Source organism: Hevea brasiliensis, chromosome 11 (genome assembly GCF_030052815.1).
Source record: "Hevea brasiliensis isolate MT/VB/25A 57/8 chromosome 11, ASM3005281v1, whole genome shotgun sequence".
NCBI lineage: Eukaryota > Viridiplantae > Streptophyta > Magnoliopsida > Malpighiales > Euphorbiaceae > Hevea > Hevea brasiliensis.
This window is the reverse complement of record NC_079503.1, coordinates 77835936-77908024: the sequence shown is the minus strand read 5'-3', so window position 1 is coordinate 77908024 and position 72089 is coordinate 77835936. Positions and strand designations below refer to the sequence as shown.

Here is a 72089-nt window from a genome sequence, read left to right as displayed (position 1 = left end):
GAATTCAACACACTTTCTGCCAGTTAGTACTGACTACTCACTGGAGAAGTTAGCAGAAGTGTATATCAGTGAGATAGTTAGACTGCATGAAATTCCACTTTCCATCATATCTGATCGAGACCCAAGGTTTACATCGAGATTTAGGAAGAAGTTGCATGAATCCTTGGGTACACAACTCCACTTCAACACAGCTTTCCATCCTCAGACGGATGGGCAATCAGAAAGAGTAATCCAAGTAAAAAATTGAAACTAATTGAATTAATACAAATATTGAACTGAAATGATAATAATAACGTTAAATATATGTTAGGTCCTTGATGATATGCTGAGGAGTTGTGTCATTGAGTTTGAGGAAAGTTGGGATAGATACCTCCCACTGGCAGAATTTACATACAATAATAGCTACCAAGCTAGTATTAGAATGGCCCCGTATGAAGCACTATATGGGAGGAAATGTAGAACTCCAGTGTGCTAGTGTAACACCCTAGGCAAATCCCACATCAGCAAAACATGGGAGAGATGCTTGGTTTATAAGTTGGCGGTTCGTAACCTCTAGTGACGCGTTTTAAAACTGTGAGGGCTTTGACCCAGAGTGGACAATATCACTAGCGGGCTGGGCTATTACATTTGTGGTATCAGAGCCGCTCTGCGTGCAACCTTGGGCGATGGTGGGGCAAACCTCAGCGAGGATGCTGAGTCCCATAAGGGGGGTGGATTGTAACACCCTAGGCAAATCCCACATCGGTAAAACACGGGAGAGATGCTGGGTTTATAAGTTGGTAGTTCGTAACCCCTAGTGACGCATTTTAAAACCATGAGAGCTTCGGCCCAGAGCGAACAATATCACTAGTGGGCCGGGCCATTACATTTGTGGTATCAGAGCCGCTCCACGTGCAACCTTTTGCAATGGTGGGGCAAACCTCAATGAGGACGTTGAGTCCCATAAGGAGGGTGGATTGTAACACCCTAGGCAAATCCCACATCGGCAAAACACGGGAGAGATGCTGGGTTTATAAGTTAACGGTTCGTAACCCTTAGTAACGCATTTTAAAACCGTGAGGGCTTCAGCCTAGAGCGGACAATATCACTAGTCTGCCCCGACAGTACAAAGGGGTAGAAGACCGATGAGACCAGAGATAGTTGGTACATCACAGAGAGCTTCTAAGACTATAGAACAGCTCGTGGCTGAAGTAGCATCCCTCGTGTACGCTATGGCTCGAGAGGAGCCAAATCCGGTATATGTTATCAGAGGTACATTTCATAATTATAATACCTTTAAGTATGTATTGATAGACCCTAACTATGTTCACCCCTATATATGCATTGTACCTCCTGTTGAAAGAGGATATCGATAGATGGGTCAGAAGATGACATACTTGTCACCAACCCTTTAGGTCACTAAGTGATTGTAGATTATCAACCGAAAAGGATCGTGTTAAAGATAATAGATGGAAATGAGAAGGGGGCTGTATGTGAGATGAAAGAAGATGAGTACAGAACTGGTTGAAAAAAAAAAAAAGAGTTAGTCTATTGGGATATACCGTGGTAACTATGCAATGCTCTTGATGTTTGTGCTGTAAGCTGCAGATTACAGTACCGACTTGGAACTATTGTGTAGAGCTACGTATTTTCAATAGTAAATCGAGATAAGGATAAGATTGTAGAACTAGGATTAATAAGACAGACTAAAGAAAAAGTAAAGTATTATAACACAAAAAGGAAAAAAGACAAAGAGATAGCGGTCCCTCCATTAATTACACTATGTAAATTTCGAGGACGAAATTTAATTTAGAGGGGAATAATTGTAACGCCTTCACCGCAGGTAGTTCATACATTTTACTGTTCCGATGACTAATGTCTGTTCGGACAGTCAGGATGTCTAGAACTACACTTAAACTATAGTGAGGAAGCATAAATTAATGAAATAAATATTAAAGAAAATATAGGAAAAATTTTGAGAAATAAAATAAAATTTAGAGAATTTGTTAATTGGTACAAATAATAAAAATAACCCGATGAGCACCAGGAAGGGCATTTTGGTCATTTCACCGCTAGAGGTGAATTTTGACCTAAATGTCAAATTAAAATTAGGAAATAAAATAATTAATATAAATTAAATTTATGAATTTGAATTTGGAAAATGAGAAGAGAAAGAAGAAAAGAAAAGAAAAGAAAAGGAAAGAAAAGAAAAGAAAAGAAATAGATTTATGGCATTTAAAAAAAATTAAAGTACAATAATTATAGAATATATATAAGACACAAGAGACAAAAATTCACCAACCACAAGTTTTCTTCATCTTCCTCTTCTCTCTTTTTGAGCCGACAACATGGAAGCTTTCTCTTCCTCCATTTTCTTCTTTCTCAAAGCTTGATTTCCCAAGCTTTCTCCCCATAAAACCTTAACCTCCCTTCACAAAAAATACTCCCCACACCCTAAGGAAGCTTTAGATACCCATTTGAAGAAGAGAAATTGAAGTTTGCAAGTTGAGTCATAAGGTAAGTGCAAAAATACCACTCCCTCTCTTCTTTAAATCTTGTAAGAATGATGAGATGAGTGAGTATTCCATGAAAATAAAAACAAATAAAAAGGAATTGAAGAACCCTAATTTTGGCAGCCATGAATCTTGTGAGGTTTGATGTTTTTAAATGATGAAAAATGGTTCCATAAGGATGTTTGAATAGTTGATATGATAAGAAGTGTAAAAGAGTTGAGTTTGTGTAAATTGGGTAATTGGAATTAGGGTTTATGTATATGATGTGGGGACTTTATGTAAATTCTTGAAATTGCCTTGGTTGAGTTGAGATTGATGTTTATAGAAGTGCCATAAATGCTTATTTGGAGTTTGGAAGAAGGAGGAGATTGAATTTTGGGAAGTTCTCCATTCCACCTATGGGACAAAACCGTGAGGGCTTTGGCCCAGAGTCAACAATATCACTAGTGGGCCGGGCCATTACATTTGTGGTATTAGAGCCGCTCTGCGTGCAACCTTGGGCAATGGTGGGGCAAACCTCAGCGAGGACGCTGAGTCCCATAAGGGGGGTGGATTGTAACACCCTAGGCAAATCCCACATCGGCAAAACACGAGAGAGATGTTTGGTTTAAAAGTTGGCGGTTCGTAACCCCTAGTGACGCGTTTTAAAACTGTAAGGGCCCACTAGTGATATTGTCTGCTCTGGGCCAAAGCCCTCACAGTTTTAAAATGCATCACTAGGGGTTATGAACCCCCAACTTATAAACCAAGCATCTCTCCCGTGTTTTGACGATGTGAGATTTGCCTAGGGTGTTACAATCCACCCCCCTTATGGGACTCAGCGTCCTCGCTGAGCTTTGCCCCACCATTGCCTAAGGTTGCACGTGGAGTAGCTCTAATACCACCAATGTAACTGCCTAGCCCACTAGTGATATTGTCCGCTCTGGGCCGAAGCCCTCACGGTTTTAAAACGCGTCACTAAGGGTTACGAACCGCCAACTTATAAACCCAGCATCTCTTGAGTGTTTTGCTGATGTGGGATTTGCCTAGGGTGTTACAATCCACCCCCCTTATGGGACTTAGCATCGTCGCTGAGGTTTGCCCCACCATCGCCCAAGGTTGCACGCGGAGTAGCTCTGATACCATAAATGTAACGGCCCGGCCCACTAGTGATATTGTCCACTCTGGGCCGAAGCCCTCACGGTTTTAAAACGCGTTACTAAGGGTTACGAATCGCCAACTTATAAACCCAGCATCTCTCCCATGTTTTGCCGATGTGGGATTTGCCTAGGGTGTTACAGCTGGACTGAATTGGGCAAAGATAAACTAGTAGGGCCAGACCTGGTGAAACAGACTGAGGAGAATGTAAAACTAATCAAAGCCAATCTGAAGGTTGCCTCAGACAGACAAAATCCCTATGCTGACCTGAAGAGAAAAGAAATAGAATATGCGGTTGGCGATAAAGTGTTCCTCAAGGTGTCATCGTGGAAGAAGGTACTGAGGTTTGGAAGAAAAGGTAAGTTGAGCCCTAAGTTCATTGGCCCATATGAAGTCATTGAACGTGTGGGACCAGTAGCCTATAGGCTAGCTTTACCACCAGAGCTGGACAAGATTCACAATGTGTTCTACGTATCTATGCTAAGAAGATACCACTAAGATCCTTCACATGTCATCTCCATGGAAGAAATTGAAGTACAACCAGATTTGACATATGAAGAAGAACCCATTCGGATCCTAGCTCGGGAAGTGAAAGAATTGAGGAATAAGCAGATTCCACTGGTGAAAGTGCTTTGGAGGCACCACAACACCGAGGAGGCAACTTGGGAAAGTGAAGAGATGATGAGGTAACAGTTCCCTCAACTGTTTGCATCAGGTAAATTTCGAGGATGAAATTTAAATTAGAGGGGAAGAGTTGTAACACGGAGTAGCAACTCCGTACATTCTACTGTTCCGGTGACCAGTGTTGGTCCGGACAGTTAGAACGTTCGGAAAAATATTTAAACTAAAGTGAGGAACCATAATTAACTCAAATATTAATAAGAAAAATTTAAGAAAAATTTTAGAAATAAAATACAACCAAGTTAAATGTAACACCCTAGGCAAATCCCACATCGGCAAAACACGGGAGAGATGCTGGGTTTATAAGTTGGAGGTTCGTAACCCCTAGTAACGCGTTTTAAAACCGTGAGGGCTTCGGCCCAGAGCGGACAATATCACTAGTGGGCCGGGCCATTGCATTTGTGGTATCAGAGCCTGGTTTAGGCGGTCTTAGACCTAGATAGATAGAAAGAAATAGTTGCATCACATGCATGGGCCTTTAGATAGAGTCGAGGTGACACTAATGTAGATTTGTTCTTTATCTGTTTTATAGGATCGATGGCATTATCTGTTTTATAAGATCGATGGCATTTGATCCTTTAGAGCACGGACCTCCAGGACCAATAGAGGAGGAAGTAGAGAGTCACGCACCTGCACCTGTGTTTAGTTAGGGGCATAGTAGCAGTAGAGTAGAACCATCGTTGGGTACTTTAGTAAGGACACAACAAGCCTTCCTAGAACAAATGACTCAATTGCTCTGTCAGGTCACTGGAGCTATGCCACCACCTCCCCAGCTAGTATATAGGACCCTAGTGGAGAGAGTCAGAAATGAAGAGCAGTCCAGAAAGGATAGGCAACGCAAGAGAGGTCCTGGACAGGGCCAGTTTAGTGCACCAACTACTAGTAGTAAGAAGCATAAGGGTTCACAGAGCCAGACACAAGGCCAGAGGGGCCAGTCTGGAGTATCTATAGCTAGTTCCCCGGGTACAGTAACAAGAGAATCAATTTCAGTGCTAGAATGTACCCATTGTGGCAAGATACACAGAGGGGAGTGTCAACTGTTAACTGGTGGATGTTTCAGATGTGGGTCTACGGATCATTTGATACGAAGTTGTCCACAGGGGAGTGCTCCCACTGCACTACCATCGACTGAGAGGTCTGCCCCGACAGTGCAAAGGGGTAGAAGACTTGTGAGGCTTGAGACAAATGGTACATCACAGAGAGCTTCTGAGACTATAGAACAACTCGAGGTTGAAGTAGCACCCCGCGTGTACGCTATGGCTCGAGAGGAGCCAAACCTAGTAGATGTTGTCAGAGGTACATTTTCTAAATATAACACCTTTAAATATGTATTGATAGACCCTAATTATGTTCACCCCTATATATACATTGTACCTCTTGTTAAAAGAGGATACCGAGAGATGGGTTAGAAGATGACATGCTTGTCACCAACTGTTTGAACCATAAGGTGATTGTAGATTATCAACCGAAAAGGATCATGTTAAAGATAATAGATGGAAATGAGAAGGAGGCTGTATATGAGATGAAAGAAGATGAGTACAGAACTGGTTGGAAAAAAAAAAAAAGAGTTAGTCTATTGGGATATACCGTGGTAACTATGCAATGCTCTTGATGTTTGTGCTGTAAGCTGCAGATTACAGTACCGACTTGGGACTATTGTGTAGAGCTACGTATTTTCAATAGTAAATCGAGATAAGGATAAGATTGTAGAACAAGGATAAATAAGACAGACTAAAAAAAAAAAGTAAAGTATTATAACATAAAAAGGTGAAAAGACAAGGAGATAGTGGCCCCTCGATTAATTACACTGTGTAAATTTCGAGGACAAAATTTTATTTAGAGGGGAAGAATTGTAACGCCCTCACCGTAGGTAGTCCGTACATTTTACTGTTCCGACGACTAATGTCTGTTCGGACAGTCAGGATGTCTGGAACTACACTTAAACTATAGTGAGGAGGCATAAATTAATGAAATAAATATTAAAAAAATATAAAATTTTTTTTTTTTGAGAAATAAAATAAAATTTAGAGAATTTATTAATTGGTATAAATAATAAAAATAACCCGATGAGCACCATGAAGGACATTTTGGTCATTTCTCACCTAGAGGTGAATTTTGAACTAAATGTCAAATTAAAATTAGGAAATAAAATAATTAACATAAATTAAATTTATGAATTTGAATTTGGAAAATGAGAAGAGAAAGAAGAAGAAAAGAAAAGAAAAGAAAAGAAAAGGAAAGAAAAGAAAAGAAAGGAAATAAACTTATGGCATTTTTAAAAAAAAAATAAAGTACAATAATTATAGAATATATATATAAGACACAAGAGACAAAAATTCACCAACCACAAGTCTTCTTTATTCCCTCTTCTCTCTCTCCTTACCGTCTCCATTTCTCTCCCCTCCACCATTTTTGCTCAAGTTTTGAGCTTGAGTTTCTCTTCATTTATCCACCAAAACCCATGGTCCCCTTCATTAAAAATTTAGCCCACATCATAAGGAAGCTCTAGGTACCCATAGGGAGAAGAAAAGTTGAAGTTTTGGGAAAATTTTCAAGTTGGGTTACAAGAGGTTAGTGCTTTTCTCCCTTCCTTCTTCTTTTAATAATTGAAAGTGACTTGAGATAAGTGGAAATTTCAAGAAATTAACAAGAAATTCATGAACCCATGATGTCCCCAAATTTTGGCAGCCATGAAATGTGTTGGGCTTTATTGTGTTCAAATAATGTAAATGAGTTTAGAGATGATGATTGATATGATTATATGTATGAGAAGTGAAAAGGGATTGAATTGATTGAGTTTGAAACTTGGAAATTAGGGTTTGTGTACATGACTTGGAGATTTTGTGTAAATGCTTGAAATTTGACCTAATTGGGATGAGATTGTTGCTTATAGAACTGTATTGCATACAAATTGAAGTAAGGAAGTTGGAGGAGATTAAGTTTTGGAAGTGTCAATTTTCTGCAGGTTGTGTTTGTTGAGGGCAGGGTACATTTTAGGCCATAAATGAAATTGTGTGACCCCAATTGGTATGAGGCCAATTGGGGGTGAAACTAGACCCAAAATAGCCCATATTCTATGAAGAAACCATGCCCAAATTCTGTCCAAAACTTGACCTAAATACTGCCTAAATTCGGAATTCCCTGCACCCAACCCAGAAAATGACCAAATGAACAGTACGTGTTCATTTGGTCATAACTCTCTCTATACTGGTCCAAATGACCTAAAATTTTACCCATGGAAATTTTAGACATAGGGCTACACTTTTCATGATGACCACTTAACCGAGTTTTGCCTTTAACAAATTCAAATTGTTAGCACAAGTTGGGTCAGTGAAACTGCCAACCCAGAAAATGACCAAATGAACAGTACGCGTTCATTTGGTCATAACTCTCTCTATACTGGTCCAAATGACCTGAAATTTCATCAATGGAAAGCTTAGACATAGGGCTACACTTTTCATGAAGACTACTTGACCCAGTTTTGCTTTTAACCAAATCAAATTGTTAGCACAATTTGAGTCACTAAAACTGCCAACCCAGAAATTGTCCAAAAATACTGTTCCTTTGGTATGCATAACCAGTTTTGGCAAAAATGCCATAACTTGGTCTCCAAAGCTGAAAATTGAGTGAAACTAGTGCCAAAAGTTTTATAAGGCATAGCACAACAATTTTTATGTTTTGACCAAGCTCTAGAAACCATTGCATCCTAGGGAAAATATTAGCCAAAGTTAGGAATTGAAATCTAGAAAATGTTAAGTTGAACCCAGAATGCCATTTGATACCTGTGTGTTCATTTGGCCATAACTCTCACTAGGAAATTCCATTTGAGATTTGCCAATATGATCTAGAAACTTGATACTTAGGGCTACAACATTGATTCAGACACCTTTGCCAAATTCTAAGTGTAAAGACCCTAAAAAGAGGGTCAAACATACTGCCCTGAAGTTGATTTTTGCCCTTATAGGATTGAGAGTCCAGGTTAATACATTGACCATAACTCACTATACCAAGCTTGAAAAATTATGAAATTGTACCTGGGAGTCCCTAAGACATAGAGTAACATATCTTGTGAAGGAACCTAAGTCTAAAAATGACAATAAAATGATCAAATGACTGGTCAAATTTTATTGACTAGAAATTATAAATTCTAGACAGCTGAGAGGCAAATGGACCAATTATGGTATTTTGACCATAACTTGAGATCAATAACTCCAAATTCAGTGATTCAAAAACTGAAATACAAGTTTAAACATAGAGGAGCAATTGTTATGAAGGAAGTATGACTAAATAGACATCCTCACCTAGTTAAATTCCTAGATAAAGATAACACATCAACATGAACCTAAAGAAAGGTTCATGGGAAAAATGCTATATATGATAATTAAAATACTCATAAGGAAAATTAAATATTAAAAATGATATGAATATGTAAATTAGGACTAATGTCCTATTTATATGAAATTAATGGTACTAATGAACAGTAATAAAAAATAGTAACAGTGAATAGTGCTAAATTAATTGCCCATAGTATACCTAGACTTATTTATTTAGTTGGATAAATTAGTATACCAATTAGGGACTACAGATAGCAGTACTGCCTACCGAGAAAATCATAAAATGACAATATATGCCTGGTATGATTGTTCTACAGGCTATATGCCTACTTACTGGCCATTGTGCCTACTTTATTTCTGGCTTTACAAGCCTGATAGCGGGTCTCGTGCTGACAAAGCCTCGTGCACGATGGATGTATCTGAGGGTAGATATATGGCTGTCTAACCCGTATACTCCCGTGTATCTAGCTTTTATAATTTGTTATAGGTTTCTTGGGCATTGATAATAATTAATTAATACTGAATATACAATAAGTAAACAGGAAAGATCCCAATAATGTTAATTGTTTCCAAAGAGAAATAAAAATGTAAAAGACCCAAAAATTATGATTTGCAGATATTAATTCAATTGTTAAATTTTTGATATTATAAATTATGCACCACTAAGCGTTATGCTTAGCGCATTGGTTTTCCATCGCGTAGGTACTGAAGATCAAGAATGCCACGAGTATTCGAACGAGTTCACCGATCTGCCACCGACTAGAGTCACCTCACCAGTCTTTTGTATTTTGGTAGGGCCCATGTATAGACTAGTATTTTGGTTCATTATGTTTAGTTATGATGTATTTCATTTTGGACCTGTAATTAAACTTTGAGATTGAAATGAAAACTTGTAATTTATTATCTATGAATTTCTATATGAATGCAATAGATGATACTTCATTTTTAGATCTCATAAATAATTGTAAATGATATGATACAAGCGAATATGATATGGAAATGTGTGAAATGAATATGAATATGTTAACACGTGATAGTGGAACCCGCCAGATGCTAATAAAACAGAAGAGGATCTGTCCGGGTCTCCACAGAAATAAGGCATATATAAAAAAAAAAAAAAAATTCTACACATAAATTACCTGATTTAAATGACATTAAAATTTACAATAGACATGACAAGACAAGATAGGGTGGTCCGACACCGAATGTGGCACTTCTTGCTCGACTATACAATAGACGGGTAAGGGGCGTCACATTTAGTGGTATCAGAGCCGCTCCGCGTGCAACCTTGAACGATGGTGGGGCAAACCTCAGCGAGGACGCTGAGTCCCATAAGGAAGGTGGATTGTAACACCCTAGGCAAATCCCACATCGGCAAAACACGGAAGAGATGCTGGGTTTATAAGTTGGAGGTTCGTAACCCCTAGTGACGCGTTTTAAAACCGTGAGGGCTTCGGCCCAGAGCGGACAATATCACTAGTGGGCCGGGCCATTGCATTTGTGACAAATGTAACGACAAATGTAACGGCCCGGCCCACTAGTGATATTGTCCGCTCTGGGCCGAAGCCCTCACGGTTTTAAAACGCGTCACTAGGGGTTACGAACCACCAACTTATAAACCCAGCATCTCTCCCGTGTTTTGCCGATGTGGGATTTGCCTAGGGTGTTACAATCCACCCCCCTTATGGGACTCAGCGTCCTCGCTGAGGTTTGCCCCACCATCGTTCAAGGTTGCACGCGAAGCTGCTCTGATACCACAAATGTAACGGCCCGACCCACTAGTGATATTGTCCACTCTGGGCCGAAGCCCTCACGATTTTAAAACGCGTCAATAGGGGTTACGAACCACCAACTTATAAACCCAGCATCTCTCCCGTGTTTTGTCGATGTGGGATTTGCCTAGGGTGTTACATTAAATGAGTCGGTGCCCTAGCGATGGGTAACCTAGTGGGAAGTTGCGATTTTCCCAACTAGGAGCCCTAGACCCGAGGAAAAATTCATAAAATAAATTTTGGGACTCCAGAGAATGGTCATTGAGATTTCTATGACAATTGAATTCCAAGAAAATGCTTAGAAAAATTTTTCAATTGGTATAGATGATTTTGGCTCAATAAGCCAAACGGATGGCATTTTGGTCATTTCGTCTTTAGAGATGATTTTTTACCAACTTGTCCAATTAAGTAAATAAATTATATGATATAAAATACGAATAAATATTGCTAAAAATTAAATTAGAAATGAGTAGAAAAGAAAAGAAATTTAAAATAAAAATTAGACTTATGACATAAGCCATGATGTCACAAAGTTTAAATTAAAATTTACAATAAATTAAAGTGCCAACCAATGGGAGCTTGACAAACATTTTAAGAGGATAAAAACTTAATAAATAAGGATAGAAAAATAAAAAGAAACCAGATTGTTTCTTCCCAAATTCGGGCAGCCATCTTCTTCCTCCACCATTAAAGAGCTTCTCTCTCTCTCTCATGCCAAACCTTACCTTCTCACCATAAAACCCTAAACTTTCTTCACTAAACCTCTTCCTCACACCTTAAATAACATCTAGCTAGCAAAAAGAAGAAGGAAAAAGGGAGATTTGGGAACTTGGAAGAGAGATTAATTAAGGTTAGTGACCAACTCCTCCCTTTCTTGTTTAATTCATGTTTAATGCCATGAGATAAGTGGAAATTGTAAGAAAAACAAAATAAAATTTATGTATATTCATCCCAACAATTATGGTAACTTAGGGATGGTTAGGGTTTGATGAATTTTCTTGAAGTAAAGGGTTTATGAGCTGCCCTTGACATGAGATGAGTGATTGAACATTTAAGTGCAAGTGTAAGGCAAGTGTAATGCATAAATGAAACTTGAAAACTTGGACATTTGAACGATATTAGGATTTTCTCATATAATGGTTCATTAACCTTGTAATGGTCAATTAGTGACCATTTGAATGTGTATAATGAGGAAATGAAGTGAGTTGAGGCTTGGCATTTGTGTATGGGTGAGCTGCCTTGGCTGACCTGCAGGACTGAGCATGAGTCCAATAGGTTTGGACAGTTATAAATCGAGTTATAGAGGTTTTAGTGGTGCAAGACCAATTGGACATGAAACTAGACACATAATGGCACAACTTTGGTATAGAAACCCTGCCCAGAAAACCAAACAAAGTTGACCTAAAAATTGCCCTAATCCGGGTGACCTGCATTCTGCTTGGGCAGAATGACTAAATGAACAGTATTTATTCATTTAGTTATAACTCAGTGTAGAAGGGTCCAATTGACCTGAAATTTTACCATCAGAAACTTGAGATATAGACCTATAACTTTCATGAAAAAAACCTAACCCAAATTTTGACCATAACATGTTCAAAAAGTGACATTCAATCACTGCACAAAACACTGTAGATTTGGTCAGTCCAGAAAATCTGGAAAGTTTGCAATCCGGCCAGTTATGGTATTTAGGCCATAACTTGAGCTACAAAACTCCAAATAGAGTGATTCAAAAAAAGAAATGTAACTAGACATAATAAGGAACAACTTTCATGAAGACAACTTTTCCAAATTCCTACTGTACAAATGACCAATAGAACAGTAAACATAAGGCTTGAAATCTGAAAATTGTGAATAATTAACACTAAGCTTAGAAATGGTATTGGCAACCAATAGCAACAACTTTAGAATGCAAAATGTGGTATGTTGGGAGTATTAGAACCAATGTACCTATTGTCTATGCAAAGTCAACATTTTAGTTGACTAATGAAATGAATAGTAACACAAACTTAAATTTCAAGAATTGTAAAATGTAAAAGTGTAATATGCCCTAGTACACCTAGCAAGATTGGTTTGGATAGGTTGGCATGCCAATAGGGTTCAGTTAGCAGTACTGCACATGACATTATGCCATTCTGTGATTTTATGGCTTTTAGCTATTTTGATATTGTGTTGATACTTGGCCTTATGCCTAATGTTTTTACAGCTTATTAGCTATTCTGTTGCACACTGGGAGATACATATGCGACCGATGGTGTGACAGTCCGAGGTACTTGATACCCAGTACCAGTTTACCCATTTATTCAGTGCAGTCATCCAATATAGGTTACTTGGGCAACCAAAAATGAAAGTGGATAAATTTAATGAAATTATGAATATAACAAGTACAAAATAAATAAGATTACCAATAATGATCGAAAAAAATTGTCTGCATAAGACATCAGATTATGCATTGCTTATTTATTTTCTGTTATTTCTTTTTATTTTGTTATTGGCACCACTAAGCATTATTGCTTAGCGCGTTGCTTTTTGCTACGCGTAGGTTCTGGAGAGACCGACCGAGAACTTAGTAGACCACAGACTAGGTGAGACCTTCTGTAGCTCTGCATAGTGTCCGTGTCACCTCACCGACATCAGTGCATTGGTAGGACACTAGGTTTCATTTTGGGTATTTTGTAATTAACTTTTATTTTCTCATATGAAATTGAGACTCATGTAATGTATTTTGTTATTAATGTAAATAGTGGAAATTATGTTTATGAATGAAAAAGTGAATATTTATTTATGACTTGTACATGAATATCCTATGAAATGAAATGATGAGAAATGGGAGTATATTTGAGAAATATTGAGATTTTGTTGATGAATGGAGTTTGGGATTGATTAAAAATTTTGGAAGTGTTTTTCATAGGTTCCGAAGAACTGTTTTATTCATTTTTAGCCGGCACTCTGCCAGATTTTCTATAAAATTTGCAAAACCTCAAATAAATGGATGTTTTTCCATAAATGACTTAAATAAATTATACTTCACTAATTGAACTTCATAACTATGATAAAAATAAAATAGGAAGGTTAAAAAAAGGATTAAAATAAAATAGGGTGTTTCGGTACATAGTGTGACATATCTTACTCGGCTATACTGTAGACAGATAAGGGGTGTCACAAATACAATGAAATCAGAGGGCAAATATAGAACAACTGATAAAAAAAAAGGTGTGGAAGCAATCACTTCCCTCAACTTGGAGTTGCTTGATCAGGTGATATAGCAATCACTTCCCTCAACTTGGGAGTGATATCCTTCATTGTTGGTCTTTGCCTTGGATCTGGTTATATGTGTTCTTGAATAATCTCGCATGTGAGGTCAGGCTCATTGTTTTTGAAAGACTTGAGGGTTGGGTCAATCATGTAACTAATACTACGTTTGTTATTCAAATATTTAGCAGCCTACAAGTTTATAGTTAAATTATGTGCTTGTCAACTAGCCATGCATGCAGCTAGAACAAAAATGTTATTTAGCCATAAAGCAATTCCCAGAGATATGAGTATAGGATTTCATAAAAGATTTACCAATTTTTCAAGGGACCTTATTCTTCCAAGTATTGGAGCTTTCCAGAAATGCTTGTCGAGCTTTTCTTAAAGTATTGAAGTATGCCTTTGGGGCAACTTCTTTGAATACCTGAACCAATTGCCACACACTCCTCTCTGAGTATAATGCAATGTAATTAATTGAAATTAAAGTTATATATTATATTATTTTATTTATAAAAATAAAAGTGTAATATAATTATTAATACAATCTCGTATTTATTTATATATATATTTATAAAATATAATTAAATTAATAATAAAATTTTAATATATAGTATTATTTTATTAAATATTATGTTAATTTGAAATTATTAATATTTTTGTTATTAGTGATGGTGACAGCAACAATAATGATCAAATAGTAGTGGTGGTAATAGAGTATAAGTGATGATAGTACTAATAGTGGTAGCTAAGTGGTGATGACAACGATCAAGTAGTAGTAATGGTGTTGATAATGGTGATGGCCATGTGGTGATAATAATAGAGGTGATGACAACGGTGATCCAGTGATGATGATGAAGACGGCCAAGGGCGGACCTTGGATGATAATATTGGGGATCAACTACTTGCTATTTGCACAATAATTATATGATGATGCATTTTAAAAGTTATTAAAGTGCATATTTACTTTAAAATTTCATAAAGGGCGTCTAAATATAAAATCATTTTAAAGAAATAAACACTAATAATACTAGTAGAATGATATACCTCTTCTACAGTGGTCTCGACACTTTTTTTTTTTAAATCTCTTGAATTCATCAATAATGAAATCCGAATTAAAAAGTTCAACAATTTCTCTTTCAATATTGATAACTAAATTATTTTTAGATTTTAATCAGTTTCTAAACTAACTATTTTGGACCTTTTTCAATGGGCCATTGATCTAGGAAAAAATTATTGGATCGGTGGACCACGAGAGACCTTATTTGGATCAAACACGTGGGTCAAGTTCTCAAAATATATATTATGCTTACCTGAGCACATTCTTGGATTTTCCTTTTTAATTTCATCCAATTTATCATGCTTTGAGTAGAAAACCAAGCAAGTGTCATAATTAGTGAGACCAAAATGTATTCATTTTACAAAACTTCAATTGAGCACACACTTTCTAGTTTTGCTGGTGGTGTTGCAATGCCTTGGGGCACATTCTCTCTCTCTATATGCATACTCTTTTTTCTCCTAAAACACTTTTTGCACATAACCCAGAAAATTCCTATATTGAACGTAACATTTTGGATTTTAAAGCTTTTATGTATGCTTGAATTGTCAATTGCAAAAAACAAAAAATTGGCTATTGTTATTTTTGTGAGTTAGAGTTGTTATTCATTGGTCTTCATAACCATAAACATTTTTGGCAATACATAAATTAATAATTACTCAAATGATAAATTCATCGATTGAAGCAACTACAAGCAACAAGAAATGATCAAACTCAAATCAATAAAATCAAAAGCTTAAAGCAAGTTGTTGGCTTGTAGCCATTTAAACATGTCAGCAAAAGAAGCAAGTTGCATGGAGTTGCATATTACCTCAGAGGAGGGTTAAGTTGATAGAGACAGAGAAGGAAGAGGAAGATATCTACGTTCCACGTTGAACTCAATGTAGTTTATTTTACTGACACGTTTTCTAACATAAGAAACATAAAACACCAGGCGGTGGGGTGCATAAGTGACTCATCAACATGATCAAAGCCAAACCTAAATCCATCAGACTCGTGTCCCTCTCCGGGAGAGGCTCTCCCTATTTGCAAAGCGTCACTCGTCCCTTGACACCCACCACTGACTCATTGCTGCAGGTAAGCCAAGCACAACCACACCTTTTCTTATATATAAAAACATATCGCTCTATTCATCTCTCTCTATCTCCCACTAGTCCTAACCAACTAGCTATCCCTCTTCTTTCTCCATCTCTTTGCTCAAACGAAGGGGGAAAGATATGAAAACTAAAGTTGAAGAGAGGTTCTTTGAGTTTTTTTAGAAGTGGATGTGTCAACTCGATGAGTATCTGCAACACCTGCGAAGGGCGTTTGAGGATTATCGAGCTAAAACTGGGTGTGAGCGTGAGCAAGAGCTACAAGCTTCAGTGTCCAAAGTCACACAACATTACAAAGACTACTACACTATAAAATGGGCCTTAGCCCATGAAGATGTGCTTGCTTTCTTTTGTCCAATTTGGATTTCCCCTTTAGAGAATGTGTATTCTTGGGTTACTAGGTGGAAACCTTCAGCAATGTTTAAACTGGGTAACTCAATAAGGACAAATGGTGTTCCCAGTTTGAGTCTGGTTGAATTGACACAAGAACAAATGAGAAAGATTGAGACTTTGAGGGTGAAAATAAGGTTAGAAGAGGAGAAGGTGGAGAGGGAAATGGAGAGGCAACAAGTGGTTGTAGTAGATAGGAAGATGGCAGAGTTGGTAAGGTTGGTGGTTAGAGTGAAGAATGGGGAGGAAGTGAGGCAGGTGAAGAGACTGGTGCAAGTGGCACTGAAAGGAGTAATGGCAGGACTAGAGAAGGTGATGAAAGCGGTAGACTGTGTAAGGCTTAGGACTTTGAAAGGAGTTTTGGATGTTTTGAGCCCACTACAATGCATGGAGTTCTTGGCTGGGATTGGCATACTTCAAATTCTGTTAAGACAATGGGGAAAGAAAAAGGTTTGCACCATTAATTAGAAACTTCCGGTTGTAGGGTTTTAGGGGTTTTGATTTTCACTTTTAGACTTGTTTTCTTTTGTCTTGATTTGGTTTTATCTTAATTAATATGCATGTACTATTCAGTGGTTTTAATTTAACTTTTTTTTTATCCTTATTATAAAAACTCATAATTTAATTTTTTTTATATAATGTTTTATTAATTTTATATTATATAATATTATCATTATATTACAAATATTATATTTAATTGTTTAAATTAAAATATTAATTTTAATGTCATTTTAATTAATTATATAAATAAAAATATTTATTAATTTAAAATTATTTTTTATTTGATCGTATTTTAAAAAAATTTTGTGTTATAATATTAATATAATAAAAAAATAATAATAATAAGTTTTTAAAATATAAATAGGTGAAAATATTTAAAAATTAAAATAAATTAATAATAAATATAAATTAGTCCATGAATTTAATTCATTTAAATTCTATTATTTTGTTTTTTTAAGAAAAGTTTGATTTGCATATATTTTACTTTAATATTTTGTAATTTAAAATGATATTAACTTGCATAATAAAATTGTATGCCTAAATTAATGTGAAAGGGAATTAATTATAAAATTAGAAAATAAAATAATTTTTAAAATAAATTTTTATTAGTTTAGTGCATTATTATTATAAAATTATCATTTTTAGTATATTGATATTTTGAAATTTTATATCGTCATATTATTTAATACAAAAAATTTTATATCTATTTAATATATTAATTATTTAATATATTTATTGATTATATTATATATGTTATAAATACATTATTGATTAATATATAAATTTAATAATGTATATTCTAATTAAAATTGAATATTATATATATATATATATATATATATATATATATATAGAGAGAGAGAGAGAGAGAGAGAGAGAGAGAGAGAGAGAGAGAGAGAGAGAGAGGTCTACTTCTAAATTAAAAATTATAACAAAATTTCTATAAAATAAATTTTAAAAAATAAAATTTAAAGAAAAAAAAATAAATTTATATGATGAATATTATAATAATAATTTTATCAGTTTAAAAAGTTTGTCTTTCATTCGTATCTATATATATATATTCTAGTGCATAGTCTATTGTTATAAATACACTGTATTTATTACTTATTTAAGTTTTAATTATTTTAAAATTATATTTTATTTCTAAAAACATCATAAAAAATATTTTTATAAAATTAATTTTAGCTTTAATTATTTCTTTATTTGGTATTTAGTATAATTAGGTATAATATTATTCTTGATTTAATTATTAATAGAAAATTAGAATTATATTAACACAATAAAATAAATTTAGTCAAATATGGCTTGGTTTATCCAATATTTTTTTTTATTTCAATTCTTATCAATTCTTCGTTTTATTCAAAAGAATAAGGATTAAGAACACTACTATTTTTAACACTAAAAAGAATAAAAATAGAAAAATATTAATATCGTAATAATATAAATATAAATCTAATTAATTAGTTAATTTATTATCAATATTATCTTTTATTTATTATTAGTGCAAAAGATAATATTTTATATAGGTGGTATAATGCTAGCTCTATAATAATAATTTTTAAGAAATCATACTTGTAATAATATAAATATGCATATGAATAAATTAATTAGGTTTAAATTTAATTATCTTTAATTTTTTTGTTAGTATCGATCTTCAATTAAAATTAAATAATTCCTTTTAAGTTCTTCATTTAACAAATGTTAAAATTATTAATAATCTTCTAATGATTTATATTATTTTTGTTTTCACTCTTGGATAATCTTGCATATGAGGTCAAGTTCATTGTTTTTTAAAGACTTGAGGGTTGGGTCAATCATATAATTGATACTACGTTTGTCATTCAAATATTTAGCAGCTTGCAAGTTTCTAGTTAAATTATATGCTTGTCAGCCAGCCGTGCATGGAGCTAGAATACAAATATTATTTAGCCATAAAGCAATTCTCAGAGATATGAGAGTATAGGATTTCATAAAAGATTTACCAATTTTTCGAGGGACCCTTGTTCTTCCGAGTATTGGAGTTTTCCAGAAATGATTTCTAGTAATAGAATCCCAAAATAATAGACATTTGTCTCTACATCAGCCAAAGGTGGCAATGTAGAATGCACTAACTCATTGTTACCTGGGCTCTTCGATTTGGAGGAATCTTGTGGCAAGAAAGAGATGTCAGCAATCTAAGATGGACCATAGATACGGTGAGAAGGCACAATAAAGAAACAAAATAGAATGAAGCCAACCCATGAAGGAGATTATCGTAGCTGCATAGTCATCAGTTAGAAAGATATTATGTGAATTCAAGTTAGAATGTGCCACTGGTGGATTTAACTCATGGTGCATGTATTGTAAGCAATAAGTAATGTCCATGATAATCCTCATTCTTGCACTCCAGTCAAGATCTTCCATTTCTTTAACTGAAGATACAGAATAAATGTTTCAGCCTCTAAATTACCACAGGAGAAATCTATCAAAATTTTCATCGTTAAATTAATATACAGAGAGTATTACCATATAGATGCTCAAAGAGGGTTCCATTACGAGTGTATTCAAATACCATCATCCTATTGAAGGGTTCATCCTCCTCATAGTAGCCAATGAGATTGACAAAGTTCTTATGGTTAACCCTAGATAACATGTATTTTTTTTTAAATTATTTAATTGGTGGACATATATAAATCTATTCAGACAAAGAGCATTTTTTATTATTTTTATTATTTTTAAAATTTATAAATTTTATTTTTTAAAAAATAATTTTAACATTTCAACAACATTATTAAACGGTTACTAAATTGTTAGAGTCAATAGTCAATTTATTTGTTAATAGAATTAAATTTTAAAATTAAAATATTATTAAAAATATATATAAAAAAATTAATATATAAATTTTACTATATCTCAAAGATTTAATTATACATTATCCTAAAATAAATAAAAATTATGTAATGAATAGATTTGAAGAGAAACAGGTGACAAAGAATGGGCTAATTAGCAGGTGATATATACACACACACATACACATGTAGGTATCTATCTTAACTCCTCCTTCCACCCAGGAGCTGGTGAACAAGTATAGTTTATAGTTAAATTATATGCTTATCAGCCAGCCATGGATACAGCTAGAACACAAATGTTATTTAGCCATAAAGCAATTCCGAGAGATGTGAGAGTATAGGATTTCATAAAAGATTTCATAAAATTATTTTTAGATGTTAATCAATTTCTAAACTACCTATTTTGGACCATTTTCAATGGGCTGTTGATCTAGGAAAAGATTATTGAATCGGTGTACCACGAGAGACCTTGTTTGGTTCAAACACGTGGATCAAGTTCCCAAAATATATATTATGCTTACCTGAGCACATTCTTGGATTTTCCTTTTTAATTTCATCGAATTTATCATGCTTTGAGTAGAAAACCAAGCAAGTATCATATTTAATTAGAGCTGAATGCATTCATTTTACAAAACTTCAATTGAGCACCCACTTTCTAGTTTCGCTGGTGGTGCTGCAATGCCTTGGGGCACAGTCTCTCTCTCTATATGCATACTCTTTTTTCTCCTAAAACACTTTTTGCACATAACCCAGAAAATTCCTATATTAAACGTAATATTTTGGATTTTAAAGCTTTTATGTATGCTTGAATTGTCGATTGGAAAAAATGAAAAAATTGGCTATTGTTATTTTTAAGGGCTTTTTGTGAGTTAGAGTTGTTATTCATTGGTCTTCATAACCATAACCATTTTTGGCAATACGTAAATTAATAATTACTCAAATGATAGATTCACTGATTGAAGCAACTGCAAGCAACAAGAAATGATCAAACTCAAATTAATAAAATCAAAAGCTTAAAGCAAGTTGTTGGCTTGTAGCTACTGAAACATGTCAACAAAAGAATCAAGTTGCATGGAGTTGTATATTACCTCAGAAGAGGGTTTTATTGATAGAGATAGCGAAGGAAGAAGAGGATATTTGGGTTCCACATTGAACTCAACATAGTTTATTTTACTGACAAGTTTTTCAACATAAGAAACATAAAACACCAGGTGGTGGGGTGCATGATTGACTCATCAACATGGTCAAAGCCAAACCTATATCCATCATACTCATGTCCTTCTCCGGGAGAGGCTTTCCATATTTGCAAAGCGTCACTCGTCCCTTGACACTCACCACTAACTCATTGCTGCACGTAAGCCAAGCATAAGCATACCGTTTCTTATATATAAAAACATATCACTCTATTTGTCTCTTTCTATCTCCCACCTAGTCCTAACTAGCTAGTTATCCCTCTTCTTTCTCCATCTCTTTGCATAAACGAAAGGGGAAAGATATGAAAACTAAAGTTGAAGAGAGTTTCTCTAAGTTTTTTGAGAAGTGGATGTGTCAACTCCATGAGTATCTGCAACACCTGCGAAGGGCGTCTGAGGATTATCGAGCTAAAACTGGGTGTGAGCGTGAGCAAGAGCTACAAGCTTCAGTGTCCAAAGTCACACAACATTACAAAGACTACTACACTATAAAATGGGCCTTAGCCCATGAAGATGTGCTTTCTTTCTTTTGTCCAATTTGGATTTCCCCTTTAGAAAATGCGTATTCTTGGGTTACTGGGTGGAAACCTTCAGCAGTGCTTAAACTGGTTAACTCAATAAGGATAAATGGTATTCTCAGTTCGAGTCTAGTTGAATTGACACAAGAACAGATGAGAAATATTGAGGCTTTGAGGGTGAAAATAAGGTTAGAAGAGGAAAGGGTTGAAAGGGAAATGGAGAGGCAACATGTGACGCCCCTTACCCGTCTACAGTGTAACCGAGTAAAGCGTGCCACATTCGATGCCGTAGCACCTATCTTATCTTGTTCTATCCATTATTAATTTTATACTTCATAGAAAACCTATAGTAATTTTTTTTTTAATCATAAATTATTTCTGTGAAAACTCGAGTAGAGCCTCCTTTGTTTTATTTGCATCTGGTGGGTTTCAATATTTACCTGTTAAAAACAATTTCATATCTATCTCATATTTCCATATGTCATATCATTCACAACTTTTCATGTAATTTCAAGAAAATAACATAACTCATTCATATGAAAATTTATATACAAAAGCTCACAGCTTTATTTACAATCCAAAATATAATTATAATTTATTTACAATGTTCAAAATGATTTACACTGTATCTACTTATGCACAATAAACCAAAATACAAAATCTAATAACATAGGCCCTACCAAAATAAATACTGCAGAGGTGACTAGCAGACATCGCCGATCCGGTCACCGCTGCACTATTATCATGCTGCTGCTATGGCTGTGTCTGGTCTCCAGTAACTACGTGATGGAAAACCAACGCGCTAAGAGAATTGCTTAGTGGTGCATAACTTTAAAGAAAAATAAGTGAATAATTAAAAATGATAATTCTATGTAAATTTCATAAATAAATTCTAAGTCTTTACAGATTTATTTAACTTTGGGATCAATTTATCTATCAGGATCTTATCTGTGTATTTATTTCATTTTCAGTCTTTTTAAAATCATATCAGTGCCCAAGTAACTTATAACAGACTATAAAGGCTGGATACACAGGAGTATACTGGTTAGACAATCATATGTCTACCCTGTATACAATTGTCATGTCAGGCACAAGGCTAGAGAGCAGGCTTTTAAAGCTAGAAATGAAATTAGACTCAATGGCCAACGGGCTGACATATAGCCTGTAGAACAATCATATCAGACATATTTTGTCGATCAATGATTATTCATGTAGGTAGTATTGCTATCTGTAGTCCCTAATTGGTATATCAATCATTCCAAACTATATACATAAGCCTAGGTTTACTTTGGGCAATTAAGCATTATTAGAAATTTTATGTCAAGTTGTAGTGGGAAAGTGGGTCCCACATACCTATTTCATGTAATTTAGTGTTTAGCAACATATTAGGGTTAAAACCCTACTATAAATTTATTTGTCTTATGAACCTTTCTTTAGGTTTAGTTTTAATGTCTTAATTTTACCTATTAATTTGATCAACTTGTGGCCACTGTTTGGCCATACTTCCTTCATGGAAGTTGTTTCTCCATGTCTTATCTTTGTTTTGCTTTTTGAATCATATCATTTGGATTTCTATAACTCATGTTATGGTCAAATAACCATAACTGGTTTATTTCCTAATTCTGGATCCTTAGCTAGGTAGATTTTAGAGTTACAATTTACCGATTTAATTGAACATGTTATAGTCACTTTTAGGCTTAGTGTTCTCCATATAATTTGTTTCCCTATGTCATATGGTTACTCAAAATTTTTTATTGCAATTTTTCAAGTCTTGTAGAACTACTTATAACCAAATAACTGGACTAGACTCGTGTATCCTGTGCCAACAGGATTCCAGGTCAGGTCAGTGGCTTTGACTCAACTTTAGGATTCTTACATTTATAATTTGAGGAATGTGTCTAAAACAAGGTTGGAGCTCTATCCCTTAGGTTTCTAGAAAATATGGCTCATCCAAATTGGAGTTTTCTAGTGGGAGATATGACTAAAAGACCATTCTGGGGTCAAGTGGTCACTTAGGCAATTTCTAGAATTTGCATACTAATTTGGCCTAGCCAATTGACCTAGTTCTCTTGATTTCTGGGTTTTGGTCAAAATATCAATATTTTAGATTGATGTCTTGTGGAAACTTTTCCACTAATTTCATTGCATTTGGATTTTTGTAGACCAAGTTATGGCCTTTTTGCCAAAACTGGTCAAGTAAGCCTATGTTTAGCAATTTCTGGGCAATATGGTTCTAGACAGTTTTGTGACCTAATTTTGGCCAACAATTTGGTTTGGTTAGAGACATTTCTGGGCTCTGTGTCCTTGTATTCCTATGTATAAGCTTTCCAATGGTACAAAATTCAGGTCATTTGGACCTGTCTAGAGGGAGTTATGGCCAATTGAATGTGTACTGTTCATTTGGTCATTTTTCTGGGTTCACTATATGGTCATCTGGATTGGGACAGAATTTAGGTCATTTTATAAATAGAATTTGGGCATAGTTTCTTCATGAAAAATGGAGCATTTTAGGTCTAGTTTCATCTCCAATTGGCCTCATACCAATTGGAGCAACACAAATTCAGTTATGGCTCAAAACATTCACTGGATTACAAAGTCTCAAACCTGCATAGAAAAGTACACTTTCAAATTTCATTTCCTCCAACTCCTAAACTACAAATTGACATTCATGGAACTTCTAAGTATCATTATCATCCACTCAACTCAACAAAGTTAAATTCCAGCAATTACATAAAGTATCCAATAGTTAGGTCAAAAACCTAACTCCAATTTGTCAATCACAACATACACATGCAATCAAATTTCTAACACATATAACTTCATCTACTTATCCATCAACATCACTAAACACCATTTACATGCATGAATTTATCAAACTCCCATAATTTCCAAGGCTGCCGAAATGAGCGTTCTAAAGTTTCTTACCATTTGCTTTCAATTTCATGTTATACTTACTCATTTCAACCTCAATTCAAGATTTAACAAAGAAAGGAAAAGAAAACATACACTAACCTTTAATGATAACTTCTCAACCTTGTAAAAACTTCAAGATTTATCTTTTCCTTTGCTGCTTAAAGCTTCCTTAAGGTGTGGGGATGAATTTTAATGAAGGAACTTGTGAAGATTATAGAGAGTATGGAAGGGATTTAAAGCATGGAAGTGAGAAATCTATGGAGGAAGAAAGGGAAAGGGTTTCGGCCATGGGAGATGAGATGAGGAAGATGATGTTAAGTGGATGCATTTTTGTTACCTTATGCCTATTTATATCCCACTAAGATTTGTTTATTAATTATAATAATTAAAGTTTTAATAATTCTAATAATTCCTCTTATGTTTCCTTTAATTACATTACATATAGTTTCATGTTTTCATGGGATTTTCAAAATTTTAATATTACTCATTTTAATTGACATTTAGGTCAAAAGTCGACTCTAGGTGCCAAATGACCAAAATGCCCCTCTTCGGGTTATAGTCAAACTTTTTCGGTAATACCGACTGAGTTCTTAACCCGACGGTTCCTTTAATTTTTATACTGTTTATTTCATTTTTTTTATTTTCATCTATACCGATTAACTAAATTTTCTTTGACATTTATAATGTCATTTGTACCTCAGTAAACTTTTAATTAAGTCCCATAAATTATTTCCTAGGGTTCCTCGCGGGTCTGGGGTCGTCAACTGTCTATGCAGTGACTTCCTGGTACAGTCACCCATCGCTGTGGTTCCAGCTCCTTTAACCTAGTTACATTTCATTTCTTTTATTTTCTCTTAATTTTTCTTAGTCTTTATTTCATCCATTTATATCTCATCATTCTAGTTTAAGTGTAGCTCCAGACATTCTGGCTGTCCGAACAGACGTTAGTCGTCGAAACAGTAGAATGTACAGACTACCTACAGTGAGGGCGTTACACAACAAGTGATTATAGCAAACAGGAAGATAGCGGAGTTGGTAAGGTTGGTGGTTCGAGTGAAGAATGGGGAGGAAGTGAGGCAAGTGGAGGGATTGGTGCAGGTGGCACTGAAAGGAGTAATGGCAGGACTATAGAGGGTGATGAAAGCGGCAGACTATGTAAGGCTTAGGACTTTGAAGGGAGTTTTAGATGTTTTGAGCCTACTACAATGCATGGAGTTCTTAGCTGGGATTGGCATGCTTCAAATTCTGCTAAGACAATGGGGAAAGAAAACGGTTTGCACCATTAATTAGAAACTTCCAGTTGCAGGGTTAAATAGATTTTCACTTTTAGACTTGTTTTCTTTTGTCTTGATTTGGTTTTATCTTAATTAATGTGCATGTACTATTAAGTGGTTTTAATTTAACTTTTTTTTTCATACTTATTATAAAAACTCATAATTTAATTTTTTTTATATAATGTTTTATTAATTTTATATTATATAATATTATCATTATATTACAAATATTATATTTAATTATTTAAATTAAAATATTAATTTTAATGTCATTTTAATTAATTATATAAATAAAAATATTTATTAATTTAAAATTATTTTTTATTTGATCGTATTTTAAAAAAATTATGTGTTATAATATTAATATAATAAAAAAATAATAATAAGTTTTTAAAATATAAATAGGTGAAAATATTTAAAAATTAAAATAAATTAATAATAAATATAAATTGGTCCATGAATTTAATTCATTTAAATTCTATTATTTTATTCTTTTAAGAAAAGTTTGATTTGCATATATTTTGCTTTAATTTTTTGTAATTTAAAATGGTATTAATTGCATAATAAAATTGTATGCCTAAATTAATGTGAAAGGGAATTACTTATAAAATTAGAAAATAAACTAATTTTTAAAATAATTTTTTATTAGTTTAGTGCATTATTATTACAAAATTTTCATTTTTATTATACTGATATTTTGAAATTTTATATTGTTATATTATTTAATACAAAAAATTTAAAATCTATTTAATATATTTGTAGATTATATTATATTATATATATTATAAGCACATTGTTAACATATAAATTTAATCATGCATATTCTAATTAAAATTGAATTATATATATATATATATATATATATATATATATATAGAGAGAGAGAGAGAGAGAGAGAGAGAGAGAGAGAGAGAGAGAGAGAGAGAGGTCTACTTCTAAATTAAAAATTATAGCAAAATTTCTGTAAAATAATTTTTAAAAAATAAAATTGAAAAGGAAAAAAATAAATTTATATTATTAATATTTATAATAATAATTTTATTGGTTTAAAAAGTTTGTCCCTCATTCGTACCTGTATTTATATTCTAGTGCATAGTCTATTATTATAAATGCACTGTATTTATTACTTATTTAAGTTTTCATTATATTAAAATTATATTATATTTCTAAAAATATCATAAAAAATATTTTTGTAAAATTAATTTTAGTTTTAATTATTTCTTCATTTGGTATTCAGTATAATTGGGCATAATATTATTCTTGATTCAATTATTAATAGAAAATTAGAATTATATTAACATAATAAAATTATTTTTAGATGTTAATCAATTTCTAAACTACCTATTTTGGACCTTTTTCAATGGGCTGTTGATCTAGGAAAAGATTATTGAATCGGTGTACCACGAGAGACCTTGTTTGGATCAAACACATGGATCAAGTTCCCAAAATATATATTATGCTTACCTGAGCACATTCTTGGATTTTTCTTTTTAATTTCATCGAATTTATCATGCTTTGAGTAGAAAACCAAGCAAGTATCATATTTAATTAGAGCTGAATACATTCATTTTACAAAACTTCAATTGAGCACCCACTTTCTAGTTTCGCTGGTGGTGCTGCAATGCCTTGGGGCATAGTCTCTCTCTCTATATGCATACTCTTTTTTCTCCTAAAACACTTTTTGCACATAACCCAGAAAATTCCTATATTAAATGTAATATTTTGGATTTTAAAGCTTTTATGTATGCTTGAATTGTCGATTGGAAAAAACAAAAAATTGGCTATTGTTATTTTTAAGGGCTTTTTGTGAGTTAGAGTTGTTATTCATTGGTCTTCACAACCATAACCATTTTTGGCAATACGTAAATTAATAATTACTCAAATGATAAATTCGCTGATTGAAGCAACTGCAAGCAACAAGAAATGATCAAACTCAAATTTAATAAAATCAAAAGCTTAAAGCAAGTTGTTGTCTTGTAGCTATTGAAACATGTAAGAAAAAGAATCAAGTTGCATGGAGTTGTATATTACCTCAGAGGAGGGTTTTATTGATAGAGATAGCGAAGGAAGAAGAAGATATTTGGGTTCTGCATTGAACTCAACATAGTTTATTTTACTGACAGGTTTTTCAACATAAGAAACATAAAACACCAGGTGGTGGGGTGCATGATTGACTCATCAACATGGTCAAAGCCAAACCTATATCCATCATACTCATGTTCTTCCAAGTATTGGAGCTTTCTAGAAATGCTTGTCGAGCTTTTCTTAAAGTATTGAAGTGTGCCTTTGAGGCAACTTCTTAGTATACCTGAACCAATTGCCACACACTCTCCTCTGAGTATAATGCAATGTAATTAATTGAAATTAAAGTTATATATTATATTATTTTATTTAGAAAAATAAAAGTGTAATATAATTATTAATACAATCTCCTATTTATATATATATATATATATATATATATATATATATATATATATTGATAAAATATAATTAAATTAATAATAAAATTTTAATATATAATATTATTTTATTAAAATTTATTTTAATTTGAAATTATTAATATTTTTATTACTAGTGATGGTGGCAGCAACAATAATGATCAAATAGTGGTGGTGGTAATAGAGTATGAGTGATGATAATAGTAATGGTGGTAGCTAAGCTGTGATGAAAACGATCAAGTAGTAGTAGTGGTGTTGATAGTGGTGATGGCCGTGTGGTGATAATAATAGAGGTGATGACAATGGCGGACCTTGGATGATAATATTAGGGATTAACTACTTGTTATTTGCACAATAATTATATGATTATGCATTTTAAAAGTTATTAAAGTGCATATTCATTTTCAAATTTCATAAAGGGTGTTCAAATATAAAATAATTTTAAAGAAATAAACACTAATAATACTAGTAGAATGATATACCTCTTCTACAGTGCTCTCGACACCTTTTTTTTAAATCTCAAAATTCATCAATAATGAAATCCGAATTAAAAAGTTCAACAATTTCTTTTTCAATATTTATAACTAAATTAATTTTATATTTTCATCCAATTTATCGTGCTTTGAGTAGAAAACCAAGCAAGTATCATATTTAGTGAGAGCTAAATGCATTCATTTTACAAAACTTCAATTGAGCACCCATTTTCTAGTTTTGCTGGTGGTGCTTCAATGCGTTGGGGCACAGTCTCTCTCTCTATATGCATACTCTTTTTTTCTCCTAAAATACTTTTTGCACATAACCCAGAAAATTTCCATATTGAACGTAACATTTTGGATTTTAAAGCTTTTATGTATGCTTAAACTGTCGATTGAAAAAAAAATGGCTATTGTTATTTTTAGGGGCTTTTTGTGAGTTAGGATTGATGTTCATTAATCTTCATAACCATAACCATTTTTAGCAATACATAAATTAATAATTACTCAAATGATAAATTCGCCGATTGAAGCAACTACAAGCAATGAGAAATGATCAAACTCAAATCAATAAAATCAAAAGCTTAAAGCAAGTTGTTGGCTTGTAGCCATTGAAACATGTTAGCAAAAGAAGGAAGTTGCATGGAATTGTATATTACCTCAGAGGAGGGTTAAGTTGAGAGAGACAGTGAAGGAAGAGGAAGATATCTGGGTTCCACGTTGAACTCAACATAGTTTATTTTACTGGCACGTTCTCCAACATAAGAAACATAAAACACCAGGTGGTGGGGTGCATGAGTGACTCATCAACATGGTCAAAGCCAAACCCTAATCCATCAGGCTCATGTCGCTCTCCGAGAGAAGCTCTCCCTATTTGCAAAGCATCCTCGTCCCTTGACACCCACTACTGACTCATTGCTGCATGTAAGCCAAGCACAAGCATACCTTTTCTTATATATAAAAACATATAACTCTATTCATCTCTCTCTATCTCCCACCTAGTCCTAGTTAGCTAGTTATCCCTCTTTTTTCTCCATCTTTTTACTTAAACAAAAGGGGAAAGATATGAAAACTAAAGTTAAAGAAAGGTTCTCTGAGTTTTTTGAGGATGAGTATCTGTAACACATGCAAAGGGCGTCTGAATATTATTGAGCTAAAACTAGGTGTGAGTGTGAGCAAGAGCTACAAGCTTTAGTGTCCAAAGTCACACAACATTACAAAGACTACTACACTATAAAATGGGCCTTAGCCCATGAAGATTATGCTTACTTTCTTTTGTCTAATTTCAATTTCCCCTTTAGAGAATGCGTATTCTTGGGTTACTGGGTGGAAACCTTCAGCAATGTTTAAACTGGTTAACTCAATAAGGACAAATGGTGTTCCCAGTTCGAGTCCAGTTGAATTGACACAAGAACATATGAGAAAGATTGAGGCTTTGAGGGTGAAAATAAGGTAAGAAGAGGAGAAGGTAGAGAGGGAAATGGAGAGGCAACAAGTGGCTGTAGTAGACAAGAAGATGGCGAAATTGGCAAGGTTGGTGGTTCGAGTGAAGAATGGGGAGCAAGTGAGGCAGGTGGAGGGACTGGTGCAGGTGGCACTGAAAGGAGTAATGGCAGGACAAGAGAAGGTGATGAAAGCGACAGACTGTGTAAGGCTTAGGACTTTGAAGGGAGTTTTGGATGTTTTGAACCCACAACAATGAGCGGAGTTCTTGGCTGGGATTAGCATGCTTCAAATTCAGTTAAGACAGTGAGGAAAGAAAAGGGATTGCACCATTAATTAGAAACTTCTAGTTGCAGAGTTTTAGGGGTTTCGATTTTCCCTTTTAGACTTGTTTTCTTTTGCCTTAATTTGGTTTTATCTTAATTAATAAGCATGTACTATTCAGTGGTTTTAATTTAACTTTCTTTTCATAATTAATATAAAAACTCATAATTTAATTTTTTATATAATTTTTTATTAATTTTATATTATATAATATTATCATTATTTTACAAATATTATATTTAATTATTTAAATAAAATATTAATTTTAATGTCATTTTAATTAATTATATAAATAAAAATATTTATCAATTTCAAATTATTTTTTATTCGATCATATTTTTAAAAAAATTATGTGTTGTAATGTTAATATAATAAAAAATAATAATAAATTTTTAAAATTAAATAGGTAAAAATATTTAAAAATTAAAATAAATTAATAATAAATATAAATAAGCCCATGAATTTAATTCATTTAAATTCTATTATTTTATTTCTTTTAAGAAAAATTTGATTTGCATATATTTTATTTTAATTTTTTATAATTTAAAATCACATTAACTTGCATAATAAAATTGTATACCTAAATTAATGTGAAAGAGAAATACTTATAAAATTAGAAAATAAAATAATTTTTAAAATAAATTTTTATTAGTTTGGTGCATTATTGTTACAAAATTTTTATTTTTATTATATTGATATTTTGAAATTTTATATTGTCATATTATTTAATACAAAAAATTTAAAATCTATTTAATATATTTATAGATTATATTATATATGTTATAAATACATTATTAACATATAAATTTAATCATGTATAGTCTAATTAAAATTGAATTATATATATATATATAGAGAGAGAGAGAGAGAGGTCTACTTCTAAATTAAAATTATAACAAAATTTCTGTTAAATAATTTTTAAAAAATAAATTTTAAAAGGAAAAATTATTTTATATTATTAATATTTATAATAATAATAATTTATTAGTTCAAAAAGTTTGTCCCTCATTTATACCCATATATATATTATGGTGCATAGTCTATTATTATAAATGCACTGTATTTATTACTTATTTATATTTTAATTATATTAAAATTATATTATATTTCTAAAAACATTATAAAAAATATTTTTATAAAATTGACTTCAGCTTTAATTATTTCTTTATTTAGTATTCAGTATAATTGGCTATAATATTTTTCTTGATTTAATTATTAATAGAAAATTAAGATTATATTAGCACAATAAAATAAATTTAGTCCAATACGGTTTGGTTTATATAATATTTTTTTATTTCAATTCTTGTCAATTCTTCTTTTCATTAAATAAATTTAGTCCAATACGGTTTGGTTTATATAATATTTTTTTTTATTTCAATTCTTATCAATTCTTCTTTTCATTCAAATGAATAAGGATTATGAACACTACTATTTTTAACACTAAAAGAAATAAAAATAGAAAAAAATTAATATTGTAATAATATAAATATAAATCTAATTAATTAATTAATATATTATTAATATTATCTTTTATTTATTATTAATGCAAGAGATAATATTTTATATAGGTATAATGCTAGCCCTATAATAATAATTTTTAGGAAATCATACTTGTAATAATATAAATATGCATATGAATAAATTAATTAGGTTTAAATTTAATTATCATTCATTTTTTTGTTAGTATTGATCTTCAATTAAAATTAAATAAAATTCCTTTTAAGTTCTTCATTTAACAAATTCCAAAATTATTAATAATCTTCTAATGATTTATATTATTTTTGTTTACATTTTTATGAATTATATTCATTAAACATTTAATTTTAATTAATATTAAGAATTTTATAAATATTAATATATTGTTTTATTGAAATAAAAATGTGCTTGTAATAATAAAGATATAAATAATGAATAAATTTATTAGGTTTAAAATTAACTGTTTTTAATATTTTTTTGTTAGTATTAGTCTTCAATTAAGATTAAATATTTTTTTTAAGTTGATCATTTAACAAATTTTAAAATTAAAAATAATGTTTGGATGTTTTATATTATTTTTATTTTCATTTTTAAAAATTATAGTCATTAATATATAATTTTAATTAATATTCATAATTTTATAAATATTAATATATTGTTTTATCAAAAAAAATCTTGGATGGGAATTAATTAAAAAATAATATGTAACTAATAACTATTTTTAAATATATATATAATAAATAATTAATTGTAAATAAAAATTAAAAAATTAGATACTAATAAGCTATTTTACTTAATATTGTAATATGATCAAATTATATTATTTATTTTTTATTTATTAATTTTCTATTTTAGGTAATTAATTCTTGTAAAATTTTATATTTTATTGAAGTTAAGTATAAATAGGATTAGGAATTTTAAGTTTATATTAACCATAAAATTAGGAATTTTAAATTTATACAAACTTTAAAATTAATTTAAATAATAAAAATATAATTACAATTAATTTTAAGAATAAATGACAATTTAAGTAAAGCCAATATTTCCCCTTCCTCCTTGATATATACATAAGAATAAATTAATTACGTTTAAATTTAATTGTCTTTAATATTTTTTTATTAGTATTGAAAATAATTAAAATTAAATAAAATTCTTTTTAAGTTTTTTATTCAATAAATTTTAAAATTAATAATAATCTTTAGATGATTTATATTATTTTTATTGTTTTTATAAATTATAGTCATAAAAATATTTAATTTTAATTAATATTTACAATTTTTAAATGTTAATATATTATTTATTGAAATAAAAAAATCTTATATGAAAATTAACTTACAAAGATAATATGCAACTAATAAAATATCTTTCAATATATATATATATATATATATATATATATATATATATATATATATATATATATATATATATATATATATATAATAACTAATTATAAATAAAAATTTGAAAATTAGATGCTAATAAACTATTTTACTTAATATTGTAATACGATCAAATTATATTTTTTTATTTATTAATTTCTTACCTTAGTTAATTACTTCATATAAAATTTTATATTTAATTAAAATTAAATATAAATGGGACCAATAATTTTAAATTTACATTAATTCTAAAATTAAGAATTTTAAATTTATACAAATTTTAAAATTAATTTAAATAATAAAAATATAATTGTAATTAATTTTAAGATTGAAAGGCAACTTTGATAAAACTAAGCTAATATTCTCCCTCCTTTATACATTTATATATAATATAGATATATCAATATAAATTAATTGCATTTTTTTTTGTTTTTCACTTATTAGTTTCTTACTTTAATTAATTACTTCTTATAATATTTTATGTTTAATTGAAGTTAATTATAATTATTATTAAGAATTTTAAATTTATATGACTTCTAAAATTAACAATTTTAAATTTTCACAAACATTAAAATTAACTTAAATAATAAAAATATAATTACAATTAATTTGAGGAATAAATGGCATTTTTAGCAAAACTAATATTCTCCCTTCCCACATTTATATATAATATAGACTATGTAAAAATATAAATAAACCTATTTTTTTGAGATGAAAACAAAATTTTAAATCTTAAACTTTAATTGAAAAATCAGCTATATCTCTATATTTTTATTTGAATCCACTAAATTCTTCACCTGTACGAATTGCACAATTTCAAAATTATGAAAAAAAAAATTTCCTAAAAATTTTTCAAATGAAACAGATGGAAACTATTTTTATTATGGTAAAATAATAATTTAAAATATTATTAAGCACATAAAAAGGAAAGAAGATTTTTTTAATGTCTAAATTATAGAATAAAATTAATTAAATTTATTGATAAAATTAATTGAAATCATTAAAATAAAAAACGATTAGATAAATTGATTGAAATAACCAAGATTAAAATTATTTGCTGGTGGTGCTGCAATGCCTTGGGGCACATTCTCTCTCTCTCTATATGCATACTCTTTTTTCTCCTAAAACACTTTTTGCACATAACTAAGAAAATTCCTATATTGAACGTAACATTTTGGATTTTAAAGCTTTTATGTATGCTTGAATTGTCGATTGCAAAAAATAAAAAATTGGCTATTATTATTTTTGTGAGTTAGAGTTGTTATTCATTGGTCTTCATAACCATAAACATTTTTGGCAATACGTAAATTAATAAATACTCAAATGATAAATTCGTCGATTGAAGCAACTGCAAGCAACAAGAAATGATCAAACTCAAATCAATTAAATAAAAAGCTTAAAGCAAGTTGTTGGCTTGTAGCTATTTAAACATGTCAGCAAAAGAAGCAAGTTGCATGGAGTTGCATATTACCTCAGAGGAGAGTTAAGTTGATAGAGACAGAGAAGGAAGAGGAAGCTATATACGTTCCACGTTGAACTCAACGTAGTTTATTTTACTGGCACGTTTTCTAACATAAGAAACATAAAACACCAGGCGGTGAGGTGAATAAATGACTCATCAACATGATCAAAGCCAAACCTAAATCCATCAGACTCATGTCCCTCTCCGGGAGAGGCTCTCCCTATTTGCAAAGCGTCACTTGTCCCTTGACACCCACCCCTGACTCATTGCTGCAAGTAAGCCAAGCACAACCACACATTTTCTTATATATAAAAACATATCGCTCTATTCATCTCTCTCTATCTCCCACTAGTCCTAACCAGCTAGCTATCCCTCTTCTTTCTCCATCTCTTTGCTCAAACGAAGGGGGAAAGATATGAAAACTAAAGTTGAAGAGAGGTTCTTTGAGTTTTTTGAGAAGTGGATGTGTCAACTCGATGAGTATCTACAACACCTGCAAAGGGCGTCTGAGGATTATCGAGCTAAAATTGGGTGTGAGCATGAGCAAGAGCTATAAGCTTTAGTGTCCAAAGTCACACAACATCACAAAGACTACTACACTATAAAATGGGCCTTAGCCCATGAAGATGTGCTTGCTTTCTTTAGTCCAATTTGGATTTCCCCTTTAGAGAATGTGTATTCTTGGGTTACTGGGTGGAAACCTTCAGCAGTGGTTAAACTGGGTAACTCAATAAGGACAAATGGTGTTCCCAGTTTGAGTCTGGTTGAATTGACACAAGAACATATGAGAAAGATTGAGACTTTGAGGGTGAAAATAAGGTTAGAAGAGGAGAAGGTGGAGAGGGAAATGGAGAGGCAACAAGTGGTTGTAGTAGATAGGAAGATGGCAGAGTTGGTAAGGTTGGTGGTTAGAGTGAAGAATGGGGAGGAAGTGAGGCAGGTGGAGAGGCTGGTGCAGGTGGCACTGAAAGGAGTAATGGCAGGACTAGAGAAGGTGATGAAAGCGGTAGACTGTGTAAGGCTTAGGACTTTGAAAGGAGTTTTGGATGTTTTGAGCCCACTACAATGCGTGGAGTTCTTGGCTGGGTTTGGCATACTTCAAATTCTGTTAAGACAATGGGGAAAGAAAAAGGTTTGCACCATTAATTAGAAACTTCCGGTTGTAGGGTTTTAGGAGTTTTGATTTTCACTTTTAGACTTGTTTTCTTTTGTCTTGATTTGGTTTTATCTTAATTAATATGCATGTACTATTCAGTGGTTTTAATTTAACATTTTGCTTATCCTTATTATAAAAACTCATAATTTAATTTTTTTTATATAATGTTTTATTAATTTTATATTATATAATATTATCATTATATTACAAATATTATATTTAATTGTTTATATTAAAATATTAATTTTAATGTCATTTTAATTAATTATATAAATAAAAATATTTCTTAATTTAAAATTATTTTTTATTTGATTGTATTTTAAAAAAATTTTGTGTTATAATATTAATATAATAAAAAATAATAATAAGTTTTTAAAATATAAATAGGTGAAAATATTTAAAAATTAAAATAAATTAATAATAAATATAAATTAGTCCATGAATTTAATTCATTTAAATTCTATTATTTTGTTTTTTTAAGAAAAGTTTGATTTGCATATATTTTACTTTAATATTTTGTAATTTAAAATGATATTAACTTGCATAATAAAATTGTATGCCTAAATTAATGTGAAAGAGAATTAATTATAAAATTAGAAAATAAAATAATTTTTAAAATAAATTTTTATTAGTTTAGTGCATTATTATTATAAAATTATCATTTTTAGTATATTGATATTTTGAAATTTTATATCGTCATATTATTTAATACAAAAAATTTTATATCTATTTAATATATTTATTGATTATATTATATATGTTATAAATACATTATTGATTAATATATAAATTTAATAATGTATATTCTAATTAAAATTGAATATTATATATATATATATATAGAGAGAGAGAGAGAGAGAGAGAGAGAGAGAGAGAGGTCTACTTGTAAATTAAAAATTATAACAAAATTTCTATAAAATAAATTTTAAAAAATAAAATTTAAAAGAAAAAAAATAAATTTATATGATTAATATTATAATAATAATTTTATCAGTTTAAAAAGTTTGTCCTTCATTCGTATCTATATATATATTCTAGTGCATAGTCTATTGTTATAAATACACTGTATTTATTACTTATTTAAGTTTTAATTATTTTAAAATTATATTTTATTTCTAAAAACATCATAAAAAAATATTTTTATAAAATTAATTTAACTTTAATTATTTCTTTATTTGGTATTTAGTATAATTAGGTATAATATTATTCTTGATTTAATTATTGATAGAAAATTAGAATTATATTAACACAATAAAATAAATTTAGTCAAATATGGCTTGGTTTATCCAATATTTTTTTATTTTAATTCTTATCAATTCTTTTTTTTATTCAAAAGAATAAGGATTATGAACACTACTATTTTTAACACTAAAAAGAATAAAAATAGAAAAATATTAATATCATAATAATATAAATATAAATCTAATTAATTAGTTAGTATATTATCAATATTATCTTTTATTTATTATTAGTGCAAGAGATAATATTTTATATAGGTGGTATAATGCTAGCTCTATAATAATAATTTTTAAGAAATCATACTTGTAATAATATAAATATGCATATGAATAAATTAATTAGGTTTAAATTTAATTATCTTTAATTTTTTTGTTAGTATCGAACTTCAATTAAAATTAAATAATTCCTTTTAAGTTCTTCATTTAACAAATTTTAAAATTATTAATAATCTTCTAATGATTTATATTATTTTTGTTTTCATTTTATAAATTATAGTCGTTAAATATTTAATTTTAATTAATATTAATAATTTTATAAATATTAATATATTGTTTTATTGAAATAAAAATATACTTGCAATAATAAAGATATACATAATGAATAAATTAATTAGGTTTAAATTTAATTATTTTTAATATTTTTTGTTAGTATTAGTCTTCAATTAAGATTAAATAATTTTTTTAAGTTGTTCATTTAACAAATTTTAAAATTAATAATAATGTTTGGATGATTTATATTATTTTTATTTTCATTTTTAAAAATTATAGTCATTAATATATAATTTTAATTAATATTCATAATTTTATAAATATTAATATATTGTTTTATTAAAAAAATCTTAGATGGAATTTAAATAAAAAAATAATATGTAACTAATTGATATTTTTAAATATATATAATAAATAATTAATTGTAAATCAAAATTTAAAAAAAATTAGATACTAATAAACTATTTTACTTAATATTGTAATACAATCAAATTATATTTTTTATTTATTAATTTTTATTTTAAGTAATTAATTCTTGCAAAATTTTATAATTAATTGAAGTTAAGTATAAATAGGATTAAGAATTTTAAGTTCATATTAACCATAAAATAAAAAATTTTAAATTTATATAAACTTTAAAGTTAATTTAAATAATAAAAATATAATTATAATTAATTTTAAGAATAAATGATAATTTGGGCAAAGCCAATGTTTCCCCCTCCTCCTTCATATTTATACATAAGAATAAATTAATTAGGTTTAAATTTAATTGTCTTTAATATTTTTTTATTAGTATTGAAAATAATTAAAATTAAATAAAATTCCTTTTAAGTTGTTTATTTAATAAATTTTAAAATTAATAATAATCTTTAGGTGATTTATATTCTTTTTATTGCTTTTATAAATTATAGACATAAAAATATTTAATTTTCATTAACATTGATAATTTTATAAATATTAATATATTATTTATTTAAATAAAAAAAATCTTATATGAAAATTAACTTATAAAAATAATATGCAACTAATAAAATATCTTTAAATATATATAATAAATAACTAATTATAAATATAAATTTGAAAATTATATACTAATAAACTATGTTCTTTAATATTGCAATACGATCAAATTATATTTTTTATTTATTACTTTTTTATTTTAGTTAATTGCTTCATGTAAAATTAAAATTAAATATAAATTGGACTAATAATTTTAAATTGATATTAATTCTAAAATTAAGAATTTTAAATTTACATAAACTTTAAAATTAATTTAAACAATAAAAATATAATTGTAATTAATTTTAAGAATGAAAGGAAACTTGGGCAAAACTAAGCTAATGTTCTCCCCTCCTTTATACATTTATATATAATACAGATATATCAATATAAATTAATTGCAGTTTTTTTATTTTTCACTTATTAGTTTCTTACTTTAATTAATTACTTTTTATAATATTTTATATTTAATTGAAGTTAATTATAAGTATTATTAAGAAATTTAAATTTATATAATTTCTAAAATTAATAATTTCAAATTTATACAAACATTAAAATTAATTTAAATAATAAAAATATAATTGTAATTAATTAGAGAAATAAATGACATTTTTGGCAAAACTAATATTCTCTCTTCCCACATTTGTATATGATATAGACTATGTAAAAATATAAATAAACCTATTTTTTTGAGATGGAAACAAAAATTTAAATATTAAACTTTAGTTAAAAAATCATTATATCTCTATTCTTATTATGAAAAAGAAAGAAGATTTTTTAATGTTTAAATTATAAAATAAAATTAATTAAATTTATTGATAAAATTAATTGAAATCGTTAATAATTAAAACGATTGAATAAATCGATTGAAATTATCAAAATTAAAATTATTGAAATAATTTTAATTTATATATATATATATATATATATATATATATATATATATATATATAATTTAATGTTATTGTAATGAAATCATTAATTTTTCATGAGAATGTCAAAGTAAAGATAATTTCTGATGGCTTATTTTTTTTATTTTTCATTTAAATCAAATATTTTAATTAAAATTTGTTTATGAAATTCAATATTTTTTTCAAATATTACTACGAATTGGTGTTAGAATAATTATTCTTATTAAAAATTTATATTGCAATATTACAAAAAAAAAACTTTATAATATATTTTTAGTATTTGTCAATGTGATAATCTATGTTTTTCTTATTCAAGTTACTAAAATATTTTAATTTTTATTCTTTAATTAGCTTGATTAATAATATATAGATTTTGACAAAATAGAATTGGAAATTTTTAGATATAATTATTTTTAGCCATTATTTATAGGTTCTACTTTTTATTTAAATTGAATAATTATTTAATAAAAATCGTGAAAATTAAAATATAATTTATCACCTATATAACATTATTTTTATTAATCAAATATATAATTAAAAAATAAAAATTTATTTCATAGAAAGATTAGTGATATGTTAAAATAATTGATTGGGATTTGTTAAATAATGAGTTATTTTCACTCTCTCTAACTTTTTGATAAAATTTTTATTATATTGAATTATTCTATTATCAATATTTACAACTCTTTTTTACAATTATTTTATTAATTTTTTATAATATAAATTTATAAGAAGTAATAATTATGGACCATCAAAAGCATAAATTTTATATTGTAAATATCTAACTAACTCAAAATTACAAATTTTATATTGTAAATATCTAACTAACTCAAAATCACAAATTTTATATTGTAAATATATCTAACTAACTTATCACATATACATGATATGTTCATTTTATTTACCTATATATTAGAAGAAATCTATTATATTGTTAAATAAATTAATTGATAAGAAATTAGAAAAAATTAATTAATATCTAATATATTTGTAATATATATAAAAGTGAGAAGGGGAATAATGGGATTATAAAAATATCTTTAATTTTTAAAATTATTTAAAAATGTATTTTAAGTAAAATAAAAATTAAATATTATTAGATATAAAATTCTTATTTTATTAGGTCTCAAAATTAACTATTATAATTTTTATTAAAAATAATTAAAAAAAACTAAAAAAGAAGATATATTACTATTGAAGGCTACCTAAACCATTTGGATATTTCAAGAAGCTAATTCTCAGGTATTTTTCTCATTTTATTGTCATTTGCATATTCATTTTTGTGTAATTTTCTAAAGTTATTTATATAATTTTATTTATTTGATAGATATTTTTGGAATAGCTGAGACTAATTCTAGAAAGATTTTGTATTCTTCTATCATGTTTATTTATATTATTTTAATTGATTAATTTAATATTTCTTTTTTTTTCTTACAATTTTTTGAACTAACATTAATTAAAAATAAAATATCATAATGGTAATTTAATATTATGGCAATCAAAAATTAAATTTAACTAGATATTAAAAATAATTAAACTATAACAATATAATATTATATAAAAAGATTATATATAAAAATTTAAATTACAAATATGTAAAATGAACACAAATAACATACAATACATGTTTTAAAAAAATAGTTATTTTAAATTTTTAAAAGACAAATTATATTTTTTAAATTATTTTCTCACTTTCATTAATAAAAAAATATATTTTTTAACGATGACACTATATTGTAGATAGATTTAAAATTGAGCAAATAATTTTAATAAATTAAAAATAAAAACATTTTATTATAATTTTGTCAAACTTCGAATTAAATTATAATTTATGCTAAAATTTAATTGAAATGAGTCCATAAAGCACAATTGAAAATGAATTTCAATTTATAAAAATTTATTTTTTATTTTATTATTTTAAATCATGATATATATATATATATATATATATATATAATTTTAAAAAAATATGTTGCACATGAATTAAATAATTTATGACTCATAATTAATTTTGTCTTTATAAATAAATAAAATCTAATCATAATAAATTTTAAATTATTATGTAGATAAATTAGACTTTATTTTAATATATTAAATGATAATTCTAAAAAGATAATTTTATAAAAATACTCATACTTAATTACTTATTTAAAATTTCTTGGAATTGCTTGATCAGGTGAGATAGCAATCACTTCCCTCAACTTGAAAGTGATATCCTTCATTGTTGGTCTTTGCCTTGGATCTGGTTATATGCACTCTTGGATAATCTTGCATATGAGGTCAAGTTCATTGTTTTTGAAAGACTTGAGGGTTGGGCCAATCATATAATTGATACTACGTTTGTCATTCAAATATTTAGCAGCTTGCAAGTTTCTAGTTAAATTATATACTTGTCATCCAGCCGTGCATGCAGCTAGAACACAAATATTAATTAGCCATAAAGCAATTCCCAGAGATATGAGAGTATAGGATTTCATAAAAGATTTACCAATTTTTCAAGAGATCCTTGTTCTTCCGAGTATTGGAGTTTTCCAGAAATGATTTCTAGTAATAGAATCCCAAAACAATAGACATTTGTCTCTACATCAGCCAAAGGTGGCAATGTAGAATGCACTAACTCATTGTTACCTAAGCTCTTCGACTTGGAGGAATCTTGTGGCAAGAAAGAGATGTCAGGAATCTAAGAGGGACCATATATACGGTGAGAAGGCACATTAAAGAAACAAAATAGAATGAAGCCAACCCATGAAGGAGATTACTGTAGCTGCATAGTCATCGGTAAGAAAGATATTATGTGAATTCAAGTTAGAATGTGCCACTAGTGGATTTAAATCATGGTGCATGTATTGTAAGCAATAAGCAATGTCCATGATAATCCTCATTCTTGCACTCCAGTCAAGATCTTCCATTTCTTTAACTGAAGATACAAAATAAATGTTTCAGCCTCTAAATTACCACAGGAGAAATCTATTGAAATTTTCATCGTTAAATTAATATAGAGAGAGTATCACCATGTAGATGCTCAAAGAGGGTTCCATTAGGAGCGTATTCAAATACCATCATCCTATTGAAGGGTTCATCTTCCTCACAGTAGCCAATGAGATTGACAAAGTTTTTATGGTTAACCCGAGATAACATGTAATTTTTTTTCAAATTATTTAATTGGTGGACATATATAAATCTATTCAGACAAAGAGCATTTTTTATATTTTTATTATTTTTAAAATTTATAAATTTTATTTTTTAAAAAATAATTTTAACATTTCAATAACATTATTAAACGGGTAATAAATTATTAGAGTCAATAGTCAATTTATTTGTTAATAGAATTAAATTTTAAAATTAAATTATTATTAAAAATATATATAAAAAAATTACTATATAAATTTTACTATATCTCAAAGATTTAATTATACATTATCCTAAAATAAAAAAAAATAATATAATGAATAGATTTGAAGAGATACAGGTGACAAAGAATGGGCTAATTAACAGGTGATATATATAAATACGCGCGCACACACACACACACACACACACACATTGGTATCTATCTTAACTCCTCCTTCCACCCAGGAGCTGGTGAACAGGTCTAGTTTATAGTAAAATTATATGCTTGTCAGCCAGCCATGCATAAAGCTAGAACACAAATGTTATTTAGCCATAAAGCAATTTCGAGAGATGTGAGAGTACATGATTTCATAAAAGATTTCATAAAATTATTTTTAGATGTTAATCAATTTCTAAACTACCTATTTTGGACTTTTTCAATGGGCTGTTGATCTAAGAAAAGATTATTGAATCGGTGTACCACGAGAGACCTTATTTGAATCAAACACGTGGATCAAGTTTCCAAAATATATATTATGCTTACCTGAGCACATTCTTGGATTTTCCTTTTTAATTTCATCAAATTTATCATGCTTTGAGTAGAAAACCAAGCAAGTATCATATTTAATTAGAGCTGAATGCATTCATTTTACAAAACTTCAATTGAGCACCCACTTTCTAGTTTATTTGGTGGTCTTTGCAATGCCTTAGAACAGATCTCTCTCTCAATATGCATACTCTTTTTTCTCCTAAAACACTTTTTGCACATAACCCAGAAAATTCCTATATTAAACGTAATATTTTGGATTTTAAAGCTTTTATGTATGCTTGATTTGTCGATTGGAAAAAATAAAAAATTGGCTATTGTTATTTTTAAGGGCTTTTTGTGAGTTAGAGTTGTTATTCATTGGTCTTCATAACCATAATCATTTTTGGCAATACGTAAATTAATAATTACTCAAATGATAAATTCGCTGATTGAAGCAACTGCAAGCAACAAGAAATGATCAAACTCAAATCAATAAAATCAAAAGCTTAAAGCAAGTTGTTGGCTTGTAGCTACTGAAACATGTCAGCAAAAGAATTAAGTTGCATGGAGTTGTATATTACCTCAGAGGAGGGTTTTATTGATAGAGATAGCGAAGGAAGAAGAAGATATTTGGGTTCCACATTGAACTCAACATAGTTTATTTTACTGACAGGTTTTTCAACATAAGAAACATAAAACACCAAGTGGTGGGGTGCATGATTGACTCATCAACATGGTCAAAGCCAAACCTATATCCATCATACTCATGTCCTTCTCCGAGAGAGGCTTTTCATATTTGCAAAGCGTCACTCATCCTTTGACACTCACCACTAACTCATTGCTGCACATAAGCCAAGCACAAGCATACCGTTTCTTATATATAAAAACATATCACTCTACTCATCTCTCTCTATCTCCCACCTAGTCCTAGCTAGCTAGTTATCCCTTTTCTTTCTCCATCTCTTTGCATAAACTAAAGGGGAAAGATATGAAAACTAAAGTTGAAGAGAGGTTCTCTGAGTTTTTTGAGAAGTGGATGTGTCAACTCCATGAGTATCTACAACACCTGTGAAGGGCGTCTGAGGATTATCGAGCTAAAACTGGGTGTGAGCGTGAGCAAGATATAACACCCTAGGCAAATCCCACATCGACAAAACACGGGAGAGATGCTGGGTTTATATTTGATGGTTTGTAACCCCTAGTAACACGTTTTAAAACCGTGAGGGTTTCGGCCCAGAGCGGACAATATCACTAGTGGGTCAGGCCATTATATTTGTGGTATTAGAATGGCCCGGCCCACTAGTGATATTGTCCACTCTGAACCGAAGCCCTTACGGTTTTAAAACACATTACTAGGGGTTACGAACCACAAACTTATAAACCCAGCATCTCTCCCGTGTTTTGTCGATGTGGGATTTGCCTAGCATGTTACAATTCACCCCCCTTATGGGACTCAGCGTCCTCGCTGAGGTTTGCCCTGCCATCATTCAAGGTTGCACGCGAAGCGGCTCTGATACCACAAATGTAATGGCCCGGCCCACTAGTGATATTGTCCGCTCTGGACCGAAGCCCTCACGGTTTTAAAACGCATCACTAGGGGTTACGAACCACCAACTTATAAACCCAGCATCTCTCCCGTGTTTTGTCGATGTGGGATTTGCCTAGGGTGTTACACAAGAGCTACAAGCTTTAGTGTCCAAAGTCACACAACATTACAAAGACTACTACACTATAAAATGGGCCTTAGCCCATGAAGATGTGCTTGCTTTCTTTTGTCCAATTTGGATTTCCCCTTTAGAAAATTCGTATTCTTGGGTTACTGGGTGGAAACCTTTAGCAGTGCTTAAACTGGTTAACTCAATAAGGATAAATTGTATTCTCAGTTCGAGTCTAGTTGAATTGACACAAGAACAGATGAGAAATATTGAGGCTTTGACGATGAAAATAAGGTTAGAAGAGGAGAGGGGGGAGAGGGAAATGGAGAGGCAACATGTGACGCCCCTTACCCGTCTACAGTGTAGCTGAGTAAAGCGTGCCACATTCGGTGCCGTAGCACCTATCTTATCTTGTTCTATCCATTATTAATTTTATACTTCATAGAAAACCTATAGTAAATTTTTTTTTTAATCATAAATTATTTATGTGAAAACTCGAGCAGAGCCTCCTTTGTTCTATTTGCATCTGGCGGGTTTCAATATTTACCTGTTAAAAACAAGTTCATATCTATCTCATATTTCCATATGTCATATCATTCACAACTTTTCATGTAATTTCAAGAAAATAACATAACTCATTCATATGAAAATTTATATACAAAATCTCACAGCTTTATTTACAATCCAAAATATAATTGCAATTTATTTACAATGTTCAAAATGATTTACACTGTATCTAATTATGCACAATAAACCAAAATACAAAATCTAATAACATGGGCCCTACTAAAATAAATACTGCAGAGGTGACGAGCAGACACTGTCAGATCTGGTCAATCTCTGTCAGGGCACTATTGCTGCGGCTGCTGTTATGGCTATGTCTGGTCTCCAGTACCTACGTGATGGAAAACCAATGTGCTAAGTGAATTGCTTAGTGGTGCATAACTTTAAAGAAAAATAACTGAATAATTAAAAATGATAATTCTATGTAAATTTCATAAATAAATTCTAAGTCTTTACAGATTTATTTAACTTTGGGATCAATTTATTTATCAGGATCTTATCTGTGTATTTATTTCATTTTCAGTCTTTTTAAAATCATATCAGTGCCCAAGTAACTTATAACAGACTATAAAGGCTGGATACACAGGAGTATACTGGTTAGACAACCATATGTCTACCCTGTATACAATTGTCATGTCAGGCACAAGGCTAGCGAGCAGGCTTTTAAAGCTAGAAATGAAATTAGACTCAATGGCCAATGGGCTGACATATAGCCTGTAGAACAATCATATCAGATATATTTTGTCGATCAATGATTATTCATGTAAGCAGTACTGCTATCTGTAGTACCTAATTAGTATACTAATCGTTCCAAACAATATACATAAGCCTAGGTTTACTTTGGGCAATTAAGCATTACCAACTACTTATTAGAAATTTCATGTTAAGTTGTAGTGGGAAAGTGGGTCTCACATACCTATTTCATGTAATTTAGTGTTTAGCAACATATTAGGGTTAAAACCCTACTATAAATTTATTGTCTTATGAACCTTTCTTTAGGTTTAGTTTTAATGTCTTAATTTTACCTATCAATTTGATTAATTTGTGGCCACTGTTTGGCCATACTTCCTTCATGGAAGTTGTTCCTCCATGTCTTATCTTTGTTTTCCTTTTTGAATCATATCATTTGGATTTTTATAACTCAAGTTATGGTCAAATAACCATAACTAGTTTATTTCCTAATTCTGGATCCTTAGCTAGTTAGATTTTAGAGTTACAATTTACCAATTTAATTGAACATGTTGTAGTCACTTTTAGGCTTAGTGTTCTTCATATAATTTGTTTTCCTATGTCATATGGTTACTTAGAATTTTTTATTGCAATTTTTCAAGTCTTGTAGAACTACTTATAGCCAAATAACTGGACTAGACTCGTGTATCCTATGCCAATAAGATTCCAGGTCAGGTCAGTGGCTTTGACTCAACTTTAGGATTCTTACATTTATAATTTGAGGAATGTGTCTAAAACAAGGTTGGAGGTCTATCCCTTATGTTTATAGAAAATATGGCTCATCCAAATTGGAGTTTTCTAGTGGGAGATATGACTAAAAGACCATTCTGGGGTCAAGTGGTCACTTAGGCAATTTCTAGAATTTGCATACTAATTTGACCTAGCCAATTGACCTAGTTCTCTTGATTTCTGGGTTTTGGTCAAAATACCAATATTTTAGATTGATGTCTTGTGGAAACTTTTCCATTGATTTCATTGCATTTGGATTTTTGTAGACCAAGTTATGGCCTTTTTGCCAAAACTGGTCAAGTAAGCCTATGTCTAGCAATTTCTGGGCAATATGGTTCTAGACAGTTTTGTGACCTAATTTTGGCCAACAATTTGGTTTGGTTAGAGACATTTCTGGGCTCTGTGTCCTTGTATTCCTATGTATAAGCTGTCCAATGGTACAAAATTCAGGTCATTTGGACCTATCTAGAGGGAGTTATGGCCAATTGAATGTGTACTGTTCATTTGGTCATTTTTCTGGGTTCATTATATGGTCATTTGGATTGGGACAAAATTTAGGTCATTTTATAAATAGAATTTAGGCATAGTTTCTTCATGAAAAATGGAGCATTTTAGGTTTAGTTTCACCTCCAATTGGCCTCATACCAATTGGAGCAACACAAATTCAGTTATGGCTCAAAACATTCATTGGATTACAAAGTCTTAAACCTGCATAGAAAAGTACACTTTCAAATTTCATTTCCTCCAACTCCTAAACTACAAATTGATATTCATGGCACTTCTAAACATCATCCATTCAACTCAACAAAGTTAAATTCTAGCAATTACATAAAGTATCCAATAGTTAGGTCAAAAACCTAACTCCAATTTGTCAATCACAACATACACATGCAATCAAATTTTTAACACATATAACTTCATCTACTTATCCATCAACATCACTAAACACCATTTACATGCATGAATTTATCAAACTCGCATAATTTCCAAGGCTGCCGAAATGAGGGTTCTAAAGTTTCTTATCATTTGCTTTCAATTTCATGTTATACTTACTCATTCAACCTCAATTCAAGATTTAACAAAGAAAGGAAAAGAAAACATGCACTAACCTTTAATGACAACTTCTCAACCTTGTAAAAACTTCAAGATTTCTCTTTTCCTTTGCTGCTTAAAGCTTCCTTAAGGTGTGGGGATGAATTTTAATGAAGGAACTTGTGAATATTATAGAGAGTATGGAAGGGATTTAAAGCATGGAAGTGAGAAATCTATGGAGGAAGAAAGGGAAAGGGTTTCTGTAACACCCCCATTTGTATAGCTTGGTATATTTCACTGTTCCAGTACAATTAAGGGATTTAGAACCACCCTTAAGACAACTAGATAAGCTATAAACACAAATAATTAGTAATTGCCAATTAGTTAAGTATGAATAAGAAAAACAGAACATAAGAAGTTAAACGAGCCGAGAGTCACAGCGATGGTGACCTTCTCGGGAAGGACTGTGAAATCATTTTAAACTCAAATTTTGAACCGTAAAATGTGACGCTGAGGTCCTTAGGACCATTACGAACACAATGGAAAAGAGAGAATCACGAAAAAGAATTTTTAAGTCAGTCAAATAATTAGGTTAGGGAGCCAGAAGAAATATTAAATTATTTTCAAACCGGGTTGAACCGGCGAGGGGCAATTTGGTCAATTGACCCCGAGAGCTGACTCCTGACCTAACTGTCAAATAAAATCGGAGAAAAGAAAATTTCAAAATCGAGAATTAAATTAAAGAACTAATAGAAAAATAAATAGAAAAAAAAAAAGAAAATGAAAAAGTTAAAAAGTTGATGACATCATGTATGACATCATGCATGATGCCATAAAAATAATAATTAATATATTTAATTAATTAGATTTTTTATCTTTCTAAAGACATAAAAACAAAAGAAAAGAAAAAAAAAAAAAAGATAAAAGGTCTTCTTCAAGCCGCCCTCACTCTCCCTCTCATCTCCATTAAAATACCTCCATTGAAGCTTGTATCCAAGCTTTGAAATCCTTACTAAACTTCAACTTCTCCCATAATTGCTTCATAAAAACTTGTCTTAGTCACTTGAGAAGGAGATTGGTCATCAAAGAAAGAAGAAAAAAGGAAAGCTTAAAGACACCTAACAAGGTTAGTGATTTAATATGCAAAATTAGTTTATTTGTTGTATTTTTAGCTTGATTAACTTATAAATAAACTTAAAATGAAAAAAAATTTGTTGAGGGGCCAAACTGAAATTTGGCCAGCATGAAGGGGAGGGTGATTTGCATGGTTTGATTTATTTGAATGGGTATATGAACTTTAATTAGTTGTATGGTTATGATTAAAGACTTTGAAAGTAGCCAAATGCAAGAGTTTGTGAATTAGGGTTTTGGACATTAGGGTTTAGAGACCAAAAATGTGAGAAACTTGTAAATGATGTTTTGGACCTAGTTTGAATTGAGAAATGGTCATTTGTGACCAAATGAAGTGTGTAGGAATGGTTGGAGTTAAGGCCAAATTCAGATTGAGTGTGGTCATGCTGCTGGCAGCATGACCAAGTCAACTTTGAAGGACCAAAAATAAAAAATTACAAGTCCAATTGGTATGAGACCAATTGGGAATGAAAATAGACACTAAATGACATAATTTTCATTTAGGAAGCATGCCCAAAAAGTGACCAAAACCTAGTGAACAAATTGACCAAACTTGAAAAATCACAGTCTGCCTCTGTACAAACTGACCAAATGAACAATATTTGTTCATTTGGTCATAACTTGAGCTAGGCAGGTCAAAATGACCTGGAATTTTACTAGTGGTTAGTGAGATATAGACCTAAAACTTTCATGAAGAACACAAACCCAAATTATGCCATTAACCAAGTCATTTGGCCACCCCAAGTTGGTGACCTAAAACTGCCAGAACCAAAATTACCCAGAAAATCTGGGTTGAGTCCAATCCGGCAACCATGGTTCAAATGGCTATAACTTGAGCTACAAAACTTCAATTGGAGTGATTCAAAAAGAAGCATAAACTTAAGACAATAGGGAACATTTTCTGTGCAGAAAGTTTTGTCAAATTCCAACAGAAAAGTGACCAATGGAACAGTGCAACCTTAGACACCAAAACTGAAAATTTATCAAATTTGCCTAAAAGACTTAGAATTTGAATAAACAACCAAAACTAACAAATTTAGTGACCAAAATGTGGTATGTGGGTGAAGTTGGAATTCCCATACCTATTAAGCTTTAAAAAGTCAACAATTTGACTTGAATAGTATAGTGAATAGTAATCCCGAAACACAAAATTTCAAGAACATCGAGTTTAGCACGTTAGAGCTAGGTAAAAGTGAAGTTAAATTTATTTTTGGATTTATGCTAAGTTATGGTACTGAAACACTGTAAAATTGTGTGTTTCAGTTGAAAAGAATACCGGAAAAGAACCCGAGGAACCGAGTCAAGACCAAGAAGCGACTCGCTTGAGGTTTGTGCACAACATCACTATGCTTTAAAATTCATTGATAAAGTGAATGAAATATGTATTTTACTTTTGCTTTGAATTGTGAAAGTTTATTTGTGATATTATTTATGAAGTTTTAATTTAAATTGTTGAAAGTTATTGTGTATATTTGAAATGACAATGTTTAGCAAATTGTTAAGATAAGTTTTGAAACCACAGTGTCATGACCATATATTTGAACACCTCACTAGCATGACTAGTGGGTGTAATTAGTTTCGAATTTTGATTCCTTCTCTGGAGAAGTGTTGAGGTGTGCTAGTAGAAGAGGATGTGAATGGATATCCATATATTTGAGCTAGCTAGCCTTGTGATGTGATTTCTCTTTAGCCTCTGGCTATTGAGATTCTATTTATTTCGAATGGCATGATCTAGCTGTGGGTTTTATGAAATGTGATTTGATACTTCAAAATGAAATTGTTTGGGATTAAAATCTCATAATGCATGATTTGTATTTAATTCTCATGTTCAGTTAAATTTTTGAATAAATGTGATTTAAGTTCTGCATAAAGATTATTTTAGTATGTTATGAACCACTGAGTCCTAGTACTCAGCGATAGCTTTTATTGCTGTCGCAGATATAGAGACTAAAGGAGCAGCAGACTGAGCTACTGAGGATTGAGGATTTATCAGCTTGAAGTTATCGGGTATAATTTATACCCTGCCTGTAAATATTTATTTTGATGTATGTATTGCACATAAATGTATGGACATATAAATCGGTCTTGAGCAGTTTGTACAAAGTTTGTATAAAGTTGTAATAAAATTTAGTTTGAATTTTCATACTGTAGATTTTGGTATGATGTGTATATATAGATTGTTGTCTTTAATGAATGGAAATGTTTTATTTTAATTTGAATGAGATTGATAGATATTATTTTACTGATGATTGAATTTTGGAAATTGAGAAATGTTGACTGTTGAATTTTGAGATTTGAGAAATTGTTGAGATTGATTATGAAATTGAAGTAATGGTTGAGAAAATTTTTGGAAATGCTTTTTTTCAGGTATTTGAAGAACTGTTTTCTCAAAATACAGACAGAACTCTGGTAAAATTTTTATAAAATTTGCGGAGAAATAAAATGGATAAAAAAAAATATTAACTAGTTTTAATGTTAATTAAATGTTCTAATTACCTATTAGAAAATGCTCACCACTTAACAGAAATAAGAAAATTGTTTTAAAATCCCTTGTAGGGTACTTAATGAGTTATCGGTAGGTGAAGTGTGGTAGTTCATTAGGTATTCTACGGGATCATGTTATGCCTTACAGAGGGGTAAGGTGTGACAGTTTCGGCCATGGGAGATGAGATGAGGAAGATGATGTTTAGTGGATGCATTTTTGTTACCTTGTGCCTATTTATATCCCACTAAGATTTGTTTATTAATTATAATAATTAAAGTTTTAATAATTCTAATAATACCTCTTATGTTTCCTTTAATTACATTACATATAGTTTCATGTTTTCATGGGATTTTCAAAATTTTAATATTACTCATTTTAATTGACATTTAGGTCAAAAGTCGACTCTAGGTACCAAATGACCAAAATGCCCCTCTTCGGGTTATAGTCAAACTTTTTCGGTAATACCGACTGAGTTCCTGACCCGACGGTTCCTTTAATTTTTATACTGTTTATTTCATTTTTTTTATTTTCATCTATACCGATTAACTAAATTTTCTTTGACATTTATAATGTCATTTGTACCTCAGTAAACTTTTAATTAAGTCCCAGAAATTATTTCCTAGGGTTCCTCGTGGAGTGCAGGTCGTTAGCATCTCTGTGATGACTTTCAATCTGATCACCCATCGCTGTGGTTCCAACTCCTTTAACCTAGTTACATTTCATTTCTTCTATTTTCTCTTAATTTTTCTTAATCTTTATTTCATCCATTTATATCTCATCATTCTAGTTTAAGTGTAGCTCCAGACATTCTGGCTGTCTAAATAGACATTAGTTGTTAGAACAGTAGAACGTACAGACTACCTACAGTGAGGGCGTTACACAACAAGTGATTATAGCAAACAGGAAGATAGCGGAGTTGGTAAGGTTGGTGGTTCGAGTGAAGAATGGGGAGGAAGTGAGGCAAGTGGAGGGATTGGTGCAGGTGGCACTGAAAGGAGTAATGGCAGGACTATAGAGGGTGATGAAAGCGACAGACTATGTAAGGCTTAGGACTTTGAAGGGAGTTTTAGATGTTTTGAGCCTACTACAATGCGTGGAGTTCTTAGCTGGGATTGGCATGCTTCAAATTCTGCTAAGACAATGGGGAAAGAAAACGGTTTGCACCATTAATTAGAAACTTCCAGTTGTAGGGTTAAATAGATTTTCACTTTTAGACTTGTTTTCTTTTTTTTTTTTTATTTGGTTTTATCTTAATTAATGTGCATGTACTATTAAGTGGTTTGAATTTAACTTTTTTTTTCATACTTATTATAAAAACTCATAATTTAATTTTTTTTATATAATGTTTTATTAATTTTATATTATATAATATTATCATTATATTACAAATATTATATTTAATTAATTATATAAATAAAAATATTTATTAATTTAAAATTATTTTTTATTTGATCGTATTTTAAAAAAATTATGTGTTATAATATTAATATAATAAAAAAAATAATAATAAGTTTTTAAAATATAAATAGGTGAAAATATTTAAAAATTAAAATAAATTAATAATAAATATAAATTGGTCCATGAATTTAATTCATTTAAATTCTATTATTTTATTCTTTTAAGAAAAGTTTGATTTGCATGTATTTTGCTTTAATTTTTGGTAATTTAAAATGATATTAACTTGCATAATAAAATTGTATGCCTAAATTAATGTGAAAGGGAATTACTTATAAAATTAGAAAATAAACTAATTTTTAAAATAATTTTTTATTAGTTTAGTGCATTATTATTACAAAATTTTCATTTTTATTATACTGATATTTTGAAATTTTATATTGTTATATTATTTAATACAAAAAATTTAAAATCTATTTAATATATTTGTAGATTATATTATATATATTATAAGCACATTGTTAACATATAAATTTAATCATGCATATTCTAATTAAAATTGAATTATATATATATATATATATATATATAGAGAGAGAGAGAGAGAGAGAGAGAGAGAGAGAGAGAGAGAGAGAGGTCTACTTCTAAATTAAAAATTATAGCAAAATTTCAGTAAAATAATTTTTAAAAAATAAAATTTAAAAGGAAAAAAATAAATTTATATTATTAATATTTATAATAATAATTTTATTGGTTTAAAAAGTTTATCCCTCATTCGTACCTGTATTTATATTCTAGTGCATAGTCTATTATTATAAATGCATTGTATTTATTACTTATTTAAGTTTTCATTATATTAAAATTATATTATATTTCTAAAAACATCATAAAAAATATTTTTGTAAAATTAATTTTAGTTTTAATTATTTCTTCATTTGTTATTTAGTATAATTGGGCATAATATTATTCTTGATTCAATTATTAATAGAAAATTAGAATTATATTAACATAATAAAATAAATTTAGTCCAATACGGTTTGGTTTATATAATATATTTTTTTATTTCAATTCTTATCAATTCTTCTTTTCATTCAAAAGAATAAGGATTATGCACAATATTATTTTTAACACAAAAAGAAATAAAAATAGAAAAATATCAATATTGTAATAATATAAATATAAATCTAATTAATTAATTAATATATTATTAAAATTATCTTTTATTTATTATTAATGCAAGAGATAATATTTTATATAGGTGGTATAATGCTAGCTCTACAATAATAATTTTTAAGAAATCATACTTGTAATAATATAAATATGCATTTGAATAAATTAATTAGATTTAAATTTAATTATCTTTAATTTTTTTGTTAGTATTGATCTTCAACTAAAATTTAAAAAAAAAATTCCTTTTATGTTCTTCATTTAACAAATTTTAAAATTATTAATAATCTTCTAATGATTTCTATTATTTTTGTTTTCATTTTTGTAAACTATAGTCATTAAATATTTAATTTTAATTAATATTAATGTATTGTTTTATTGAAATAAAAATATACTTGTAATAATAAAGATATACATAATGAATAAATTAATTTGGTTTAAATTTAATTATTTTTAATTTTTTTGCTAGTATTAGTCTTCAATTAAGATTAAATAATTTTTTTAAGTTGGTCATTTAACAAATTTTAAAATTAATAATAATGTTTGGATGATTTATATTATTTTTATTTTCATTGTTAAAAATTATAGTCATTAATATATAATTTTAATTAATATTCATAACTTTACAAATATTAATATATTGTTTTACTAAAAAAATTTTAGATGGAAATTAATTAAAAAATAATATGTAACTAATAAATATTTTAAATATATATAATAAATAATTAATTGTTCATAAAAATTAAAAAATTAGATACTAATAAACTATTTTACTTAATATTGTAATACAATCAAATTATATTTTTTATTTTTTATTTATTAATTTTTTTATTTTAGGTAATTAATTCTTGTAAAATTTTATATTTTATTGAAGTTAATTATAAATAGAATTAAGAATTTTAAATTTTTATTAACCTTAAAATTAAGAATTTTAAATTTATACAAACTTTAAAATTAATTTAAATAATAAAAATATAATTATAATTAATTTTAAGAATAAATGGTAATTTGAGTAAAGCCAATCTTCCCCCTCCTCCTTCGTATATACATAAGAATAAATTAATTAGGTTTAAATTTAATTGTCTTTAATATTTTTTTATTAGTATTGAAAATAATTAAAATTAAATAAAATTCCTTTTAAGTAGTTTTATTAATAAATTTTAAAACTAATAATAATCTTTAGATGATTTATATTATTTTTATTGTTTTTATAAATTATAGTCATAAAAATATTTAATTTTAATTAATATTTATAATTTTATAAATATTAATATATTATTTATTGAAATAAAAAAATCTTATATGAAAATTAACTTATAAAAATAATATGCAACTAATAAAATATCTTGAAATATATATATATATATATATATATATATATATATATATATATATATATATATATATATATATATAACAAATAACTAATTATAAATATAAATTTGAAAATTAGATACTAATAAACTATTTTACTTAATATTGTAACACGATCAAATTATATTTTTTATTTATTAATTTCTTATTTTATTAATTACTTCATGTAAAATTTTATATTTAATTAAAATTAAATATAAATAGGACTAATAATTTTAAATTTATATTAATTCTAAAATTAAGAATTTTAAATTTATATAAACTTTAAAATTAATTTAAATAATAAAAATATAATTGTAATTAATGTTATGAATGAAAGGAAACTCAGGCAAAACTAAGCTAATATTTTTCCTCCTTTATATATTTATATATAATATAGATATATTAATATAAATTAATTGCATTTTTTTTATTTTTCACTTATTAAATTCGTACTTTAATTAATTACTTCTTATAATATTTTATATTTAATTGAAGTTAATTATAAGTATTATTAAGAATTTTAAATTTATATGATTTCTAAAGTTAATAATTTCTAATTTATATAAATATTAAAATTAATTTAAATAATAAAATATAATTGCAATTAATTCGAGGAATAAATGGCATTTTTGGCAAAACTAATATTCTCCCTTCCCACATTTGTATATAATATAAACTATGTGAAAATATAAATAAACCTTTTTTTAGATGGAAATAAAAATTTAAATCTTAAACTTTAATTAAAAAATCAGTTATATCTCTATTCTTATTATGGTAAAATAATAATTTGAAAATATTATTAAGCAAATGAAAAAGAAAGAAGATTTTTTAATGTTTAAATTATAGAATAAAATTATTTAAATTTATTGATAAAATTAATTGAAATTGTTAAAATTGAAAACAATTGGATAAATCGATTAAAATCACCAAAATTAAAATTATTGAAATAATTTCAATTTAATATATATATATATATATATATATATAATGTTATTGCAATGAAATCATTAATTTTCTATGAGAATGTCAAAGTAAAGATAATTTCTTATGGCTATTTTTTTTAATTTTTTAATTTAAATCAATTATTCTAATTAAAATTTGTTTATGAAATTCAATATTTTTTTCAAATATTATTATGAATTGGTGTTAGAATAATTATTGTTATTAAAAATTTATATTGCAATGTTACTAAAAAAAAAACTTTATAATATATTTTTAGTATTTGTCAATGTGATAATCTAAATTTTTCTTATTTGAGTTACTAAAATATTTTATTTTTTATTTTTAAATTAGCTTGATTAATAATATATAGATTTTGACAAAATAGAATTGAAAATTTTTAGATATAAATTATTTTTAACCATCTCTACTTTTTAGTCAAATTGAATAATTATTTAATAAAAATCATGAAAATTAAAATAGAATTTATCACCTATATAACATTATTTTTATTAATCAAATATATAATTAAAAAATCAAAAAATTCATTTACATAGAAAGATTAGTGATATGTTCAAATAATTGATTGGGATTTGTTAAAGAAAGAGTTATTTTCACTCTCTCTAACTTTTTGATAAAATTTTTATTACATTGAATTATTTTATCTTCAATATTTATATGACTCTTTTTTAAAATTATTTTATTAATTTTTTATAATATAAATTTATAGGAAGTAATAATTATGGACCATCAAAATCACAAATTTTATATTGTAAATATCCAACTAACTCAAAATCACAAATTTTATATTGTAAATATCTAACTAGCTTATCACATATAAATGATATGTTCATTTTATTCACCTATATATTAGAAGAAACTAATTATTTTGTCAAATAAATTAATTGATAAGATATTGGAGAAAATTCATTATTATCTAATATATTTGTAATATATATAAAAGTGAGAAGGGGAATAATTGGATTATCAAAAATATCTTTAATTTTTAAAATTATTTATATTTATATTTTTTATTATCTAAAAAATGTATTTTAAGTAAAATAAAAATTAACTATTATTAGTTTTAAAATTCTTATTGTATTAGGTCTCAAAATTAACTATCATAATTTTTATTAAAAATAATTAAAAAAACTAAAATAGAAGGGATGTTACTATTGAAGGCTACCTAAACCATTCAGAGATTTGAAGAGGCTAATTTTCAGGTATTTTTTCTCACTTTATTATTTTTTGCATATTCATTTTTGTGTAATTTTTTGAACTTGTTTATATAATTTAATTTATTTGATAGATATTTTTAGAATCACTGAGACTAATTCTGGTAAGATTTTGTATTCTTCTATCATGTTTATAGTATTTTATTTATATTAATTTAATTGATTAATTTAATATTTCTTATTAATTTTATTTTCTTATAATTTTTTGAACTAACATTAATTAAAAATAAAATATCATGATGGTAATTTAATATTATGACAATAAAAAATTAAATTTAACTAGATATTAAAAATAATTAAATTATGATAATATAATATTATATAAAAAATTTAAATTACAAATATGTAAAATGAATACAAATAACATACAATGCATGTTTTAAAAAAATAGTTATTTTAAAATTTTAAAAGACAAATTATATTTTTTTAATTATTTTTTCACTTTCATTAATAAAAAAATATATATTTTAACAGCGACACTATATTATAGATAGATTTAAAATTGAGCAAATAATTTTAATAAATTAAAAATAAAGATATTTTATTATAATTTTGTCAAACTTCGAATCAAATTATAATTTATGCTAAAATTTTATTGAAATGAATCCATTTTATACTCTATATTGGCCGACCGAAGCACAATTGAAAATGAGTTTCAATTTATGAAAATTTATTTTTAATTTTATTATTTTAAATCATGATATATATATATAATTTATAAAAAAATACTTTGCACATGAATTACAAAATTTATAACTCATAATTAATTTTGTCTTTATAAATAAATGAAATCTAATCATAATAAATTTAAATTATTATGTAGATAAATTAGACTTTATTTTAATATATTCAATGATAATTCTAAAAAGATAATTTTATAAAAAAATAAAATAATAGTAAAAATACTCATAATTAATTACTTATTTAAAATTTTTTTAGTTAAAAAATTTGTTCACCTTATAACATACTTATTTTTCAAATAATTTTCATTTAATTTATTATTAATTATAATACTAACAATTATATTTCAAAGATTTGTAAACATTTATGATTTATAAAAAAAAAATAATCTCAAGTAATAAAAGCCATGCTCTTTATTTTAAAATTTCATTAAAAATAGTTGTAAAATATTATCATAATTTTGAAATAATCTTAAATTCTACAATTGTTCATATATATAACATGAATAAGAAAATCCAATCGCAAACATATTTAAAATCAATTAAATAAATTAAATAACTAAAAAAGAGAAGAAAAACTCCAAATAAATAATTTGTATAATATGTAATATTTTTTTAAACCATTTAATAAGAAAGAAATTTTGAAAAAAAAATTAAAAAACCCAGGTTTTAATATTATTTAGTGAATCTCTTAAAATATAATACGCCTTTATTATTTATAATTATCTTTCAAAAAATTTAAATTTTTTATCTAAAATATAAATATGTTCAATTTATTTAATTTATTATGTAATTATAAAAAATATTAAAGAATTTAATAATATTTAAATTATACTATAAAAATTAGAATTACATTAAAATTCCATTAAAAGTGTAAAACAGTTTGAAATAAATATTTTGCATGAGTAACATGTAATTTTTTTTTTCAAATCATTTAATTGGTGGACATATTGATAAATCTATTCATACAAAGTGCATTTTTATTATTTTTATTATTTTTAAATCTTGTAAATTTTATTTTTTAAAAAATAATTTTAACATTTAAACCACAGTATTAAACATGTATTAAATTATTATAGTCAATGCTCAATTTATTTGTTAATAGAATTAAATTTTAAAATTAAATTATTATTAAATATATATATATATATAATTAATAGATAAATTTTACTATATCTCAAAGATTTAATTATACATTATCCTAAAATAAATAAAAATAATATAATGAATAGATTTGGAGAGACATAGGTGGCAAAGAATGGGCTAATTAGCAGGTGATATGTATATATGTAGGTATCTATCTTAGCTCTTCCTTCCACGCAGGAGCTGGTGAACAAGTCTAGTTGAATCTTAATATAAATAGGCATTATAATTTTGTCTTAAAAAAAAGTGTTACAAATTTAATAAAATTTTATGATTTAATTAATTATAATTATTTTATGTTAGATTATTAGAACTTTTAAATGTGTAGGTTTTTTTTTTAGTAAGTAGTAAAATCTAAATATGTCAAGCGAAAGGTGTAAGTTGAATAGTACTTGATATCACACTCTTTTAAATTCAAATGAAAATATCTCCATCTACATAATTAAATATTCATATTGTATCATAATCAAAATTTTTTTGCTTTTTCAGAAAATCATTTGCCAAAACACAGCAACTCAAATTACAATATCAAAAAGCTAAATTTTAGATTTTTGGCATGAAGTCTGAGAGAGACTTGACTTACAATACAAAAGAAAAAGAGAGTGAGACAAAACTTAATATTTCAAGTTCAACTCACCAAAGTAGAGAAAGTCTTAGAGTTGCTTGATCAGGTGAGATAGCAATCACTTCCCTCAACTTGGAAGTGATATCCTTGATTGTTGGTCTTTACCTTGGATTTGGTTGTATGCACTCTTGGATAATCTCGCATATGAGGTCAAGCTCATTGTTTTTGAAAGACTTGAGGGTTAGGTCAATCAAGTAACTGATACTACGTTTGTCATTCAAATATTTAGCAGCCTGCAAGTTTATAGTTAAATTATATGCTTGTCAGCCAGCCATGCATGCAGCTAGAACACAAATATTATTTAGCCATAAAGTAATTCTCAGAGATATGAGAGTATAGGACTTCATAAAAGATTTACCAATTTTTTGAGGGACTCTCATTCTTTTGAGTATTGGAGCCTTCCAGAAATGATTTCTAGCAATAGAATCCCAAAACAATAGACATTTGCCTCTACATTAGACAAAGGTGCCAATGTAGAATGCGCTGACTCATTGTCACCTGAGCTCTTTAACTTGGAGGAATCTTGTGGCAAGAAAGAGATCACATCAATCTGAGTGGGACCATAGATACGGTGAGAAGGTACGTTAATGAAACAAAATAGAATGAAGCCAACCCATGAAGGAGATTACCTTAGCTGCATAGTCATTAGTTAGAAAGATATTATGTGAATTCAAGTTAGAATGTGCCACTAGTGGATTTAAATCATGGTGCATGTATTGTAAGCAATAAACAATGCCTGTGATAATCCTCATCCTTGCACTCCAGTCAAGATGTTCCATTTATTTAACTGAAGATACATAATAAATGTTTCAGCCTCTAAATTACCACAGGAGAAATCTATCAAAATTTCCATTGTTAAATTAATATACAGAGAGTATTACCATCCGGATGCTCAAAGAGGGTTCCATTAGGAGTGTATTCAAATACCATCATCCTATTGAAAGATTCATCATCCTCACAGTAGCCAATGAGATTGACAAAGTTCTTATGGTTAACTCGAGATAACATGTAATTTTTTTTTTCAAATCATTTAATTGGTGGACATATTGACAAATCTATTCATATAAAGTGCATTTTTATTATTTTTATTATTTTTAAATTTTATAAATTTTATTTTTAAAAAAATAATTTTAACATTCAACCACAGTATTAAACAAGTACTAAATTATTAGAGTCAATGGTCAATTTATTTGTTAATAGAATTAAATTTTAAAAGTAAATTATTATTAAAAATATATAAAAAAAATTAATATATAAATTTTACTATATCTCAAAGATTTAATTATACATTGTCCTAAAATAAATAAAAATAATATAATGAATAGATTTGGAGAGACACAGGTGGCAAAGAATGGGCTAACTAGCAGGTGATATATATATATATATATATATATATATATATATCTTAGCTCCTCCTCCCACCCAGGCGCTGGTGAATAGGTCTAGTTTAATCTCAATATAAATAGGCATTACAATTTTGTCTTAAAAAAAATATTACAAATTTAATAAAATTTTATGATTTAATTAATTATAATTAATTTATGTTAGCTTAAACAAAGGGGGAAAGATATGAAAACTAAAGTTGAAGAGAGGTTCTCTGAGTTTTTTGAGAAGTGGATGTGTCAACTCAATGAGCATCTGCAATAACTGCCGAGGGCGTCTAGGGATTATCGAGCTAAAACTAGGTGTGAGTGTGAGCAAGAGCTACAAGCTTTAGTGTCTAAAGTCATACAACATTACAAAGACTACTACACTATAAAATGGGCTTTGGCCTATGAAGATGTGCTTGCTTTCTTTTGTCCAACTTGGATTTCCCCTTTAAAGAATGCGTATTCTTGGGTTACTGGGTTGAAACCATCAGCAGTGTTTAAACTGGTTAACTCAATAAGGACAAATGGTGTTCCTAGTACGAGTCTGGTTGAATTGACACAAGAACAGATGAGAAAGATTGAGGCTTTTAGGGTGAAAATAATGTTAAAAGAGGAGAAGGTGGAGAGGGAAATGGAGAGGCAACAAGTGATTGTAGCAGACAGGAAGATGGCGGAGTTGGTAAGGTTGGTGATTCAAGTGAAGAATGGGGAGGAAGTGAGGCAGGTGGAGGGAATGGTGTAGGTGGCACTGAAAGGAGTAATGGCAGGACTAGAGAAGGTGATGAAAGCGGTAGACTGTGTAAGGCTTAGGACTTTGAAGGGAGTTTTAGATGTTTTGAGCCCACTACAATGTGTGGAGTTCTTGGCTGGAATTGGCATGCTTCAAATTCTGCTAAGACAATGGGGAAAGAAAAGGGTTTGCACCATTAATTAGAAACTTCCAATTGTAGGGTTTTAGGGGTTTTGATTTTCACTTTTAGACTTATTTTCCTTTGTCTTAATTTGGTTTTATCTGAATTAATGTGCATGTACTATTCAGTGGTTTTAATTAACTTTTTTTTTATATTTATTATAAAAAATCATAATTTAATTTTTTTTATATAATGTTTTATTAATTTTATATTATATAAATTTATCATTATATTACAAATATTATATTTAATTATTTAAATTAAAATATTAATTTTAATGTCATTTTAATTAATTATATAAATAAAAATATTTATTAATTTAAAATTATTTTTATTTGATTGTATTTTTAAAAAATTATGTGTGTTATAATATTAATATAATAACAAAATAATAATAAGTTTCTAAAATATAAATAGGTGAAAATATTTAAAAATTAAAATAAATTAATAATAAATATAAACTAGTCCATGAATTTAATTCATTTAAATTCTATTATTTTATTTTTTAAAGAAGAGGAGAAGGTGGAGAGGGAAATGGAGAGGCAACAAGTGATTGTAGCTAGGGGTGTGCAGTTTTCAGTTTAAACCGAAAAACCGAACCGAACCGATTAATTCGGTTCAATCGGTTCCGTTTTAAAATTTAATCGGTTCGGTTTGGTTTATAATTTTGATAATTTCGGATTAATCGGTTCGGTTCGGTTATTTTCATAAAAAAATCAAAAAAACCGAACCGAACCGAAATTATTAATATATATAGGAAATAAAAAAAATCGAACCAAATTGAATCGAACCGAATCGAACCGAACCGAAATCAAAGAAAACCGAACCGAACCTTAAGATTTTTGAGTTTTGATTTCTAATTTTTTTTGTTTTTATGTTTTTATTATTTAGATTTAATGTTAAAAATATGAAATTTTATAAATTTCGGTTTGATCGGTTTAAAACCGAACCGAACCGATATTTATCGGTTCGATTCGGTTCGGTTTTTAAAATTTTTTATTTTTTATTTTCGGTTTTATTGGTTTGGTTCGGTTCGGAACCGAACTGACCATTTGCACACCCCTAATTGTAGCAGACAAGAAGATGGCGGAGTTGGTAAGGTTGGTGGTTCGAGTGAAGAATGGGGAGGAAGTGAGGCAGGTGGAGGGACTGGTGCAGGTGGCACTGAAAGGAGTAATGGCAGGACTAAAGAAGGTGATGAAAGCGGTAGACTGTCTAAGGCTTAGGACTTTGAAGGGAGTTTTGGATGTTTTGAGCCCACTACAATGTGTGGAGTTCTTGATTGGGATTGGCATGCTTCAAATCCTGCTAAGATAATGGGGAAAGAAAAGGGTTTGCACTATTAATTAGAAACTTCCAGTTGTAGGGTTTTAGGGGTTTTGATTTTCACTTTTAGACTTGTTTTCCTTTGTCTTAATTTGGTTTTATCTGAATTGATGTGCATGTACTATTCAGTGGTTTTACTTTAACTTTTTTTTTTATACTTATTATAAAAAATAATAATTTTACTTTTTTATATAATGTTTTATTAATTTTATATTATATAATATCATCGTTATATTACAAATATTATATTTAATTATTTAAATTAAAATTTTAATTTTAATGTCATTTTAATTAATTATATAAATAAAAATATTTATTAATTTAAAATTATTTTTTATTTGATCATATTTTAAAAAAAATTATGTGTGTTGTAATATTAATATAATAAAAAAAGAATAATAAGTTTCTAAAATATAAATAGGTGAAAATATTTAAAAATTAAATTAAAATAATAATAAATATAAATTAGTCCATGAATTTAATTCATTTAAATTCTATTATTTATTTTTTAAGAAAAGTTTGATTTGCATATATTTTACTTAAATTTTTTGTAATTTAAAATGATATTAACTTGCATAATAAAATTGTATGCCTAAATTAATGTGAAAGGGAATTACTTATAAAATTAGAAAATAAAATAATTTTTAAAATAATTTTTTATTAGTTTAGTGCATTATTATTATTATAAAATTTTCATTTTTATTATATTGATATTTTGAAATTTTATATTGTCATATTATTTAATACAAAAAATTTAATATCTATTTAATATATTAATTATTTAATATATTTATAGATTATATTATATATGTTATAAATATATTATTAATTAATATATAAATTTAATCATGTATATTCTAATTAAAACTGAATATTATATATATATATATATATATATATATATATATAGAGAGAGAGAGAGAGAGAGAGAGAGAGAGAGAGAGAGAGAGAGAGAGAGAGAGAGAGAGGTCTACTTCAAAATTAAAAATTATAACAAAATTTCTGTAAAATAAATTTTAAAAAATAAATATACATACACACACACACACACACACGTAGGTATCTATCTTAGCTCCTCCTTCCACCCAGGAGCTAGTGAACAGGTCTAGTTTAATTTTAATATAAATAGGCATTACAATTTTGTCTTAAAAAAGTGTTACAAATTTAATAAAATTTATGATTTAATTAATTATAATTAATTTATGTTATATTATTAGTGTGGTAAGGTAAAAAAAAAAAAAAACTTTTAAGTGGGTAGTTTTTTTTTTTTTTAGTAAGTAGTCAAATCTAAATCTATCAAGCGAAAGGTGCAAGTTGAATAGTACTTGATATCACACTCTTTTAAATTCAAATGAAAATATCTCCATCTACATAATTAAATATTCATATTGTATTGTAATCAAAATTTTCCTGCTTTTTCAGAAAATCATTTGCCAAAACACAGTAACTCCAATTACAATATCAAAAAGCTAAATTTTAAATTTTTGGCATGAAGTCTGAGAGAGACTTGACTTACAATACAAAGAAGAAGAGAGTGAGACAGAACTAAAGTAGCCTCGACGGATAATATTTTAAGTTCAGCCCACCAAAGCAGAGAATGTCTTGGAGTTGCTTGATCAAGTGAGATAGCAATCACTTCCCTCAACTTGGAAGTGATATCCTTCATTGTTGGTCTTTGCTTTGGATCTGGTTGTATGCACTCTTGGATAATCTCGCATATGAGGTCAAGCTCATTGTTTTTGAAAGACTTGAGGGAGGACAGATAATGTTTTAAGTTCAGCCCACCAAAATAGAGAATTTCTTAGAGTTGCTTAATCAGGTGAGATAGTAATCACTTCCCTCAACTTGGAAGTGATATCCTTCATTGTTGGTCTTTGCCTTGTATCTGGTTGTATGCACTCTTGGATAATCTCGCAAATGAGGTCAAGCTCATTGTTTTTGAAAGACTTGAGGGTTGGGTCAATCAGGTAACCGATACTATGTTTGCCATTCAAATATATATAGACCATCAATAAAATCTAAAGTCTAATTCCAAACTAGTTAAGAGTCAGTTGTATATATTCTTTTTAGTTTTTCACCATTCTGCTCAGCTTTATTAAACAAAAGTTCCGTCTCAATATATATATATATACATATAAACCACCAATTTGCTAGTGTGCCACTTAATTAATTATTGTCAGCCAGCCATACATGCAGCTAGAACACAAATGTTATTTAGCTATAAAGCAATTCGTAGAGATATAAGAGTATAGGATTTCATAAAAGATTTACCAATTTTTCAAGGGACCCTTGTTCTTCCAAGTATTGGAGCTTTCCAGAAATGATTTCTAGCAACAGAATCCCAAAACAATAGACATTTTTCTCTACATCAGCCAAAGGTGGCAATGTAGAATGCACAAACTCATTGTCACTTGAGCTCTTCGACTTGGAGGAATCTTGTGGCAAGAAAGAGATCTCAGCCATCTGAGAGGGATCATAGATACGATGAGAAGGTACATTAAAGAAACAAAATAGAATGAAGCCAACCCATGAAGGAGATTACCGTAGTTGCATAGTCATCTGTTAGAAAGATATTATGTGAATTCAAGTTAGAATGTGCCACTGGTGGATTTAAATCATGGTGCATGTATTGTAAGCAATAAGCAATGGCCATGATAATCTTCATCCTTGCACTCCAGTCAAGATGTTCCATTTCTTTAACTGAAGACATAGAATAAATGTTTCAGCCTCTAAATTAGCACAGAAGAAATCTATTGAAGTTTCCATCATTAAATTAATATTCAAATACCATTATCCTATTGAAAGGTTCATCAACCTCACAGTAGCCAATGAGATTGACAATGTTCTTATGGTTAACCCGAGATAACTGTAATTTTTTTTTCAAATCATTTAATTGGTGGACATATTGATAAATCTATTCATACAAAGTGCATTTTAATTATTTTTAAATTTTAGAAATTTTATTTTTAAAAAAATAATTTTAACATTTCAACCATAGTATTAAATGGGTACTAAATTATTAGAGTTAATGGTCAATTTATTTGTTAATAGAATTAAATTTTAAAATTAAATTATTATTAAAAATATATATAAAAAATTAATATATAAATTTTACTATATCTCAAAGATTTAATTATACATTGTCCTAAAATAAATAAAAATAATATATTGAATAGATTTGGAGAGACATAGGTGATAAAGAATGGGCTAATTAGCAGGTGATATATATATATATATATAGACACACACACACACACACACACACGTAGGTATCTATCTTAACTCCTTCCACGCAGGAGCTGGTGAACAGGTCTAGTTTATAGTTAAATTATATGCTTATCAGCCAGCCATGCATGCAGCTAGAATACAAATGTTACTTAGCCATAAAGCAATTTCCAGAGATATGAGAGTATAGGATTTCATAAAATTATTTTTAGATGTTAATCAGTTTCTAAACTACCTATTTTGGACCTTTTTCAATGGACCATTGATCTAGAAAAAGATTATTTGATCGGTGAATCACGAGAGACCTTGTTTGGATCAAACACATGGGTCAAGTTCCCAAAATATATATTATGCTTACCTGAGCACATTCTTGGATTTTCCTTTTTAATTTCATTCAATTTATCATGCTTTGAGTAGAAAACCAAGCATCATATTTAGTGGGAGCTAAATGCATTCATTTTACAAAACTTCAATTGAGCACCCACTTTCTAGTTTTGCTGGTGGTGTTGCAATGCCTTGAGGCACAGTCTCTCTCTCTATATGCATACTTTTTTTTTCTCCTAAACTCTTTTTGCACATAACCCAGAAATTTCCTATATTGAACGTAACATTTTAGATTTTAAAGCTTTTATGTATGCTGGAGTTATCGATTGGAAAAAACAAAAAATTGGCTATTGTTAATTTTAGGGGATTTTTGTGAGTTAGAGTTGTTATTCATTGGTCTTCATAACCATAACCATTTTTGGAAATACATAAATTAATAATTACTCAAATAATAAATTCTTTGATTGAAGCAACTGCAAGCAACAAGAAATGATCAAACTCAAATCAATAAAATCAAAAGCTTAAAGCAAGTTGTTGGCTTGTAGCTATTGAAACATGTCAGCAAAAGAATCAAATTTCATGGAGTTGTATATTACCTCTGAGGAGGGTTAAGTTGATGGAGATAGCGAAGGAAGAGGAAGATATCTGGGTTCCACATTGAACTCAACATAGTTTATTTTACTGACAAATTTTCCAACATAAGAAACATAAAACATCAGGTGGTGGGGTGCATGATTGACTCATCAACATGGTCAAAGCAAAACCTAAGTCCATCAATTCATGTCCCTCTCTAGGAGAGGGTTTCCATATTTGCAAAGCGTCACTCGTCCCTTGACACTCACCACTAACTCATTGCTGCACTTAAGCCAAGCACAAGCATACCTTTTCTTATTTATAAAAACATATCACTCTATTCATCTCTCTCTATCTCCCACCTAGTCGTAGCTAGCTAGCTGTCCCTCTTCTTTCTCCATCTCTTTGCATAAACGAAAGGGGAAAATATGGAAACTAAAGTTGAAGAGAGGTTCTCTGAGTTTTTTGAGAAATGAATGTGTCAACTCGATGTGTATCAGCAACACCTGTGAAGGGCGTCTGAGGATTATCGAGCTAAAACTGGGTGTCGATACCATATTTTGGCCGATCCTCGAAATCAATGGACTTTGAAATCGATCCCCAACACCAAGTCTTCATGTCATTCAATTCATTTCCGATCTCTCTTCATAGGGATCAAACCAACACCAAGTCTCCTTGCCAGTCAATCACATTTCCAATCTCTCTTTATAGGGATCAAACCAATATCAAGTCTCCATATTGTTCAAATCCTTACCGATCTCTCAAACCAATTATTAAGTCTCCTGGCCAGTCAATCACATTTCCGATCTCTTGTCAAATGAAATCAAACCAACATTAGGTCTTCGTGCCATCCAGTCTTATTTCCGATCTCCCTTTTATAAATATTGTGGATAATTGTTTAATAAAGTTAAAGTTTTAATCCGGCTTAATGCTGCTTCCATCTTAAGTGTTCAAATCAGGTTTCCAATTTTAATAATCTTAAGTTCTGTTTGGTGTTTGTTCTCGGCCGATCTCATGCTTACAATATTTTTCCGACCTCTCATACATAGATTAATAACTGCTTTCAAGTTTGGTGTTCTAATATGTTCAAACTATCAGGCGCTTGTACAACTTAGATACTTTCCGATCTCATCAAGTCATTGAACAAAAGAGAGAACTTCATTTCATTTCAAAGTAAAAATACAAGTCATTCGGCTGGAGGATCACCCCCAACCTGTTCTACATTTTGCTCACCCTCTCTATCTACTTCGGCCTCCTCTTTGCTCTCCTCTTCATCTTGGGGAGCCAGGTCCACCATCCAGGAAAAGTCCTCTTCAGGATAACGCTTCTTGAGCTCTACCAAAAGATCCCTATGGGCGTTCACATAAGCACCGAACTCCCTCGTCACTGCCTCTTCTTCTTTCGCCCTAAGTTCTTCAGTGAGGCGAGCGACATCAGCAGCTCGGAGAGCCCGAGCTTCTTCAAGATTATGAGCCTGCTCGGCTAATTTATCCTCATAGAATTTCATTCACCCCTCAATTTCAGCTATATATTCCCTGGCGGATGAAAGTTGGGCTCAGGCGGAGGCTGCTTCCTGACCCACCTTCTGGATCTCCTGCCTCAAATGATGAGCCTTTTCCCTGATGATGTGCTGGTTCACTAAGTTCTCCATGCTCAAGCTCATCGTCTGGGCTAGGAGATCATCAATGTTGCCCTGGTTCAGCCTGTGCCGATCCTCTTAGAGGCATATGGAAGCTCCCAGAACCTTTGCCAAACCCGGATTCTTCCGAACAAATCGATTCTTCTCCAGGGAGTGAATCATGACCTGAGCACCATGGGAGAGGGTCCTCAAAGTAGGTTGGGAAGGACCCCCTTCCGCACTTGAAGCAACTGGTGGAGGTGGTGGTGGCTCTTCTTGTCGAGGAGGAGACCGAACCACTTCTATCTCAGGGACCGGTTGTCCCGAGGGTTGGGAGGAGCCTCCCGGCGCTTCTCCTGGATCATGCCTTGGCGTCTGTGAGGCCTCGGCGCACTTCATTTTTCGCACTTTCCTAGAGACCTCTCTCTTCCTCTTTCGGCTCTCTTTGGAAGCCTCACCGCTCGCCATACCTGCACAAAGAAAAAGTCAGTGAGTTCGCTAAGGCCTAGAGATCAGAGATATAGAAAGTACTGAGCCCGAGGTCAGAGAGCTGAAGCTCGCGTTCTTCACCTGTAACCAGCCGCATCATCCAATGATGCAGTTTGGCCATCACGGCATCTAAATAGGAGAACTTCTGATTAGCCGCCTGATCCTTTAGCTCCATTACCATTGCGCCCTCTTCCCTACTCAGGGCGATGTGCTTCGGAAGTGATGGGCCCAGATGCAGCCAGCTACATGGGAAACCCTCAAAACCATTCGGAATCTTGCTCCTCAGAATAAAGAAGCGATTCTTCCAATTCTTTAGTGAGGAAGGCAGATCGGTGAAGAGCCCGCAATGCGGTTTTGCCTGAAAGAACCAGTACTCATCGTCCTTTCGACGAGTTAGCCTATGTAGCTCAGCGAACACCTTCGCTGTAGGACTGAGTCCCTTAGCTCGGCAGAGGCCTCTGAAGACTACCAGGATCCGCCATGAGTTCGGATGTACTTGGGCTATACATACTTAGTGGAATTTCAGAACTTCCTTGAAGAAGTCATTAAGAGGGAACCGCAGCCCGGCTTTTAATTGCTCTTCGTATATCATGATCATATCATTTTCTTCGAAGAAATGATCGGCTCGGAGATTGCCATGGCATCTGATAAGCTCGTATGAGTCGGTCCGAAGGTTGTATTCTTGGATAATCGTCTGCAGATCGGTTTCTTGAAGGATTGACGGCAGCTCATCCACGGGAAGGCTTTCTCTCCCTGAGGAATGCGTTCGTATTGAGGGTGTCGCTTGACCACGGGCTGAAACAGAGGTCGTAGGAGGTTCAGATCGCCTACTTGGTCCGACCACTTCAACTTCATCTGACAACCACGAGACATGAACGGAAGAGGGGCTCGCCGCTCTCTGACCCTCGACGCCGCTCATTTTCAAAGAAAAGAGAAATTTTAACTAAAAGAAAGATCAAAACCCTTACCGGAGTGTGATCGGTGTCAGAAGAACTTGAAAAATGAGAGAATTTTGGAATCGCTCGCGAGATGCTGAAAATGACATAAGGGAGCAACTGGCTGACCCATCCCCTATTTATACCCGTCTGAGCATTTAATGCTCACAGTGTCCCAAGCGGCGCATCGGTTAGCGAGATTCGCCAGCTTTTCTAACACGTCGCAAGAATATTCCAGAAACTCCATAAGTAAATAAGGGGAGATCGGCTGGTTAAAGATCGGCAGATTAAGGTAGATGTTTAGAATTATAGATTGGCTAAGGGCTATTCAGTTAGGAATCGGATCGGATAAACACATTAGAGATCAGAAAATAATCAATGCAATAATAATAAAATGATAATTTTCAAAATAAAATTTCATTTCCAAAAGGTCAGATTACATCATTTGGGCGATCTCTAGAGATTGGATTACATTAAAGGTCATATTACATCATTTGGGCAATCTCTAGAGATCGGCGGTACATCCTACCTAGTAAAGACCTATGTCAAAGCCTAGTCAATGTTATCGCTCGGAACTGAGCCGCTGTTGGGACACCCGATGTGGTGAGGAGCCAAGTGAACTTCGAAGGGTAGTCACCAATGATAAGAGGGAAATTAGCAGTCTTCTCACCCAAAATCAGTTCGCCGATTATATCAATCGACCGACTCGAGATCGACACGATCGATATTCTAGATCTGGATCGGTAAATTAGTCTGGTTCTCTCACTGTCATCAGAGGTGGCCATCGTGATTTTCTGATCACCGGGGTCATAAATTTTCAGTCGATAAACAAAGTGAACAATCAAAAAAAGATCAAAAGCAGCTGCCATGGCCGGGATTGTTGCCGGAGCGGCTAGAACAGGAAAAGTGAGAAGCGGAAAGAGGAGAAAATGAAATACGTAAGGATGTCCCGTTGAAGGTATATATATAGAGAAGGTCTGAGCATTTATTGCTAGCGGAAAATGAAGCGAATACCTTGGTAACTGAAGGAATAAATGCTTTGACTGAACCAGCCCAGATAGAGAAGAAGATTCTGGAATGGGAGAGATCAGGAGAGGGGCCCGGCATGAAAGATTACAAAAGGATCGTATTAGAAAGATCGGAAGGGATGGGAGATCGGAAAGCAAAGAGAGAATAAGACAACTTCCAATAACTGTCGTCATAATCAGAGCCGAGGTAGTTAAAGCATTGCAGACGAGATCAAATCTCCACCGCATGCCTCATTTGCAGAACCGCCCACATTACTGACAAGTGCCAGGATATGTCATGACAGTCCTATACATCTCGATCTCCATTGTTGATCTTACTTGTAAGGACAAGCCTAGAGC

At 29.5% G+C, this 72089-nt stretch overlaps 2 protein-coding genes and 5 pseudogenes across 2 annotated transcripts; 5 read left to right on the top strand and 2 right to left on the bottom strand.

Moving 5' to 3' along the window:
* The first annotated feature begins 15936 nt into the window (after positions 1–15936).
* On the top strand, positions 15937–16671 carry LOC131170310 (protein DOG1-like 4; annotated as a pseudogene).
* A 2202-nt stretch (positions 16672–18873) lies between these two features.
* Positions 18874–19339, bottom strand: LOC131170308 (protein MALE DISCOVERER 1-like). Its single transcript, XM_058129368.1, has 2 exons — positions 19201–19339; positions 18874–19118 (listed from the first exon to the last, which is right to left on the bottom strand). The coding sequence occupies exons 1-2, from the start codon at positions 19337–19339 to the stop codon at positions 18874–18876; spliced, it is 384 nt and encodes a 127-aa protein (XP_057985351.1).
* Positions 19340–21030: 1691 nt separating this feature from the next.
* LOC110651718 (protein DOG1-like 4) lies at positions 21031–29803 on the top strand (annotated as a pseudogene).
* A 5046-nt stretch (positions 29804–34849) lies between these two features.
* LOC131170307 (protein DOG1-like 4) lies at positions 34850–35584 on the top strand (annotated as a pseudogene).
* Positions 35585–44074: 8490 nt separating this feature from the next.
* Positions 44075–52585, top strand: LOC110666782 (protein DOG1-like 4; annotated as a pseudogene).
* Positions 52586–61520: 8935 nt separating this feature from the next.
* On the top strand, positions 61521–63549 carry LOC110652662 (protein DOG1-like 4; annotated as a pseudogene).
* A 1392-nt stretch (positions 63550–64941) lies between these two features.
* On the bottom strand, positions 64942–69962 carry LOC110654595 (protein MALE DISCOVERER 1-like). Its single transcript, XM_058129367.1, has 5 exons — positions 69869–69962; positions 66101–66258; positions 65830–66021; positions 65075–65305; positions 64942–64968 (listed from the first exon to the last, which is right to left on the bottom strand). Exons 1-5 carry the CDS (start codon positions 69960–69962, stop codon positions 64942–64944), a joined length of 702 nt encoding a protein of 233 aa, XP_057985350.1.
* Between the last annotated feature and the right edge of the window lie 2127 nt (positions 69963–72089).

What these genes read in the sequence shown, in the direction of transcription:
- LOC131170308 (XM_058129368.1), bottom strand. Translation starts at nt 19,339, where the DNA reads ATGTTATCTAGGGTTAACCATAAGAACTTTGTCAATCTCATTGGCTAC. An exon ending in TCTATATGGTAATACTCTCT is followed by an intron (nt 19,119 to 19,200) that starts GTATATTAATTT and finishes CTGTATCTTCAG; the next exon opens with TTAAAGAAATGGAAGATCTT.
- LOC110654595 (XM_058129367.1), bottom strand. Translation starts at nt 69,962, where the DNA reads ATGGAGCTAAAGGATCAGGCGGCTAATCAGAAGTTCTCCTATTTAGAT. An exon ending in AAGGGTCCCTTGAAAAATTG is followed by an intron (nt 65,306 to 65,829) that starts GTAAATCTTTTA and finishes TCCTCCCTCAAG; the next exon opens with TCTTTCAAAAACAATGAGCT. An exon ending in ACTCTCTTCTTCTTTGTATT is followed by an intron (nt 64,969 to 65,074) that starts GTAAGTCAAGTC and finishes CTGAAAAAGCAG; the next exon opens with GAAAATTTTGATTACAATAC.